A 72,089-nucleotide genomic window follows, 5' to 3' on the forward strand; every position below is an offset into this window, starting at 1 on the left:
CCCCTTGATAGAGAGCATGGCCCTTTACTTGAACTTGTCAGTTGATATGTACATATCTTTTTTCCCCTTTGCGGTTTATAAAGCGTAAACTGCTCCAATCCAGGTTATACCAGTATAACTTGGGTAGCTATTAAATTCATTCCTTAAATAATGATATAATTAGCAAGATACTTATTTTTTAATAACATGGAAATAACATTGCACATGTGGCAGTCAGATGGGTTCCATCGCTGGTGGCCAGGTAGCCCAGTTGGTAGAGCACCTGACAAGTGATGCAGGTGTCCTGGGTTCGATTCCCGATCCAGCCACACATTTTCTCCTTTCCTGTTACACACAAGTTGTGTATGTGATAATTTGAATTGCCAAGCAGCCCTTTGATGTCAACAGGCATTCAATATCAAAACTCACATAATATTTCATTATTTTTATTTTATAATGCAGGAATCACAAATATGGGTACATTGTACAAATAGGCCTGAAAAGTTGCCCAAGCACATCTGTCAGTTTACACACATTTTTACACTGGCTTATAATCTAGTTTGGTCTCCAGTTTTTTATTGTCAGCTACTTTCCGAACAGCTTTCATAAAATCCTCTTCTATTACATAATCTCTCTCAGCTCTGATGGCAAACATTCCTGAAATTATCAAGAAACAAAATGTTGAGAAAAAAAAAATTGAAGGAAAGTACAGAATTTATTTCTAATTTTTGGTCCATATGCTTTAATCGTTGGATGGGTTGGGGGTTTGTAACTGACTTTTACAGCACACACTATTTCTCACCTGCTTCTGTACACACATTCCTTAGATCTGCACCGTTAAAGTCATCGGACAGCTTTACAACTGCTTCCCAATCTAAATATAAAGCATTATAAATTTTTACAATATCAGGTTTTCTTAATGCAAACTATAATCTAATTAAAATGTTCCTTCTGGGTCTCTAATTCTTAACAGGTACTTGAATAGTAATAATCTTACCTATTTCTCCATGCTTTGCTATAGGTTGAGCATGAATTTTCAATATTTCCAGTCTTGACTGTTCATTAGGTAAGGAGATTTCTATTGGAAAGAAATAGAATTATAGTTTAACTGCTAAAAAAAATATAATGGACTCTACTAAAGGCACAATAAAAATCTGCATTAAATCATTGATACATGTACATTATGACTGTAATTCCATCTTTATAATATCAAGTAAGAACTGCAAACAATAGTATTGTTCTCCCACCTACCTCCAAGTCAATTTTCAAAAGTTAACACATTTGAATGATTTTTCATATCTATATACATGTAGATATTTATATGAATTTTCATAAAACATTACTTCTTTGGGTAAACAAAGAGATAACTCTACAATTTTGGTAAAACTTGTGTTTTTCAAGATAGAAATCAACGGAAAATATTTTTAAAACATCTCCCCCCCCCCCCTCCCCCATGAAACAAAAAATCCTTTTTACAGGTAATATGTACTGTCATTTCACAATTTCATATTACAGCTTTTTGTGTTTCACCGGGGGGGGGGGGGGGGGGGGGGGACATTTATTCATATCCAAGAATATTTTTAAATGTGGTGATGCTTTAAAGCCCGATTTCAATGAAAAATATCGTTTACCCCCCTTATTTAAAGAGCTGGAATTAGGGGTAATTAACTATTTAACACTGGTATTAAAATTATCAGTCAATTACCATTGAACTATTCTTTGCATTCAACAAAGATTTTACAGCCAAATTGCCAGTAGTATTGAATTAAATGGGTGTAAAATGTAGGCGGGAATCGAGAGTTAGCGTGCATAGTTCTTCTATATATGTATTCTGATGTAAATCTTTAACTCCTTATTTTGGCCATATCATAGCTCCTTGGGTCATACTACATGTAGTATTAAATATATACCTACATTGCTATGTCTGCATATTACTGTTAGTCCTGAACAAGATTACACTAAAAGTATTTCCACAGGACATGAATGACCCACCCAGGGTTCATTAGTAATGCAACATGAAAAGGTTAAGGTCAGAAAATTATGACACAGGTGAATAGCTCTTTCACTAATTTGTATTAGTGGATGAGATTTGAGTAAAACATCTTGAATAGTTTCTTTGAAATTGAATTTTAACCACAGTATCATTTTATATGTTTAGATAACAATATCTTGAATAATTTCTTTGAAATAGAACTAACACAAATTTTAAAATAGAAAGGTCAAGGTATAAAAAATTTGATGCACTGAATAGTTCGTACCAATATGTATCACCATATGAAGTTTGATAAATGTATCTTGAATAGTTTCTTTGAAACTTACAAAATGCAAATTTAAGAAAAGTGAGGTCAAGGTCAAAGGGAAGGTCAAAGTCAAAAATTTTTTATGCTGTTCAATAACAATCACCAAAGTGTATCAGCATATGAAGTTAATAAAAATATCTTGATTTGTCTCTCTGAAACTGAGCTCAACCCAAATTTAAGAAAAGTGAGGTCAAGGTAAAAAATTATTGATGCAGTTGAATAGCTCTTACTAATATGTTTCAGCATACTGAGTTTGATAAAAATATCTTGAACCATTTTTAAAAGTGAGTAAAACACAAATCCAAGAAAATTCAAATTAAGATCAAAGGAAAGGTCAAGGTCAAAAAGGTTGATGCAGTTGAATAGCTCTCACCAATATATATCAGCATTTGATGTTTGATAAAAATATTGAGAAAAGTTTCTTTGAAACTGATCTAAATTCAAAGTATGATTGAAGGACAGACAGAAGGACAAAAGATGGACATGACCAACACTAAATGCCCCTGCCATATTCATGGCAGGGCATAATAAAGTTCTAACATATTCTTTTGAAATATCCCTTCTATATGCACATGTTAAGGTGACCATAATTTGGTTTTTAGCTTTACGGATCTGCTGACTCTTAAAATTTGCATTAAAAAAAATCCAGAATTTTTCAAGCTGCTTGTGTCAAACCTGTGTTTTATAATAGCAAATCATTCAGACTTTTGAATCTGGATGTAAAAACATGTGCAGAATGATGGAAGAAGGTGAGCATCATTGGATTGGTTTCATTGTTTTCAAAAACCAAACTGCACTTACAAACAAATTCATCAAATGCACAAAGTTATGTATCAATAAATAATAAATGTGTATTTTGTCCTTTTCTTTTTTTTTTTCATCCTCCGACTTGATCTTTCTTGAAAATAATCCGTAAAACTAAAAATCAAATTATGGTCACCTAACCCCTGGGCCTTACTTCTTCTACATTAGATGGAAAAACATATACTTGCATCTTTATTTGACCTAGTGATCCTGCTGTTACTTGAAAAGTATTGAATTAATGCTTCCTGAATAATGATATAAAATAATGATCTCTCCATAAAGTTTTTAAAAGATTTGACTTGGTTCAACACTGCACATCCTTGACGCCTGATGTTCTGTGGGTGAAGTTGAATGCCAAGCTTCTCCAAAGGACAGAAATCATTTACATATTCCAGAAAAGGACTTTACAATGTCTCCTTTGACCTTCACCTAAGACCTTATCACTTTAATACTCCCTTTACTCAAGGGCACTATGAACCAGACTGGACAAGGAAAGAGAAAACTCTACAAAACGAGTTATGTTCTGAGCAAGGTTTTTATACTGATGTTTGTTTTAACTTTGACTTTTGAACTTGATCAACATTATACAATTAATTACCCCTTATGAGGTCAACATGGTGAAATAAGGACCTGAGACCTGGCCCCAGGATCATGAAACAAACTTAGACTTAAGTCAAATTTTCATTCTCCTGTAAAATGCTTCATAATTGTCGACTTAATCTCAAAATTAGCAGATAACAACACTTTTGCAAAGCAAAATTGAAAAAATATTTTAATTTTGGTCTGCTCGACTTCTTTAACATTTTAGAACAACATTAAAATTTTGACTTAAGCCCAAGATGTTTCATGATCCCGGGGCCTGGCCCCAAGACCATAAACTGAAAACAGACTTAAGACAAAATTTCAAACCAATATAACATTTGAAATAATTTTGATAATGAAACAAAATTTTTATCATATATTTGAATTTAAATGTTATATAAAATTGCAAATTTTTAAGCAAATACATTAAATAAAACTCAAGATATTAAAAATCAAAATTTTGACTTCAGTCTATTCTCAGTTTATGGTCTTGGGGCCTGGTCCACAAGGTGAACTGACTTGAGACTGCTAGGCAGACAAGGTCAAGTCAGGTCAATAAGTGGGCCAGGTCAAGAGTCCTTATTTCACCATGTTGAACTCATTAGAGGTGGTGAAATGTTTTATCATAACGATATAAAATAAAACAATTTTTGTAGTCTAATTTCTAAAGTTGTATAGTAGGCAAACAAAATTGTTTATTCTTGATCTGGATTGGAATTTGCTAGTTAAGTTGATTACGTTTTCGCCTGCAAGTCTTGTAAGTTTTTGCACCACTGATTTATTAAAACACTTTTATTAAAGAATATCACTTTGTGATTGTCAGTAACATGCATCGTTATAAATTCATGACTGCTCTTCCTGAGTACAGTGAAAATCTGGTGCAGAATTTTACTGTATAAAAGAGTCTCGTTACTGTATAAAAGAGTCTCGTCTGTATTCCTTGAATTTGACATTGTAATGAAATTTTCAATGAATAAACAATTAAAAATTATAGACATATACACCTGGAGATGCTGATTACTTTTCAAGAAAGGGGATTTGCAGGTAATTTCAGACAGGTAACTAAATTAAATATAAATATAATTTAAAACCAAGTTTCAAGATGAAAAAAAGAACATCGACGCAGCTAGGATAATGTGTGCAGTTTTGACATTAGTTTGATAGTAGGTTCCTAGATAGTCAGTTTTTCATTTATATTCTTCCCTAACAGTGCTGACCTAATTACTGTCTAAAATTACCTGGATTTCCTCTTGCTCAGTAACCCATTTGCGTCTTTGGCTTAGTTTGAACTAACAGTCCATCATGTTGTCAGAACAGATCCTATTTTGAACAGATACAGGATATTCCAAAGTAAAATATCCCAGAGGCAATTTCATGATAAGACTTTTACCTATTTTTCTGTCAAGCCTTCCTGGTCTGAGTAAAGCTGGATCTAATGTATCAGGTCTGTTTGTGGCCATAATCATTTTTACCTGGCCTAAAGCATCAAAACCATCCATCTGGTTCAGCAACTGAAAGCATCCAAATTACTTGAACTATGTGAAGCAGCAAAGACAATCGACATTTTAAATGAGAAATGTAAAGATCCCTTTGAAGTTATAAATTACTATAAAATATGTTCAAACCAAACCAACCAAACCAAAAATTTCCCACTTTATAATAGAACAAAATGTCAATCATAGAATATGTCACTGAATATTACCTCCATCAAAGTTCTTTGAATTTCTCTATCAGCTGATGTTCCCTCTGAAAATCGTCTTCCACCTATAATGAGTTAGTGATGATATTGTAAATAAGCTCTTCGAGACTTAAGTTTGGAAAAGAAGTTATGGTCATAGTTTGTATCTTTTTGGGCAAAGTCTTCAAAATTTGTGAATTCTTCTCAGAAGAATAACTAGTAAGAAAGATTTGAAAGTCATTAATGCTATGAGAGTTAGGTAGTGATGTGCCTAGTGGACTTCTGGATTTAGAAATTCAAAAGAGTATCAAAGTTTTCCATTTCTTACCAAATTAAAGTTTTGCAAGTCACTGTTGATTAATACAAACCTATAGCATCGATCTCATCCATAAATATGATACATGGTTCATGATCTCTGGCAAATGCAAACATTTCTCGAATTAGTCTGGCACTCTCTCCAATATATTTGTCTACAATTGCACTTGATACAACCTACAATTTAATTTTTTAAAACACATTATTTAATGGGATTTTTTAAATTTAAACAAATAAAAACAATGTGTTGCATCCATAGATTGGAATTACCAAACAAATTCTTGGAAACTTCTATAAATTATAAGCAAACCATTTTAATGAAAAAGGACATTGATCAAAGTGAAAGTACTTTTCACATGGATGAAATTATTGTTAAGTGTGTATGTGCCTATATATATCAGTAGTTTAGCAAAACAAAAAAATTATTTATGCTCCCTGTACTAGATCTTAAAAAAGTCATTTGATACATAATCATTAACCTTTAGGAAGTTGGCATCCAGCTGACTAGCTACAGCTCTAGCTAACAGAGTTTTTCCAGTTCCTGGTGGTCCATACAGTAGACAGCCTTTGGGAGGTGTTATTCCTACCCTTTGAAATAACTCAGGATTCATCAATGGAAGTTCTATTACCTAGAATAAAAGGATATTATACTTTTATATACAACTTTTAATTTTTGAAAATGAATTTATTTTTTCTTGCGTTTATGAAAAGGGCTGTATTCCACAAATTCATTGACATCATGATCAGCAAGTACGATTGTATTCCTGATCTCGTTCCCTTTTCTCTATACATCACACCCAAGATGTCCAACATCTAAAGAGGAATGGCTGAGGTTGGTATCAGCCAGGGATGGGGTATTTGAAAAAAGTAATTGTAATTGACTGTAATTAATTACATTTTTTGAAGTAATTGGAAGTAATTTGTAATTGAACATTTTTTCAATTACTTGTAATTGTAATTTAATTAATTACACTGAAAAAATACCATGTAATTTCAATTACTTTTTCAATTACATTCAATTACTTTATATAATACACATTCATGATATATTCATGATATATTGTCACCACTACCTCCCCATTTTACTGGTTTTTATTTTATTGTTAAACATATCCTCAATCCTTCAATTATACAAAATCTTAGGTTAATGCTTACAAAAAAATAATTAAATGATTGGCTTGATAATAATAAACTAGTTTTTTTCTAATCATTATGTAAATTTTGAATTTTTTGATCTATGTTTATAAATATGAATTTTGAACCACCCTTCTTTGGTCTATTCAGCTATGAAACACACATTTATTATATTTCAATCTTTGTTGTTTGGTCAATAATAAAGAAAAAGAAGGTGTGTGTCATTAATTAAGTTCTCTCTTGTTGGGAAGAGATAATTGCCCTCCAGATCACAGCTTTAAATTGCAATCAAAACAAATCAGCTCCTCTAAAGAGATATTCATTCCATGATTTAGAAGACAAAGCCAATGGAGATAATTATTTCAATTTAAAATGCTCCGCTAGCTTTAGAAAAGAAAAACTTTCAATTTGATAATTATTTTAACATCTAAACAGATTTTTATGAATGAATTTTCTATCTGTACAATTCTGATTTATGAAGTAAAATTGTTTAAAAATAAATAGCAATTTAGGATGTTCAGGTTACCTTCAAAGGAAATATTTAATTTGAGGGGTTACAGTCCAGCGACTCATTTCACTCACTTTTAATCAAATATCATAAGCCATGCAATTTGTGTACATGTAGGTTTTGTTTGGTGGAAACTGCATCAAACTGATCTCGGATAGTTCTTTAAGAGATTCTAATTATTTTGTAAATAAATGTTATAAATTTAACCAGAATGATACACAATGCCTATAGTGTATTATTTCTTGTACTGTTTGTGCAGAGGCTGAGCTTATATACAAATAAATGATGTTCTGTATATTCATTGACAGGAATTATAAAAAAATTCAAAAAAATTAAAAATGTAATTTGTAATTTAATTAATTACTTTTGCAAAGTAATTGTAATTTAATTAATTACATGTCTTAGAAAGCCTGTAATTTAATTGTAATTTAATTGAAGAAAAAGTCAAAGTAATTGTAATTTAATTAATTACTTTTTAAAGTAATTGACCCCATCCCTGGTATCAGCATTACTAGTACTGGTAAATTTGCATTGGAAAGGGGGAGAATTGGTTACAAAATATATAAAAATGATCAATGTTTTGGTTTTGTTTTTGATAATGGAAAATGGTGCTGTTGATCTATTTTATTTACTTATGAAAAACATTTGTTGTCCACCTGATTTAATTTTCCAACTAAGCAAAATTTATCTTTCTTCATCTTCTATCTGTAAAATTTACTCACTATTATTAGAAAGTACAAATGTCTAAATTTCAACTCCGATTCAAACTAGCAACAAAAGTATGTAAGAGCTAAAATATATGAAATCAAAGATCTTTTTTCAATTTCATATTTGTCTCTACCTCTCTCAGTTCTCTGATCTGTTCCCCAAGTCCACCAATCTGATTATAACTAACACTTCCTGGATCCTCCACAGACATATTGTAAACCAATGGATCCACCTCCCGTGGTAAGTATCGCATTACTGTCAATGTAGTCATATCCAGTGCCACTCGAGTCCCTGGCTTCAGCTTACTTTTGTCCAACTGCCTCCTACAGCCCACCACGTATCTTGGCCCATTTGTTGCTTTTACAATGAACTTTTCCTCTGTTAATTGCTTCAACACCTCACCAACTATCTGACCTACACTCTGCAGTGCCTTCAGATCATTCTCAGACTTGTCATATTGTTTGTTTAACTCTTTGGCATTTTCTCTCACTTGAAAGAAAATCAAAATTGAATATTTTAATCTTATCCATATAATTTCTTCCATAAAATATATAACAATGAGAAGTACTAATTAAAGATAATAACAAGCTAATCAGACATCCATGTACAACTTTGATCCATGTTGTGACCCCATCCTACCCCTGGGGGTCATGATTTCAACAAACTTCAATCTACACTGCCTAAGAATGCTTTAGTATTAATATGACTAACAATGGCTTTGCTGTTCTTGAGAAGAAGATTTTTAAAGATATTTCCTATATATTCCATTGTAAAATGCTGAACCCCAGATTCCTTTATTTCTATTATATGTATTTTTGGCATACATGTATTAATGAACAATAATAAGAGGCCCATGGGCTACATTGCTCACCTAGGCACATTGGCCAGGAAAAAGCAGAAATTGATTCAGTATTGAAAAGATCAAATATATAAGTTATTGCTACCCCCTCCCCCCCCCATTAAGTATTAGTGTAGATACTGGGGGACTGGGGGGGGGGGGGGTATCTACACTACTTGAGGATGCTTCCGAATTGATATGACTAATCATGGATTTGCTGTTCTTTGGAAGAAGATTTTTAAAAATATTTTCTATATCTTCTAATGTAAGACTTAGTTTGCCAATTGTGGCCCCAATGTACCCCAGGGATCATGATTAAAAATTGAATCAACACTATCTAAGGATGCTTCCATATAAATATAACTAATCAGGGCTTTGCTGTTCTTGAAAGATTTTCTTGAAAGACCTTCATCAATCTGAGTACTCTTTTCAATCTATTCATTGTGAAAGTATTTGTGGACCCTTTTAATGAGTTATTGCCCCTGAAAGTTTTTGATGTTTACCAATAATAAAATTTTTTCAAAACGATAAGTCGTAAAGACGTGGGAGTGATGGGACCAACTGCATTACATTCTTCGACCTCTGAACTTGAAGTTTGTGTCAAGGTCATTCAAAGTCTAAGAAATTTAGCTCTTTCTATAGCTCTTTTGTCTTTCAACATATACTATATATCTTTGCATCTTTAATATGTACTCTTAAAACTTCATTCTTGTCCCCTAATCTTAACCCCTTTAAAAGTTATTGCCCCTTTAATCAGTGGTTGAAATCTACGGTAGCCCAATGCCCAGGGCTAGTCATTTTAAGACTTGGGCTAGCTAATTTAAATGTAACGATAGCCTGTTGGACTAGCTGAACAGAAAAAAAAACTTGGTTTAAATTCAACAAAATACAAAATTGTTGATTTTTCATAGCAATGTGCTATTCGTTTAAACCTCCAATGCTGAAGAGTTCCAGCAACAGCCTGCTTCAAATACTTCATACTATGGTTCATTTCTATAGGAAATAGTAGTAGAATGAAGTATTTGAAGCAGACTATTGCTGGAACTCTTCAGCATCGGAAGTTTAAATGAATAGCACACTGCTATGAAAAATCAATGACTTTATATTTTGTTGGATTTAAACCTTTCAGAGGTAAGAAAAGAAAGTTTTATGGTGATAGGGAATTAAAAGGATGTCCAACGCAAAAAAGTTGAAGCAGACAGCTAATTCATTTCAGCCCGTATTAATCGAAACAAGTGGTTGAAGCCTGGGCACGATTTCCTGAATGAGATTATGTGACACTAGTCTGAGATTTGTAGAAACACCAGACCAAAATGTTTAGTCTCTACGAATCTCGCTGAGATTAGCAAAGATGGTGAAAGGCATATGGTTTGTTTTGATTTAGTGATTATTTTCAGTGCAACTCCTTTTGTAATCTTCAAAATCGTTTCGGAGCAGATCCGCTCCGTTTTCCTAAATTGCAACTATATAAGACGTATTCTAATTGTGGTGAGGGATTGTCCCGAGACACAATTAGATTACTCTACCTCACTATTGACAGAGACCTATATACCTATATACTAAGTAGTATATAGGTCCCTGCTATAGAGTATGACAAAGCACAATTTGAAAATGGGAATCTTGTCATATTACAACGATATTGTTTACATTGGATATAAAATAAATAAAAATACTGCGTACTTTCTTTGAGTCTTGCCTCTAATTCTTTGTGCTCCAGGAGCTTTTTTCTGTAGTCTGCCAAAGCCTTTTCACGAACAGAATCAGTCACCGGCGCAGCCATTTTTTTTTCTTTTAAGTAACTCGTACATAAAATGGGATTTCAACAAAACCTGAATAACTCGTTCATCAATCAAACGGAGCAAAAACGGACCTCCAAAGACATCAGAGGTGGGATCAGGTACCACGAAGGAGTGAGCATCCCCTGCCGACCGGTCACACCCGCTGTGTGCTCCTTGATATGATCAGTAAATAACGGAAAAAATCCGTCAACAATTCAGTGTGTAAATAATGGTCTAACAATTAGTATGAAAAACGTCAGTCAGCATATGACTCAATGATAGGTTTATTTGCTGACAAGGTCATTGTATCGACCATAGAACTTACGAAATAATATGACTTTAAACAAGACTGTTGATATTCTTGTTTCATCAACTTGTTTGTCAATAACTTACATCGTTTTAGAAATTGTTCATACGTAGAGCATGCTCTTGCGTATCGAATCAAATGAGAGATATACACCCCATATGCAGGTGATAAGGGTATATATTGCTGCATAAGTAAGGGAAGACTTCAAGTTGACGATTAAAATCGTCACGTTTATCATAAAGCTTTGTTGTAAGATTACCATTAACAAGCCCGTAGGAAGCAATTTTAGTTGGGGGGGGGGGCAAACCCATATATTTCAGTGATTCAGTTGGGGGGCACTAGCAACTACCGAAAATTCCTTGACAAGCAAAAAAAATTATTGAGGGGGCACAAGCATAGAGTAGCTATGTTTTCTATAGTAATCTATATATCGGCAAATTTATTGAGGGGTACGGCCCCCCGTCCCCCCCCCCCTCGGCTCCTACGGCCATGATTAACGTCCTTTTCTAGTAAAATATCCAAATATAAAACAGATGTGTCAGACTCTGTGGTATCTTTTATTTCAAGTTCACTGGGATATATCGTGTCGACATATGAATGGAAATAACTATTGATAATACGTAGTCGCTATATCTAAATGTCGAGTTGCAGGCCACAGCAAGAGATTTCTTTTTCTCATGTACAAGATTTGGAATAAATTCTGCTTCATGGAAAAAAAGAAATAGGTATGCTAACAACGGGGCACAATTGGTACCCATGGGAATTCCAACAGATTGTTGGAAGATCTGGTCTCCAAAAACCACATAGATATTGTCAATCAGAAATTCAAGCATCTTTTTAATAGCAACTTCAGAGTACTTACTCGTATGTATACAATCAGAATGTTTTTAAGTAAATGAATAAAATATTTCGAGACTATCAAGATTAGAAGTCTTCCAATGAAAAATGTACTGAGCTGATAAAATGAATATGAATGTATACCAATGTATACCAATTTCGATAAGTGATATGGTCAGATATGGTTTAAATGAATATGAACAGCTGATGAATGAATGAATAATATACATAGTGTACCAAATAAATATCTATCTATCTAATATTAGGTATATGATCGGGATTATATTTGAGTGAAATATATAACAAAGTAATGCAATGAGGGCATCAAAATAGCTTTTTTTCAATATGAAGTTTTGGTGAAAGGTGGTAGAAAATTTGATTTATGATGACACAATGGATCTACGAGTCCAGCCCAAATATGATAAATGGACCCCCCCCCCTTTTTTAAAAAGGTGTTTCCGAAGGGGAGGAGCTCTTCATGCGCGGGATCTAAGGGGGGTCGGGGTGGAACCCCCCCCCCCCTGGAGTTTGCAGTTATTAAACGTATATTCTCAACCAAATAAAAATGACTTTGGACATACCCTCTAGAAAACACGTGGAAGCCCCCCCCCCCCCCACTACCACCATCACCACGAATATTTTTTCACGTTTGAGAATGGAGTTAACGTTTTGTTTTTATTTTTTTTTAGTACGTGTGTGTATGTTTGTGTGTGTGTGCGTGTGTGTGTGTGTTTTGTTTTGTTTTGTTTTGCTTGTCAGGATATTTTCTGGATTTGATACGTTTGGGAAAGGAGTTTTTATTCTTGTCGAGAAATTCTGAGTTGGAAATTTTTTGACTGGGTTACCCCCCCCCCCCCCCTTGGAAAAATTTCGTGGATCAGCGCCTTTTTTTTCAATGTTTTTGGATTGTTCACTGACTACATATGCATTTTTATCTGTGATTATTTACAATAGAAGGGTCTCGTGCCACTAAATTTGGGGAAGGGTAGGGCTACCTAAATATATCTCCGATCTCCTCTGGTTCGTATATATTAAATAAAAACGGTTGTATATAATATATATCATGTGTGCGCATTTTATCCCCCCCCTTTTTTTTGGTCAACTGTAGAAGACATTGTGATCTTTACCGACCCCTCCCCCCTTCAATCTTTGCCTTTTCCCCATGATTTCTTCCTTCATTTATTGACAACGAATGGAGAAGCTTGGACACTAAAGATTATGGCAATGCCTCAAATTAAAAGTTTCACTGAATCACCAAATGCACCTGTCCGCGTACAAGTGCACCGAAAACAAACGTTTTCATGACTAAAGATTTTGGGATAATCGCCGTCATTGTGATGTTAGCAATGGAGGACTGGAAAAGTTTATCAAAATATTTTGATAATTTTGTTTCGAGTTGATATGTTAAGAATGTTTGTACAAGAAAATTGGAGACTGAAACTTGGCTGAATGGTGTAATCAGTGGATAAAAATGTCTGTATATAAAAAGTGAGTAAAATTTCAAGGTGTTTAGTACTGTCATATTTCAGGTAGGCTTTAGAAATGATGTCGGTCATAATATGACCTATTTAAGTTTAAAACAGTAAAATATGAATAGATTCGCGATGTAAATTGTATTTTAAACGCTGTTGACATTATTTATGCTGCAATAATATCATTACGTAATCCAAATACACCTGAGCTGGCGAAGAAACTACCTTCTTAATTGGTGTTCACTCATGCAGGACAGTTTCCCCCTTTTTATGGGTAATTATTATTCTTTGCTGATCATTGTTCGTGGGTTCTTCGGTAAAAATAAGCATAATCACTGCCTCATGTAGTTGTGAATAAGTTTTATAAATTATAAGATTGCAACAGGTTTTGAACATGAAATTTAGAAGGTAAATATAGCATTTTCTTTGATGAAGATATTCTATTATTGATACTGATTTGTCCACTTTTTTTAATACCATGTCTTTGAAGAATCTGATTTAAACTTTTGAGTGTATATCATAAATATGTTTTAGTTAGATCTATAGTATTCTTCTTTTTTTTAAGTTCATTTTTCTAAAGTATCCCAAATCACCCAGTTGTAACAACCCCTGTCCCTGTACCAAAAAGAAGTGTGAGAGCCATGATCAAAAAATCATTATTATCATTATTAATTTCTTTATATTCTTGATGTTCAAACTGCATGGTTGAAATAAATCACATGGACATATAAGTCCATGGCAGATTGAGTTAGCCTTGCCATGGCATACTTGGTCGTTTGAAAAATGTTTATACAGTTTCCTGATGGTATCTTTCAAGTACTTTCAAAAGTGATTGATACCATAATGCATAATATATGATCTTGTCTTATTTAGTACTTGTAAGAACATGCAGAGCATTCTGAGTTTATACATAAAGATACAAAGCAAGAAATACAATACATGCAATATAAGGCATATTAACATCAATAAAATTTTAAAAGTAATACAGTCATTGATAAACTGCAAGTATCAAACTTTATTTACACCAATTTTTTGTGATTTTTAGAAGATTTGATTGCTTTGGCTTGTTTCTTGTTTAGAGGTGTTTATAATTGCTACTTATAAGAAGATGATTCTGATAACAAAATATCATTGGTTATTGCCTTCATGAATGAAATAAAAGCAAACAAACAATGAGAATTGAATATGTAGGGACAAAATCCATCCCAAACTTATGATTGTACCTTTAGATTCTATTGAGATATGTTTTTTGATTAATTCTTAATATTTTATATATATTTATCATTCAGAATAAAGATGTTGTCTGTACAAGACAACAATCAGTTAATTGAGAATGTGGAGCAATTAGGAAAGCAGGATGTTAGAGTAAAAGGAAGAAAATTGACGAGGTGTGTATAGACTTATAAACAACAGAGCATTGATTACTGATAATAACGTGACAGTAAAATGAATCAAAACAGTAACTAATATTTATATATATATATATATATATATATGATAGCACATGTATAGGTAAGTACAGATTGCATCTACAATATAGACTAGATATGCAATGAACAAATATATGGTGAAATAAAATAAGATTATGCATAGAGCTATGTTTCTTGTTACATGCATAAAATTATCATTTCTTTTATAGATATTTAAAGAATAATTGATCGCTCATACTATGTATTTATTACTATGATATTTTGCATTTATTATTTTAATAATATATTAAAATATTTTGTAAAGAAAGTTCAAAATAGTAGTATTATAATAGAATTAATTAAAATGTTGATGATGGAAAGCATGTAATAGATTTATAACCTTTTTTTTTGTAGAGCTGAGAAATCAAGGATTGCTGCTCAGGGCAGGCGAGACAAAGAAGCAGAGGAAATGGCTAATCTGATAGACTTACTTCCCTTTGAAAAATCAACTTTACAAAAAATTGACAAGAATTCTTTGCTTGAGCTGATTTTGAACTATTTACAAATGAAGCAGTACATTGAAAAGGGTATGTATAACTTTAGTTCCACTACTTCTATAACTCAGGACAAAAAAAAAAATAATGCTAACTCTCCCTAATTTACATGATATGAAGGAAACCTGAATCACAAGTTTTCATATGGCGTTTAATTGTCTGTATCTCCCTTAAACATGGCCATCTAATGTAATTAACAAGTTATCTGTCTATTCTTGTATGTATTAAACTGAAAAATTTCATGTAAAAAAAAAATAATAATAAATAAATATGAAAATCTACAATTTGTTAAGGATGAATATTAACATATATATGATAAGTGTAAGAGAAGGCAATATAATTAATGACCCTCATTGGTTTTCACTTTATGGCAAATATTTTATTCTGCCCACTTTTGTTCTGGGTGATGCTGGCTGTTTGTTGTTTTTCCACAAGCAATTTTTTGTGAACTTTGCTTTCTTTAAATACACATACTGCATACAGATAAAATAATGACATTTGAGCAGATTTATATGTAGAAAGTACTTCTATGATTAAGACAATATTTGACCCATGGACGTAGTTTAACAATACAGTTTGTTGCATGTGTCAATGTTGAATATATGGAGGATCAGATGATTCTTATCTTCATGAATACTAAGAACAAGTCAGAGAGTCTAGAATGTCAACATGGCAGATAAATTGTGATGCAAGATAAAAGTGTTGAGAAGATGTGTAGAATTTTCCTTTCATTTATTGAATTTTTTGGATGGAAGTACATGCATGATCAAAAAGATTTGTTATGATGAATTTTTAGGTTATTAGCTCACCTGAATCAAAGGCTCAAGTGAGCTTTTCTGATCAAAGAGTATCTGTCCATGTGTCTGTCGTGTGTTGTCTGTAAAGTTTCACATTTTTAACTTCTCCACCAGAACCTCTGGTCTAATTTCAACCAAACTTGCCACAAATCATTCTTGGGTAAAGGGAACTTAAATGCATTCAAATGAAGGGCGACACCCTCTATCAAGCATCTTCACAATGTCAAGCTTTTGTGATGTTGTTCCTCGATCTATACAAACCCTTGACAAAAGTTGCTTTTTAAAACTCACTAGAAAGCTACCATTTCATTCATTTCCCGGTCTATAATTGGAACCAATCAGAAAACAGCCTCTATTTGTGGGTATGTTTTGTAAACAAATATGACTTGTCTTTAAAATGGAAAGTACCAATACTGTAGGATTTGTGACTAGTTACCTCAAATAAAATATTGGAGATTAATTTTTGGAAGATCCTCCTCCATGCAATCACAAAAGGTGTACTATGGCTTTGAGCCACTTGAAAACAACTCATTTGAAAGATATGTTCTCATTGGTTGGTTTATAATTAACCATAACTTCATGTAACCACAAGTCCAACTTTTAAATAGCGACTTTTGTCAAGGGTTCTTGAAGAGAATGATATCACAAAATGTTGACATTGTGAAGATGTCTTTCAAGGGGAGATAATTATGTGAAAATTTAATGGCATCTTTTAAAAATCTTCTTGATAATAACTGGGCCAGAAAAATTATACTTATTTGACAGCTTCATTACATAATATTGATTAAAGTTTGTTCAAATCATGATCCCTTGGGGTAGGTTTGGGCCACAATGGGCGGTCAAAGTTTAACATAGGAATATATAAGTAAAATCTTTTAAAATCTTCCTCTCAAGAACAGCATCGCCTTTTTCAATATTGAACTTATTTCTGCTTTCCTCTAGCCAAAGTGCTCAGATGAATGATGTGGCCCATTAGACTCTTGTTTTAAATTATTATAGAAAAATCCTACTCAACAATTTTCATTCGTCCAGGACAAGTTTTTTTTTCACACCTAGCAGGTATGACTGCATGCAGACTTCAGAAATAAAAAAAAAAATTAAAAATCCAAGACATAATCTCCATTTTGAATTCAAAACTTTTGATGAGCAAGTGGAATTGAGGGGAAAAATGTCTTCGGTTTTTAAGAGGGGAATGGTAGTTGTGGGTAAAAGAGGGGGATGTAAATTATTGCTTAAGGCCATGCTATAAACAAATTATTTATCAAAAATCATGAAAATACATAATAAATCTATGTGTAGATAAGTAAAATGAATAAATTTTACCAGATAACATTTAAAGTTTCAAGATTTTTCAATAATGACCTATAAAGATATTAAAAATTGTATAGATTTTTATGAGGAACAGCAAAGAGTGAGAATTTTGAAAAATCCTAGAAAATAAAAAAAATTCTTGATATTTTAGAAATTTCATATTTGGATAATTTACAACCAAAATAATTCCAAAAATATATACCAAATCAAGAATACAACTTTTTTGATAGTAGCAAATGTCCTTATATAAGCTAAATTAACAGTAAATATTTAATTCAGGAGTTTAATTTATATTAATTGTAAGTTAATTATTAAAATATGTTGAAATATTTTGATGAAATTCATTTCAGTAAAACATTTTTTTGTCCTTAAAAAAGTACAGCTGATAGAAGTTCAGTTATTGATGGAATTACATCCTGTTGCCTGTTGCGGTTCAAATCATTATGAGGCCTTTCCTTGTCTCTGACATACGTGACTACCAGCACTGCTCTTTCTCTGTACCTGTCACAGACGGGGAATTTATAGATCTATTCATTTTCTAGACCTTTTTATTACCAAGGGTTTTCACATCTATAATTGTTTTTTGTTTAATTAATGCATTCTTTGACATAATGAACTTGTATTTACAGGGAATATTTCAGTCAAGAACATAGATTTTGGATTGACTATTTTGGGGGATTTGCTTTGTAAGCATGACAGTGCATTATTTCATGTCTTAAGCAGTCACAGTTATGTCACTCTAATGAGATTTTTTTTGTAAACAGTGGCTACTCTAATTATGTAAATGAAATTTCAGAAAATGTTCATTAAAATTTTCTGTTCTTTGAAGACAGCTATGTAGAAATTAGTCATCATGATACAAGATTTTTGAATAATTTAAATAATGTGTGCATGTTAAAATTGTAAATGAACAAGGTGTACTTCATGGAAAAGTATAATTATGTTCTAGTTTTCGTTCCAGAAACAATGGAAGCAATTTTCACGGACTTTACATATGCAAAGTACTTGTACTTTTGTAGCTTAGTTCGTTAAAATAAATAACTCACTGGCACCACATTACATTTTGAGATGACCTGCCTCCTTGAGGACTGAGGAATGAGGCAAAACCATTTTAATTATTATAATCTTTAAAAATCTTTTTCTTGTCTCCTGGTCATCTACAGTCAAACCATTAGCATGATTATAAATGCAATGAGTCTTCTACTTATATATGTGAAATTTATGGCACCTGGATACAGGGATCAGGCACCAGGGTGGAATAAATTGGTCACATGTTGAAAGTGCATTATATCTTCTAAAATCTTCTTTAATCATTGACATTTAGGTTGCAAACTGTTGGCATGTTAATAATGAGTAGTACTCAACCTTTTACCAAAATTGTGAAATTCATGGCCCCTGAATTCATGGTTGAAGCCCTAGGGTGTGACTTAGATGGTAACATTGAAAATATGTTACATCTTCAAAAAGAGCTAGGTTCACTTTATGCATAAAATGGCCCTATAGATATACCAATTTATTGACTACAGTCCCTGAAACGTTCTACTTTCCCACTTGAACGGTGAGCGAACGCTGAACGAACGGTGAACGAACGCTGAACGAACGCAGAGCGAACGGTGAGTGAACGATGTGTGAACGCTGAACGCAACTTGGTGAACGATGTGTGAACGGTGAACGGTGAGCGAACGCAGAACGCGAACGGAGCGCAAACGCGAACGCAAAGTGAACGGTGAACGAACGGTGAACGCAAGATGAACGATATATTCGGAATGCCTCTGATCTTTTCTTTGCATTGAAACTATTTTATTGTATTATAATGTCAGGTGCCAAAAAAAAAAAAAATAAATAAGTAAACCAATAAATGAATGAATAAATAAGTAAATAAAATAAATTCTCCAAAATTGTCCTAAGAAAGACGATTCATGCACATTAAGTTTTTAATCACACGATTTTTAACGCATTAAAACATTGCAATTGTTGCCGAACGCTGAAGTATAAAAGAAATTTTTTTAGTTGGAAAATAAAAATGTTTATTCTTATTTGATAACAAATCAGAGAAAACTTCTGACTTATAGAATGAATTAAAGCGATTGTAACATCCATTCATATATGTACATGTATCTCCGTGTCAAGGCGATTTCATGTAAAGTAATAAAAAAAATTAATTACAAAGGTCAGTGGACGTTTTGCATTTATACGCTCGTACTTTAAATGTTTAATACAATAATATATTATGTGTCATTTCTATTTTTCATGATGATTTATTGAGCAGATTTCTACATGTATCTGTAGATGGCCGTGATTATACTCAGACAAGATAATACAAAGATACATATTCATATTATTTGTTATAAATTCAATTTTCAGAACTTGATATTTAAGTAATATGCTGTTATAATTTTTTATCAAACAGACAAATGAGAGAGAGAGAGAGAGAGAGAGAGATATTCCGTTTCAGCCCCCCCCCCCCCCTTTCCTTTCAGGCTTCACTAAATGTTTGCACCTATATCAAACAATAACTCTGATATTTTTTTCTAAATATATTAGACAGTGAAAGTAACTTTTTTTTTATCAACAAATCATATCCATCTGTTTGACAGTATTACTCGTTTTTATTTTCCTGCTTCAAGTTCACACGAAGTCCACGTGCTTGTCCTGTCAATCAAAATCATTCGACACTGTGCAGGTGTGAAAGTTTCGTCACATCGAAGAACGAAGTGCGAGTATTTCCAACAAGTTATAACATTTATTTTTATCATTTCTAGATTTGATATCAACATTTGAATAATTAGTGAATAAAATATATTGGGCATTAACACTTGAATTTGAAACATACTCTCTGCCAATTTCAAATACCACCGCCGACACGTGTACATTTTGAACTACTATTGTTTTGTGACTTTTTTAGATGCATGTTTGTTTTGAGACTGAAATTTTTGTTCTAAAAAAGACCTTAGCTTTTTTTTAACAGGTTAATTAAAATTTTCTGGAAATACAGTACTGACTAAGTAACCGATTTAGGGGAAAGGGGGGGGGGGGTATTTATCATATCGAATAGCAAACATATAAAGTTACGGTGAAGAAAGATTTTTTCTCTATAACTATAGACTTTACATACATGTATTATAGTAGCGAATATTCTGTAGTGCATTACATTTTAAATAAATATTTCCTTTAAACACACTATCAATTTAATTCGCTCCAAAGATAATAAATTAACAGGATATCCGCAGTACTATGTATAACTCTCAGAACTAGTTCTATCAAATTTTCTGTAGTAATTGAATTAAAAAAAAACGCGTTAGAAATAAATATTTTTGTAATTTTGCTGCGTAATTATTTGACTTGGATAATTATATCTCCATTAACGATTTGTCGTCTTTAACAAAACATCAAAATATTGCAGTGCTTGAAGTATTTGCACATTGGCCTTAGTTAAATTTAATATTTCAGCATCGTTCTACGTAGGTTCAGGATGTGCTTATAACAACATTTTTTTCCAGAGTAATTTAATAAATAACCTAATAGCTAAGTTAGAATAATAAAAATATATATCTTAGATTTTTCCCCCATGAAATAATGATTCTTCAAACACGATATGTTAGTATTAAATTAAAAAATCTGTAACTCCATACCTGCAAAAAGATAAGTCCTTTCACTTGGGAGTTCCGAATGGCAATGACAACTGAACGATAGGTGAACGCTGAACGCAAGGTGAACGCAAAGTGAACGGAACGAAGAGCGAACGCTGAACGCTTTGTGAACGATGAACGCGAGCGCACGGTGAACGGTGAACGCAAAACTGTGAACGGAGAGCGAACGGTGAACGCACGGTGAACGAACGGTGAACGCACGCTGAACGAACGGTGAACGAACGGTGAGCGAACGGAAAAATGGGAAAGTAGAACGTTTCAGGGACTGTAACACCTTATGTTCCATTTTAAACATCAAGATAAAGTAGAGTCTTAGTGTTTTCATTTCTTATTAAAATTTTTCTCCTTAAAGTTCAGGTCTTGGAAATCAAGCTCTATGGAATTGCAATGTTCTTGAATTTTAAGGAAAACAAGTATATTTAAGTACTTTCAGAGAAGAAAAATAATATGAGCGCACCCTCTGATCTAAAAAATAAAACATGTTTTGTAATCCTCAGAAACGGTTCTATCAGTAAATAATTGCATATTTTAGATCAGAGATTGTGCTCTATATTAAATATTGAAAAATAGCTTTGAAAATTGGCTGTTTTTGTAGAATTGTTCAGGATATGAGGAAAATGACGCATTTCATGACGTCATAATGCATTGACTAGCCAGAAAATTACGTCATTTTTGGTAGATTCGCAATCGCCAAATCTCTAAATGAAATTTAATGCATTGTCAACTAAAAATAAGCAGTTTCAGTTTTTCAGAAATTCACAGGGCCAAAAAAGAACATGATTATAATAAATAATGGGCCCATGATCAACTAAATTTGTGAAATTCCTTACCCATGAGTCCATGGTTCATCCCTAGGATTTGGCTAGGTTAGTCATATATTAAAGATTCATTACATCTTTGGAAATTTTTCCCTTTTCTGAAGGACAGACATGTATCACAGGCAAACTGATTGTATGATTACAATGATATGCATAACTGTTTACCATAACTTTAGAATTTGTGTCTCCTGTGTCTATGGTTTAGGCCCAGGTTGGAGCAGAGTTGGTCATATATTAAAAATACCTCTGAAAATCTTTTCTGTTGGACATCTAGCAGACAAACCATTTACATGATTATAATGAACACTTAAGCCTCTACCAAAATTGTGAAATGTATGCATATACAGTATACATAGATACATATACATAATAGTGTATCCAATCTAATTAAAATTAGATGTCCCAAATCCACTACCATGTCTCAAACATGTCCCATAAAGGGTCACATCAGCACAACCTTTCAGTTATGAATAAACATGAAAATTTAGGCCAATCAGATTCCGGCTTCTGTATTTGACTTAAAAAGAGTTCCATGGCTACATCTTACCATTTCTGAATCTCTGTAGTCTCTGGGCTGTCTTACATTGATAAAGTTAATTGTGGTGTAAACTGAATGTGTAGTCCACTTATCTGCCATTCTTATCCGAATAACACAAACAAAAATGTACATACTATACAACATATTCTGTATTCACATTCATACATTGCCATGCCTAGTTTTGTTTACTATGAAACTCCTTGGGTGTTTAGGTTTGGCTGTGAAAAAGAAATGCATTCAGCGGATTAAGCAATTTCAAAATGTCTCAAGAATTACAGAATCTAGATATGCATTGAAAGGTACTATAGTGGGCATTCATTGGCACATCAAGTTATATATGCAGTCCCATTTTTACAATGTGAAAGATGGTACATAGGGCTGCGCAATAATATCAATATTCCGGTATATTGCTATTCGTTAACAAAAAATATTGTATTGCGATACATTTTTACCCTAACAGTATACCAGCGTTTTGCTTGGGCTTTAGATTTATAAAGTAAAATATGAAATTTAAGATGTCAGAAACATTTTCAATCATGCCAAACAGTACCAAACAGTAAAGGTTTCTGTTGTATGGTTGCATTTCGTTGCCAAACTGTAGTGAAATCAACTAGAACTTTTTTTTGTTACAATGTATTTATAAAAAGTTTATAAACTCTGCTTATAAATGGAGGTTAATAAAATAAGAAAAGAGCATTTCAGCTGTTATTAAAAATATTGCAATACAGTTTCAATTATCGCAATATATTGCAATAGGAAATTCCCAACCTATACCCAGCCCTAATGGTATGCAAGTACAGATGCTGGAGAAAGACAAGTTGCCTTCTCAAAGAATGGTGTGCAGCAAAATTCAGATTCTGTGATGGGTATTTTATGAATGCAGGCATCAATTATTCTCCTATTTGTCACTCAGCATCTACAAGCATTGTCACACAGGGGACTCTGCTAGCTATTAAACTGACACAGAAATGTAGACTTGATCTTGCTTTCTTGATTCTACAGTATTGACATCTTCCCAAAGCAATCAGCTGATAGACATGATAGAGCTAGATTGCAAAAAACAAAAGCTTACTTTCTGATGATTGTTATTGATTTGTTATGGATTGCATGTACAATTAAGTTTAGGGGTATATAGGTATTATCTTGGCAGTTACTTTATCTACAGTCAAATCTCTTTTGTCTTGGACTCTATTATGCACGAGAAAAATGTGAGATATCTGCGTATTTGAGATATTGAGGTTAAAATACATTTATAAAGAAAATGTGGTTGGAACTTCCAAATTACTTTGACATATCCATGGTATTTGGGGTATGAATGTTCGAGTACAGTTGTGTCTTTCTCAAATTTATCTGAGAAATATTTAAAATATTTGCTAGTCCCACTAGTCACAATTACTTGTACATGAGCTAGGATGTATAGCTTGACTCAGCGTCATTTAGACAATGTTCATGGGCACCTTTGAAAAAGTATGAAAATCTGGGCCATGACATTATTTTGTTCAGTAGATAGTCATTATAGCCCTTACTGCTGTGTTTCTTCAAATTTGTGTATGTTTGAATATTTTCCCTTTACAAAGCTTGCCCCACTGTCAATATTGTCAATATCTATGATATCAGTATTGAATCAAAGTCATTCAACGGTTAAATTATAGATCTTCCTTCTTGTTTTCTTTTACCATTTAACCCCAACCTTAACTCCTAAACCTAATCCCTAAGTATAGCCATAACCTCAAATTCTAACCTCCAACACAAACTTTAACCTTAACCTTACCCTTATATGTGACATCCCAATTTATTTAAAAATTCATGTCAATATTCTTTAACAAATTTTACAGATCACAGTGGATATCAATAAGATATTATCGTGATATTGTTGATATCCTTGGCAAGGACACACAGTCTGAGACATGGAGGAGGTACAAGCTTGTTTGATCCTGACCAAACATTTGCAAAATTGTTTTACTGACAGAGAATTTTCAGTTGTCCATCATGACCTTAATGATGTACATACGGAAAATAATGCAGGGTTAAAATATTTAATGGCAAAAGGTCATTCATTGTATAAAAATCAGGCATAATTTCTCTTTGTTTTGCATTAAAGCATTGAATTTGAAAGTTCAAGATTGTTAAGGTGCTCAGTGGCGGATTTAAGGGGGGGGGGGGGCACCTAGCACATGCCCCCTAAAACTGTCAAAGTTAGCGTAAATCATAGTTTCGTCAAGAAAATGTAAAAATGTCTACTCGGTAGACCTCATTTTTACCCCAAAAAATCTCTAGAATTCAGGAGTTTCCAGGGGCTTTGCTCCCTGGGCCCCCACCAGGCCTTTGCCCTGGACCCAGACCCCCTGCCTACTTTTTGCACCCCCCCCCCCACTTCAATTCCTGGATCCGCACCTGGTGCTTATATTGGAAATACATCACATTTTAGTTTTACTTATTCATGAACACTGCCAAAATATAAATTTACATATGCAATAGGAACATTGCTAGCATTAAATTGTGTCTGCACTTAATTACTCAGTGACCCATTGGTACATTAAATAATAAGTACAGTAATATAGTTTTCAGATAAAGAGTACTAATGAGGTCTTCACTTCCATAAAAATAATTATGAAAAGATGTCCATTTTTTGGATGGGATGTACTTAGTGGGCGTATATTAATATATGCATTGTGTCGTTTTTGTAGGATCCATTGGAGTTATATACATTTAAGCACACAACAATTCAAGTAAATTAAACATGTACTCATATTCCCTCTGCTTGAAAAGTAGTGAGTTTATAGTGATGGGGGTGTGTGTCCTTCCATACGTCCTTCCATTTATCCTTCCGTTCGTCCATAACACTTGGGGGTACCCATCTCTTATCCACAACTCCTCCTATACCACTGAAAAAAAATTATTGGGACTTTCACAGAATCTTTATAACATAGTGCCATTGTGCAGATATTGAGGGTTTGCCATAGTAGAACTTGGACATCGCCATTCTTTTTATAACGTGAGGGGTTCCATCTCTTATCAGCAACTACTTCTATACCACTGACTATAATATTATGAGACTTTCACAGAATCTTTATTGCATAGTGCCATTGTACACTTTCTATTTTTATACCCCCGCTCCGAAGGAGAGGGGGTATACTGTTTTACCCTTGTGTGTCTGTCTGTCTGTCTGTATGTGTGTCTGTCTGTCTGTCTGTAACAACTTTTGGTCACAGTTTTCTCAGCAACTACTCATTGCAGATGCTTGAAATTTTAGCACACTCTTTGTTTAGGCATGCCGTATGTTGGGATTCATTTTTGTACAAATCCAGTGTCAATTTCCTGATTATCACTGTGTCTGTCCATAACTGAACTTGTGTATTCACATTAGAGCAGGGGTATTATTAGTGAGCATTGGCTCACAGACTTCTTGTTCATTTTGATCGGACAGATATTTGGGGTTTGCCATAGTAAAAGGTAGACACTACCAATCTTTTTGTAATACTGGAGGTTCTCATCTCTTCTCCGCAACTTCTCTTAAAATATACTAATCATGTACATGTAATGAGTAAAATTTAATGAGACTTTCACAGAATCTTTATAACATAGTACTGTTGTGCACCTCCTATTTTATGTTCTGATCAGACAGATATTTTGGGTCTCCCACAGCAAAACATGGACTTTGCCATTAAACTCATGTGGGAGCAGGGGGTATCATTTTCTGAGCTCAGTGCTCACAGTACCTCTAGTTATGTTCTAAACTATCAGAAAATATTTGTCATGCCAGCAAACACCATGCATTTACACACTGTAGTCAACAAAGTGCAGAATTACATTACATGTGTGAGCTATATTAACATTAAAGATGAAAAAGTATAACATGTTTATTTTAAATTGATTCAAAAAGATTTACTTTTCTTTCCTTCTGAACAATTGCTGTGTATATATTTGTCATATCGTTGGAAATATAGGAATTATAAATTGTTAAAATAATTATACACTAGCAGACTTGGTATACTGGTATGTATACATGTACAATGTGCATATTATGACACAGATCATATACTTGTTTGTCATTCTGTCAGTTCATCATGGATTTAGAACAAGGCTCTTTTTCTATTAATTGGTGCATGTCAATTTGTCAGTGTTATTCACACTTCCAAACCCAAAAATCTTTTTTGTGAAGAACTGCAGCTGCAGGTTCTGATAAACTGCATTGTGGTAAATATAATCTGACCAAACATGCACAACACATGGAGAAAACTATTGTATCTTGTCACACACACCTATCTCAGGTGCAGGCTTACTCTCTCCCCCCAAAACAATAAATCTCGTCAACAGCTTATCTCAGGATAGGTCGCTGTGTTGGTATTGCTGGCAAAGCAGTTCTGTCTGTTGTACACAGTAGTAAAGAGGCTGGTGGTGATCAATACCTTATTATAACTTGGCTGCACAGACTTCCCCCTTCATCAGCACTATGTAGTCCTGAGGAAGTAAAACTTGACATAGCACGGTGTCCTAGTTAAGCACAACAAACATGGCTGTGTACACCCCTCATGCTGCTCTCATGTTTAGAAATGTCAGGATTTTTAAAATTCGCCTTCCTACAATTTTGCATCGGAAAAAATTCAGAGGTAGGTATATATATTGCCATGAATTGTTTGCAGTGTGTGAAAATGATTTAAGATAAGCTTGTAGGGAAGGGGGGAGGGAAGTCAAGAAATTTTTGTCATCATGCAAAAAATTGCTTATTTGGGGAACTTGCATATTGAAAAGAATATGTGTTAAAGGGGTATTACAATATAATTGGAAAAGTAATTTTTTTTTACCCTTATAATCATGTAAATGCCAGAGTCAGCAAGAGGTTGCATGTTTTCTGCAGGGAAGTCTATGGTAATTTATTAAAATGAAAATAATTAAGCATTTGCTAATGCATTAAAATGTTGTTGATTAGAGCTGGAAACTGATTACATTTTAATGCTTTTTCATTAGGTGTGGATTTAAGTTACGGTCATTTTAAGTTTAGCAAGGTAATGTAAATCACTTTTTATTTGCAAGAACATTATTTTCACGTAATTATGCCAGACTGTCTGCTCACAAAAATTTCATTCTTGGGTATAATTCTACTATTAAAGAATCACATAGAACAATGACCAAAATTAGTGAAAATCTTATTTCCTTTATAAATATGAAACAACATTGTTAAAATCAGGTGTCAAAAAATTTAGTGATCTACAGTACTTAGTCTAAATAACATATACCTGTCTTATTTGATATCAATATTGTGAGACATTTCTGTCCCATTTGTGCTTGTTCTTGTACATTAGTTCTATAAGTAAAAAGTTTAATCATTTGACAATTATTTCTGTCTTATATCTTTTGCATTTATTACTTTTCTGAGCTGAGGGTTTTGTTTAAAAGACATTTACACAAATTTATGAGAAATTCATGAGAAAAAGAAGAAACTTAACCCATAAAAGGAGTTTTTCGGTTTTTATGCCCCCTTTCGAAAAAGGGAGGGCATACTGCTTTGCTGCTGTCTGTCGGTCAGTCGTTTGGTCGGTCTGTCTGTCTGTCGGTCCACCAACAGCTTCCGTTCATTTTCTTTGCAGAGGTTGCACATACTGAAATGAAATTTGGTATACAGATTTATCATAAGAATATCTAGGTCAGTATTTGTTTTGGGTATGATCAAGCAATTTTTGACAAAAAGTTATGCCCCTTGGACTTAGAAAAATTTCAATTATTTGCAGTTTCCATTCATTTTCTTTGCAGAGGTTGCACATGCTGAAATGAAATTTGGTATACAGATTTATCATCAGAATATCTAGGTCAAGTTCTTTTTTGGATACAATTGAGCAATTTTTGACGGAGTTATGCCCCTTGGACTTAAAAAAAAATTCCAATCATTTGCTTTCTGTTCGTTATCTCTGCAAAGGTTGAACAAATTAATTACTGATTTATCATGAGAAACATGTTTTTGCCAAAGATGTGATGTAGAAGACTATTTCTGGTTGATGCATCTCAGATAGTACCGATAGATGACCCCTATTGATTTTAAGTTCAAAAGGTCAGTTTCATTTCCATGTACACTGCCAGTGGCGGATTCAGGGGGGTTTGGGGGGGTTCGGGAAAACCCCCCCGCCTGATCAAAAAATTTTTTTTTACAAGTGTCATTTTAACAATACATTGCATAAATGCGACTCTATCCAAGCCCATTGTTTTACACAAAGAGGTGAAATAAACAGTCACCATGCGAAATCCTTTTCCGCTTGAGCGCACACATTATACAGGTAATCAACAGTACTGTACATGCAGAGATCATGATAGTCCGTGCAGCTAGTGATGACGCAACGTCATACACTAACAACCAAAACTGCACATAGTTATTACGGTTTTGTTTTGGTATCGCTAAAGTAATATTGTTTCGAGAATTTTCTTCTTTCTTCGATAATTGAATGTTACTTTATTGAACTACGTGAATAAACTGTGATTATTATTTAATAGAAAAAAAAATTAATTAATACATCAGGGACGTATACTAGTTGAAATACGTTGTGACCTGTACCAAAAAAGCACATTGAAAGTATTCCTTTTGTAGATGGAAGTTACAATGCAATTTTAAAAAGCAAAAGATCTGCATTTCTTTTTAAATTACAGTTGATTGATGTTGAATAAAACCCAACTAACGGTTACAACTTTGTATAATGAATTGTGGTAAAACTAATACGTATAAATTAGAGGTCCTATTAAAACAAGAATTGGCAACTTTTTTATTGATTGTTTTTCAAGACTTTTTTTTTCAAACTTAGGGCAGGTAAGTGGGTAAAAAAAATAGAATTAAGGAGTGCATTTATGTTAGAAATTATAATTACCTCCCCCCCCCCCCCAATGAATAAGCAATAATTCCAATTATTTTCCAAAATAATTTATATTTATTCTTCAATATGAAATATCATTATGTGTTTATATTAAAAATTATATGAACAGTATAGTCAAGTAGTTGAAAAGAGCAATTAGGGTTTCTACACAGAATTCTAATGTTCTAAGTGTTGGAAAATTGCACATCATGCAGTTGTATTTTGGTAGACAAATCTTCACATGCGACAGTGTGTTGGACGTGCATTTTAAAATGAAGAATTGGATATTATATAGCAAATGGCGATATCTCTAATTTTATCAGATTTTACATTTAATTTTTTCTTTAGAAAAGTCTCATTTTTCAAGTTAACATGGAAGTTAAAAATAATCCAAAAATTTTAATTTTTTGTTCAATTTCTTGAAAATTTTGGTAGGTCGGTCTTGAAAAACAACTAGGAAAAAAGTGGCCAAAAACTAACTAATTCAATCTAAAATGCTGGAAAATGCACCATTTGGAGCCATTTTTAAAGAAAATTTCTCGGGGGAGGCCACCCGAACCCCCACCTATGGGAGGGGGACACCCCTCCCATGCCCTCCCCCTTCGGGCCTCAAAACCCCCCCAGGTGGACTTCTGGATCCGCCACTGACTGCCAATAGTAAAGGCTTGTGCACCCTATAATGTATGTCCAAAGGGGGGGGGGGGTGCGTAAGTGTTTCACAAACATTTCTTGTTTTTTTTTTTTTAATTTTATATTGAGATATTTTGAGATGCATAATCCTGTGGTTATTTTTTTTTCACCATACTCATGAGAAAACACAAAATTGATTCAAATTGATAGATCTCCTGGGTAATCTTTATTGACATGACTGTGATTGGAATTGCTAAAGAGAAAAAAAGAAATTATGTTTGGCATTTAGAAGGAGTTTCCAAATTTATCCTAAACACTTGATAATGCTTCAAGTGATGAATGAGGCAATTTTCTGATCATGTAAAGCAGTCGACTCAACTAAGATGGAGGCATTTATTTCACTCACTGAAAGACATGCAAATCGGATCTCACTAGGATTTAGAATATTCCAGTACTTTGTGTATCATGATATGAGATTCTGTGATATGTGTGTTGATACATTTTTTAAGATATATGTTATAAATGGCTTAAGGATGCTCATCCCTCAGCTAGGTTTTGAATATCAGCAGTTAGTAACAGAAAATGCTCACAAAAATGACTGAATTTACAAAGTAATGTGTATCTACCAATGTAATTTTCTTGAAAGTTCATTATTTTACTGAATTATATTCTATTGATAAAGTTACAAAATCTCAAATGTTTTATTTTTTTAAGGAAGTATGAGTAAAAGAATATGATAAAATTGCATGTTTTTGATAATTTTAACTGCATGTATGGAATTTTAGTTCTATTACTGGGGGGGATCAATCCTTTCATAATTTGTTATGTAAATAGCATTTGGTATCTTTGCAAAAATATCAAAGATCAAGCTCAATCTAATTTCATGCTAAAAAGCATTGGTTTATAAGATGAGGTTGTAGGAGAATTGATTTCTTTAATAATGTCCTTTTTTCCTTAGATAGAAAGCACATATTTTAAATTAAGTATTTACAAGACTATTTTCAAGTTCAAAAACTTCAACTACCTTGGATCATAAAATCAAAGTTGTTGCCCCCCCCCCCCCCCCCCCCCCCCCCAATATAATTATTTTAAGTTTCATATTCAAATAAATGATTATTTTGATTGTTATTGTCTTGACTTAAAAATTAAAAAGCAATGCGATAAAACTTATTCATTTTACTTGTACATGTATTATGAAGTTGTTATTTTCAAGATTTTTGATAAAAGTTTGTATCATCTGTCCTTAAGCCCCTTGGAATATACAACTTCCTTATTAAGGTTTTGTGAATTTAAGTGCCATTCAAGTACCTATGAAATGTATATCAAGGAAATCCCTTTAATGCAGCATGATTGTCTTGTTCTTGGAGAGCAGCAGGTTTTTGGTTATTTTTCATCATAATCTAGTTCTTGGAGAGCAGTAGGTCTAAATCCAACATTGCCTTGTTCTTGAAGAGCAGCAGGTTTTTAGTTCAAGTTCAGCATTATCTAGTTCTTGGAGAGCAGTAGGTCTAAATTCAACATTGCCTTGTTCTTGAAGAGCAGCAGATTTTTAGCTCACCTGAGCCAAAGACTCAGTTTTAGCGAGCTTTTCTTTTGGAAGGGTTTTAAGGCATCCATCTGTCATGTGTCATCTGTAAACTTTTCACATTTTTGACTTCTTCTCAAGATCCACTGGGACAATTTCAACCAATCTTGCCACAAAGCATCTTTGGGTGAATGGATTCATTCAAATGAAGGGCAACGCCCTCTTTCAAGGGATGATTATTAAGAATTACTGAAAATTTAAGGGCATCTTTTAAATAACCACTGGGCCAGAAAAGATGATACATGTGAAAGCTTCATCACTTAGTTCAGATGTAAGTTTGTTCAAATCATAACCCTAGGGCTAAGGTTGGATAACATTAGGTGATTCAAGTCTTACACAGAAATATATAGGAAAAATCTTTAAAGCATTTTATCATGCAACAAAGTTTTACACTTGACCACCAAAACAAGCTATTTACAAAAATATTATACACATTTCTGCAGTTGGAACTATGATTCTATGATGCAAACAATGCAATAAATATGACGTCACAATGCTTTTAAAGACATCAGAATGCTGCGGAGGCTATATTTCCACATTGACAGAATATAGCTTTGATTTATAAGTTTACCTTCATTTGGCCAATGCAAGCAGTAGTTGCAAAATAAGAATAAATATGGAAGCATCCTCAGTTAGTGTAGAATCAAGTTGTTCAATTTTTTCCCCTTCCCTTACCCCCACCTGGGATAGGGTGGGGGACCCCTTTATATTAAACTTTTCAATAATGAATTATTTTTTGCTTTTCTCTATCCAAAGTGTTCAGGTGAGTGATGTGGCCCATGGGCCTCTTTTAAGTTAGTTCTTAGAGAGCAGCAGCATTGCGTTGTTCTTGGAGAACAGTAGTAGGTTCAAGTTAAGCATTGCCTTGTTCTTGGGGAGCTGTCTGCAAGGTTCACCTTGATGCCTTGCTGTTAACATTGTAGTAGTTGACTAGTAGCACATGTCAGGAACAAAGTGTGATCCACTTTTTTTGCACAAGGTCAAGTCATTGTTGATATGATTTATAGAGCACTTCCTGAGGATAAAGACACAAGAAAATGCTTTCACTTACCTTAACATTATAACATGATTCATGTTTTGTAAGATTTTGCTATACATACACTGGAAATGTGTAACTGAATCTCTTGGATTGTGCTGAGGAGGACATATCTGCATGTTAAAAACCCCTCACTGAAATTTATCAGATGAACTTTCTACATTTGATACTCAACAGAAAGTAATACTGTTGTTAAATATTCACAAAATAATACAATGTACATATTGTATATATGGTTATTTTTGCTCCTTGTTATTTTTTGCCCTATTAAAATTGCAAAATATTTCTCCCTATTTTATATTTGCCCATACACAGTTGTTTAAGAGATATTACAATGTTTCTGTTGAATTTGCCAACTGACCATGAGGGTTTGTGGGCTAGCTAAAATTTCCTTGCAGAAAATAGTTTAACAATTTACTATATTACAATATAATGGTATAGATTAATACAGACACATTTTTATTGTTGTGATTTCAGGATAGTTTGTACAGATTTTTTTTTAGAGAAACTTGTAAAGTTCAAATGTTCAATCTGATATTTCTTGTTTGTTAGGTACATGTATAAAGATTGATAGCCATACATTAACAGTGAACTGACAACTTCTGTAACTTATTTATTTGCATGCAAAAAATTGTAAGCCAGGTCCATAAAATGTGGAAGGGAGGGGGTCCCCCCTTTTTTTCTGAGTATAGTATTTTGCTATAGTAAATTTTCCCTTAGATGCTGGTTGCCCCCCCCCCCCCCCCCCCCCCCCCCCCCCCCCCCCCGGATGTTCTAAGGTCGAGCACTGGCAAATTCCAGGATTTGGACAGTAAATGCCTTTTTTTTGGTCAGATAATTTTGGGAAGTTGCCCCCTCCCCCCTTTTGGTCAGATTTCTCTGGGAAGTCCCCCCCCCCCCCCCCCACTTTTGTAACTGTTGCTACAAGCCTGTAAGCAGGTTTCAGTAGACATATTAAACAGTGGGGGGCATTCCCATCTATCAACAGAAAAAATGATATGCATATTTTGAATTTATTTTATGGAGACTAATTGGATGCAATTACTTGTAGTACAATATTATTGAATAGAACTTATTGATCATCATGTAGTCCTGAAGTCTACGTCATTTTTTGTTTCAAGTAACTGTCATCACTTTATATGTGATTAGACTATACTGATGAGTGGATCATTTTTATCAGAAAAGGGAGTGATATTTCTATGAAGCTGTTCATAGTTCTTTGTGTACCACATAAGATCGATTAACTTATGTAGCTTGGGGTGTATGGGAACTTATCAAGAATGGCATATTGTTTTGGCGATCATTCAATGATAAACCAGTGCTGGTATTCCATTAATGCCATATCCAAACATCTCCGCGTGTCTGCTATGTAAAAGTCCTATGTAACCTGTGTGGCTGATTAATGATGATATTAATTGGAATTTGTGATTGAATGTACTGCTCTGTCAAAGAAGACCATGTTCCACTATGAAGTAACATTCAGCTTTTATTTCTCAGTCTTGCTACACAGATACTGAGAGGTCATGGGTGTTTTAAAATGCTTTACTTGTTCATAAGATTTGATGATATTGTGAACACAATTTTCTGTTGCAAGATACCAGGTAGTCAGAGCAAAAATTTCATTAATCTTTGGGCTGAAGATTCAAACATTACTATCTTTTATTGTTTATAAATTAGACCAGGACTAAGCCTATTGATTTCAAAGGAAAATGATTATGTTTTAAGTTGATATAGAGTTGTGGACTGTTTGTGTTTTTGTATAATAAATCATTGTTTTGAGGGATTGTGTCCATTTTCAGATGTAACGTGTGGTCCCCCATAAGCAGTATTTCATTTTGTCAGAAGTAATTTTTCAGTGAAAACAAACATTGATGAAGCATGGCACCTATGGCAGTCTGTGGGGGACACCAATCATACTAAGAATGTAGAATGGAAGTTGCTTTGTAAGAAAGCATGCCAAAGCAAGACAGAGCCCTTAAAGGCACATTCAGACCAAATTAAATACGTACAAAGCACATTTGGGTAATTTGTAATTAAAAAATAAAACTAGGTTTTTATAAGAGGTAGATATTAATTGCCATGCAGTGTGCTAGACAATCACATATAAACTGTAAGATTATATTTGTTTATTTGCAGTCTAAAATTGCAGTGTATTAGTCCATTAAATACATCTTGTTTTATTTATATGAAAATCAAATTGCTAAGATATGAGACTGAAGATTGATATGTTGTTCAATATTAATTGATTTAATCAAGAAATCAGAGAGACAGTAAAGCATTGCTTAATACAAAACGTAATCTATTTTTTACATTGTTATACATGTATATATTATATATATTGAATGACATTGTAGAAATGGCTACTTTGTCCCTGAAGGATTCAGAGCCAGAGGACAAGGAGAAGCCCCCAATGCCAGTAGTGAAGAAGAATGGGACACACCACATTGTTCTAAATGGTAAGTCACCTGTTTAATGTGTACATAAACATCTGGTGATCTGACTAATCCAGTATCTTGTGCAGGCCACCAATGTCTTATTTAGAACCACACCCCATTACAGGGAAAAAAATCCTCTTTCTCATAGGGAGGTGCCAGGGGCTAACAATATTTGATTCCTTATAAACGCAATTTGTTATGTCTGTTAAGTGCAAAGTGTATATTTTGATTAAAACTATAGGGAATGAAAATCTCTTCACTGAAAGCATGAATTCATAAGTGTGTTAGCAATAACCATGTTTAGCTCACCTCAGCCAAAGGCTCAAGTGAGCTTTTCTGATCATAAATTTTTAATTATCCTTGCTTGATTAAGATGAAATGTGGATGAGATGTGGATAATATATGTGGATAATGTTATTGTCAGGTATGGAACAGTTTAAGGTGGAGGAGAGTCAGCTGATGCTGGAAGCCATGAATGGATTTCTGTTGTTACTGGATCGTAAAAAGAAGATTCTTTATGTGTCAGATGGTGTAGCCACTCATTTAGGGATTGAACAAGTAAGATAGGTCTTTCTTTACTAGGAGGAATTTTTTTATAATCATACCCCTGCTACGAAGGAGAGGGGGTATACTGTTTACCCTTGTGTGTCTGTCTGTCTGTGTGTCTGTCTGTCCGTAACAATTTTTTCGTCACAGTTTTCTCAGCAACTACTCATCGCAGATGCTTGAAATTTTAGCACACACTTTGTTGAGGCATGCCATATGGTGGGATTAATTTTTGTATGAATCCGATGTCAACTTCCTGTTTATCCATGCGTCTGTCCGTACGATACATAACAAATTTTGGTCACAGTTTTCTTAGCACTTACTAATTGCAGATGCTTGAAAGTTTAGCACGTTCTTTGTTTAGACATGCCATTTGGTGGGATTAATTTTTGTACAAATCCGATGTCAACTTCCTGTTTATCTGTGTGTCTGTTCGTACCATACATAACAAATTTTGGTCGCAGTTTTCTCAGCAACTTCTGATTGCAGATGCTTGAAATTTAAGCACACTGTTTGTTTAGGCATGCCATATGATGGGATTATTTTTTGTACAAATCTGATGTCAACTTCCTGTTTATCCGTGCGGCTGTCCATACCATACATAACAAATTTTGGACGCAGTTTTCTCAGCAACTACTAATTGCAGATGCTTGACATTTTAGCACACTCTTTGTTTAGGCACGCCATATAGTGGGAATCGTTTTTGTACGAATCCGATGTCAACTTCCTGTTTATCCTGGCATCTGTCCATACCATACAGAGCAAATTTTGGTCACAGTTTTCTCAGCAACTACTAATTGCAGATGCTTGAAATTTTAGCACACTCTTTGTTTAGGCCTGCAATATGATATTACTAGTAGGGGTATTACTAGTGATCACTGGCTCACAGACTTCTTGTTTGGTACTATGATTTTTTTTATTAGCTCACCTGAGCCAGAGGCTCAAGTAGCTTTTCTGATTGAAATTTGTCTGTTGTCTCTGGTTGTAACCTTTACACATTTTCATCTTCTTCTCCAGGACTGCTTTGACAATTTCAACTAAACTTGCCACAAAGAATCCTAGGGTAAAGAGGATTTAAATTTATTGAAATGAAGGGCCACACCCTCTTTCAAGGGGAGATAATTAAGAATAATTGAAAATTAAATGGCAAGCTTTCAAAATATCTTCTCAAGAACCACAGGCCCAGAAAAGATGAAACTTATGTGAAAGCTTCATTACATAGTGTAGATGTAAGTTTGTTCATTCTAGATCCCCCAGGGGTAGGTTGGGGTCACAATGGGGGATCAAAGTTTCACAAAAGAATAAAGGAATATATAGGAAAAATCTTCTCAAGAACCACTGGACCAGAAGAGTTGAAACTTATGTGAGAGCTTCATTATATAGTGTAGATTTAAGTCTGTTCAAATTATGACCCCTAGGGGTTGGGTGGTGCCACAATGGATGATTAAAAGTTTTACATAGGAATATTTAGGAAAAAATCTTCAAAAATCTTCTCAAAAATGGCAAAGGCTTGATTATCATATTGATATGGAAACATCTTCAGGTAGTGTAGATTCAAGTTTGTTCAAATCATGACCTTTGGGGGGTAGGTTGGGGACACAATGGATGATCAAAGTTTTACAAAGGAATATGTAAGAAACAATATTTAAAAATCTTCTTTTCAAGAATTGCAAAGGCATGATTAACCATATTGGAATGGAAGCATCCCCAGGCAATGTAGATTCTGAAAAATTATATTGATAATTGTTATATTGTTTTTCAGGCTTTCCTTCTTGGTAAGAAGGTGACTAACTTGATTCACCCCAGTGATATACCAGAATTAAAGAAACAATTCAACCTCAAACCTTGTGAAATGCATTGTTCTTGCCAATTCAACCAGGAGAATAGTGGTAAGGCTTTTATAAGCCCCACCACGTAGAAAGAGGAACATATAATGTCTTCATATCCATCATGCATTTTGTCATATTTACATCCACTAAATATTTTCTCCTTTATTTGATAAGAAAACTTTTGCCATTTATCAGTCAGTAAACAACACTAAGCATATCACCTGTAATGATTTGAATGTTGCAGCTATTGCAGAAAAAAATTACATAGCCCGCTTATGCAGGTTATGTATTTTTTCTGCAACAGCTGTGACATTAATTCCCCTACTAACAACCAAAGAAAGCATTTTATTGTTTAAATCCCATGCATTCTAGAATCTGTAAGTCTCACTTTGCATGTAACAAACAGGCACATCTTGGATAGAGCATTTCAACCATGCTGACCTTTAACTTTATTTACCTCACACTTCTAGATTTTGTGTTATGAACCTCTATCTTGCTTATAGAAAAGGATTCATCAACAAAACTTTTTAAAGTGGAGCATTTATGACTTACTGCATATGGACATATTGCTAGTTTTATATGTCATGCATAATAAAAATTATGAATCCCTTTAATTTTTCTCTTCTTTTGTTATTTGTTTTGCTGCAATTTGAGCTAAGGTGATATGAATTACATTATTTAAGTGTTCTAAAGAGTTACCTCTCTTAGCATAATTGTAAAATAAAAATTGAAGAAGACCTGATCTTATGTAAACTTGATATACTTTCAGATAAACATGTCCCACATCTTGATGATAACAGAGTATTCTACCTCAGAATGAAGTGTGTCATGAAGAAAAATGGCATAAGGACAAAACAGTCAGGATTTGTGGTAGGTGAAGTGGTCAGGCTCATGTAACAATATTTACATTCAGTGTAATTTTCTTAATGAAATTCATTGGAAATCTACAACATGCAATACTCTATAACACACATGAAACATTGTCACTGTGCATTTGAATACACAGTAGGAACTATCGGTATATGAATTTTCAATACTGTAGGAATGCCAAAATGTATATTGTTTTGGCTCAAATTTAATTAAAAAAAATATTCTATAAAGTTATTGTAAAAATGTAACAATTGTACGTTTGGAATTAATTAATTTTTTTCCCTCACAATATTCATTTGCATTATTTAACTTTCCACGTCACAATGACTCTTACGTCTATTAAGCACACTAGTTCTGATAGGCGCTAAATTCATAATCAAGATTAATGAAATTAACAATTATGAAGAGAAAATTAGAGAATTTAAATATAAGCATTGAATTCTTATTCTCGAATGTCAATGGTCCTATAACAGCACCTGACCATGCCATCAAATTATCACACCTTTGGTAAAGATCACTCAAGTTTTACCTTAGTAGGAGTATAGAAAAAAAACTAAGGATCGTGTTATACAGACTAGCAAGGATACAATAAGTCAAACAAATATGCAAGCTTCTCTGTATTTTATAGATTTCTTTTCCCCCAAATTTCGGTTCCTAAGGTGGCCACTTTAGGGGAATCAAAGATTTCACATAGAAACATATAAAAATCTTTTCTAACTGCTAGATGAGCATTCCAGTGTAGTGTACTTTGAAGTTTGTTCAATGTATGATATTTAGAACTAACTTTGGACTACCTCAAGGGCTTTAAACTATAAGCTAAGTTTATATACATTTCCTCAAAAACAATAAGGCTTTACTTTGTTTAACAAATATGTAATATCGGTACTTTGTACATGTATATTAAAATTGCTGAAAGCATAACTGGTTAAGTTTAAGGGCACAAAAAGTGGCTATACATACATAATGCATAGGACCACACATATTTATGAATATGGTTATTAAAGTTATGGGTGGTGATGTAGGTGGACATTGGACCTAATGGCCACCAGTATTTAGAATATAAGTACTTTTGAACTTCGGTATCTCGAATACAGTGGACATGTCAAAGTGATTTGTAGGATCCAACCACATACAAATGTATTCCTTAAGTATTTTACCCTTGATATCTCGAATCCTCGGATATCTTGAAGTTTTTTCTCAAGTCCCATGGAGTTTAAGAATACAAGATTTTTTTCTGTCATGTTCCAGACTTATGTACAAATACAGACATATTAATTTAATACAGGTTGTTTAAATGTTCAGTTCAATTTGCTTTAATTTCCTAAATTTCTTTTTTCCTTTTTTATTTTCAAGTTGGACCTATTGTAAAATTAGATATAAGGAAGTGAAGATATGTTATGTTTATATGTTATCTTTTACATGTAAATGTAAGTTAGAAAGATAAGGTAGATTTACTTCATGTATTGTTAAATGACTGCTTCTGTGATGCAACTAGCATTCCTGATGTCTCTCTATTCCAAAATTCAGAACTTTGATCCTTTTAAATAGCAACCTTCATACGGAATATATTTTGTGTTAAAGAAAGAGACATTGATAACATGTTTGCAAACATGATTTTTAAGTGTTACAATAGATACAAGATAAGGACTAGAATTTCTACTCTTGTATTTGAATTACCCCTAATGAATTTGAATTACAAATTATACAGTTGCATACATTGAAATGCTTAAAACGTGTAATTATTATTTTTAAGCAAAAAATTAATACTGGCACTCTACAACGCAAAACTTTTTCTACGTCTGATATATTCTATTGTCAGAATCTGACCTTTTCAGCCTCATGATGATCAAGTATCTCATTTTGTATGCTTAATGTCTAGATGTCACCCTAAACTATCTGTTAAACAATTAAAGCCGTATCAGATGCAAGTATTTTATCATGTGCAATAAAAGGACATCTTCAGCGTTGGTGAAAAGACATTCTGAAAGTCAAATAAAAAAGATAGGATGGAATACTTGACACTTTCATTGAGGCTGTGTGGTTACAAGCATTGCTGAAATGTTGCAGTGTGAATTCGAAAAAGATTGAGTTCAGCTGCCCACTTCTCTATGTCAGTGGGTTAATAGGGAATCAGGTTACAGAATTTATTGGATTTTTGACACTTAAAAGTATTGCAGGGGTTTAAGTTTGGAATATCTAAACATGCCAATATCTAAATAGGACATCTTATGTCCATGTTATGTAATGCCTCTCTTTTTGTCGTCTTTTAATGTAGACAATGCACATATCCATGAATAATGAATATTTTAGAGGGATGAGACTGACAAGATATATTGTGAAGATTTATTGCATCTTGAACCCAATCATACAGATCATGGCTATGTACCCCATCACCCCGTTGTACATAATGATGCAGCATTCTAAATACAGCCAGAATTCAGCAGTATTCAAATTTTATGTGGTGAAGCTCCTTTTACATCTATGTATGTCAATCATATGTTCTCTCTGGAGCACCATGCACCCATTCATTACCAAATTATATATATTCTGCTCTACATTTTAATGCAGATTACTGAATTAAATTTCAAGAGATTCAAACATGTAGGTATGAATTTGAAATAACCTTTTTTTACATAAAAGTATCATATTGGCATAGAAGTTAAACCGTAAATTGTACTAGATCATTATCATTTTCTTCTTAGAATTTGAAAAATCTTAAATTTATGGATTTTTTCACCATGACATTTATTTTGGGGAATTGCTGAGCATTATTTACACATTGAGTTATTTTTCCATAAATACTTCATAAGCCATGTAATGAGGAAAGGGTGGGATGAGATGGAGGGGCTTGAAGAAGAAAATGTCAAATAATGGGGTTTCAATGATGTATGACAGAAATTTTTATGCCTTGCCATGAATATGGCTGGAGCTTATAGAGTCTTCTGACTGGTGAAACAAATTCAATTTTGTCATTTTCTTTCCTTGACCTTTCTAATGACCTTGACCTCACCTTTCTTTCATTTTGCAATTACCTTAGTTTCTAAAAACTGTTCAAGACATTTCATCAAACTTTGTTTACTGAAACAAATTGGAGAGAGAGAGAGAGAGAGAGAGAGAGCAATCAAAGTGTGTGGAAAATTCTTTGACTTGTCCTTCCCTATGGACTTAAATTTTACATTTTTCCACTTCATCTTATTCAGTTCCATAAAGGATTACTTTAAAGAAAAATCCATACATGACATCAGTAATACTTTGTAAGAGCATTTTTTTTCTATATATCATATATAAATTTGCTAAATATGACATAGAACTTGAAACAATAAGACTATTTAGCTGTAAGATAATGGATGGGATGAATCAATTCAGATTCACCTCTTTTCTTGATGTTGCCTTGGGCAGGGCATTCATGTCCTATGGACATATTTCTATTTTTAAATGATAGGAATTACTTTATGGTATTAACTTAATAGGTAGCTCTATAATGTAGAAAATAACCTTTTTTAGTTTAATCCTGTGTCTCAAACCAAAATGGACATGCTTGACAAATCTACAATTGGTCAGTATTAGATTACAAGATGGTGAAAATTACCTGTGCTTCTCAAGCATTTTTTTTTTTAACTTTTCACTATTTTATATTAATAGCACTTTTCATTTCTGATTTCACTTGTCCGTTTTCTTTGGAGTGTCATTTTTCGTGTAACTGAGGGTATAGTAATTTGGGATCCTAGGTCTGTAAGATGTCCTAGGGTATAGAGTGACAGACACAGCCAATGCTGAGGGACAGATGAGAGTCAGATAAGCTTGGTATTATGTGTCTCTGTGTACTCAGACCATCTCTCTTGTGTACCCACTGGGTTCAAGATGGTTCTGTGTTTTACTAGGTGTCATGTCAAGAAGGTCAAAGAAAATGACACTTTTTTAAAAAAAAAAAAAAACCCTTTTAAATTTCTTTGCCATTTTTGTTTTACCCTTGGGATTAAAGGACTGAAACATTTTGTCTTGGGGTCTTGTCATTTAATGAGTATTTCTACATGTTAAAATTGTAGCAGTAGTTATTAACTATTGAACTGTACAAGATAAGGACATTAATGGTTAAGGTTATGGTCAAGGAAATACAATTACACCACTGGCAAAATGTGATATACAAGCATACTTTGCGAAATACTTCTGCTAGGACAGCACAATGATCCCTGAAAAGTATAAAATAGTAATTAAAAGGATATAATTAATGTCATATGCTCCCCAAGGAAGAAAATATTTGCAGAGACATGACATTACCAAACACCAGGTTATGGAGAGCATCATGACAGAATCACTTTTGCATGCTGATACCAGATGTCCTTTCACTGGGCTAATTACTGGTGGAGAATTACATTGTACATACTTATACCATTACATTAAGTAAATACTATGGCACAGTGCATGTTGCTCATTTTACAATGTGTTCAGTAAAGGTCAAAAGTGAGCAGCCTCAAGAATTTTCCTTCATTTTATGCCCTGTCATGAATATGACCAGGCATATAGTCCCATGTCCATCTTCCTTCCTTTCACCCTTCTTCACAACTGTCCTTCCATCTGTCACACTTTACACTTAGGTCAGTTTCATAGAAATTGTTCAAGATATATTAACCAAAATTCTTACACTGATCCATGTTTGTAAGAGCTATTCAACTTTGGTATAGTTTTCTAACTTTGACTTTTCCTGTGACCTTGACCTCACTATTCCTTATTTTGAGTTGAGCTCAGTTTCAACGTAATTATTCAAGATACATGTATTTTCACCTATTCTCTTACACTGATACTTATTGGTGGATGCTATTCAACTGTGTCATAATTTTCTGACCTTTATATTTTCTTTGACCTTTATCCCACTATTTCTCATTTTGCATTTAGCTTACTTTCAAAGAAACAGTTCATGATACTATCATTAAATGTCATACAAAGTAACAAATTGATGAGAGCTATTCAATTGCGTCAAAATTTTCTGACCTTGACTTGACCTTGATCTCAATATTAGTTACTATTTTGCATTTAGCAAAGTTTAGAAGAAACTAATATTTTCATAAAAATTCATACACTGATACATATTTGTGGGAACTATTCAACTGTTCAACTGTTTCATGATTTTTGACTTTGAACTCCTGTATGACCTTGACCCCACTATTACCCATTTTATGAGTTTATTTTACTTTCAAAGAAACTATTCAGTCTACTTTAAGCAAACTTGATTCAAAGATACAAATTGATAATGAAGAGCTACTGAATTTTTTCTGACCTTAATCTCATGTTTAAAGTTTTGTGTTAAGCACATTTTACAAGAAACTGTTGACAATATATAATGTTTTCATTAAACTTCATACACTTATACATTTTTTGAGAGCTGTTCAACTGTGTCATTTTTTTCTGACCTTGACCTTCCCTATGACAGAAATACAACTTTTCAAGATATTTTAATCAATCTTTTATACAAGTTACATATTGGTAAGAGCAATTGAACTCTTTTGAAATTTTCTGACCTTGACCTTTCTTTTGATTTTGACCTTAACCTTGAACCTAACTTCTGAAGTTTTTTTTTCAAACTTAATATAATAAGATACTTGTAAGTGAGAGAAATTAAGTTTCCTACTTTGAACTTTCCAATTACCTTGAATTGATTTTTCCAATGACCTTAACCTCATTATTCCTTCATTATGCAGTTAACTAAGTTTCAAAAAGTGATCAAGATGTTATCATCAGACTTTGTATGCTGATAAAAATTGATGAGAGAGAGCAATTAAAGTATGTCTTTTTTTTTTTTACCATGATCTTCCTTCATCTTATATTATTTCATTAAAGATTATTTCAAAAATCTTGTATGCCAATAAATCTCTGTAAGAGCATTTTGACCATTTATACTTGAGAGCTCATATATAAAAATTTGCTTAAACATGAAAGAATGAACTTAAAGCGATGAGATTTCATTTGGCTGTTAGATGATAGAGGATGAATCGATACAACATATCAGGCTACAAAGGTCACCAACTGTATGGAGGGTATCAGTTCTGTATAGGGAAAAAACACCAAAATTTTCCTATATTCATCAATTCATATTTTTCTATGATCTCTGACCAAAGAAGGAATGTACAAACGTATATGTATGCCTTGGGAGGGGCGTTCATGGCCTATGGACGTATTTCTGGTTTGGTTTGACTGGTTGTTTTTTTTCTAAATTTATTTTGGTGGTTTTTGGGTTGGTTTTTTTTTGGGGGGGGGGAGGGGGGGAGGGAGGCTCCACAGTGAAATACTTGTATTTATATATATTCTTTTAGAAATAGTTTAGAATACTTTACTTGTATATAAACATATTTAATTGAGAACAAATTATTTGTGAAAAATTTTAATATGTGAAAACTTGAATATGAAACAAATAGTTGGACTTTTTTTATGTGCAGAGAATGTTTTCATGCAGTCTTCCATATTGTGCATTCATTTTAGACAGATTAAAATTGCAGATGCTGCAAATTTCAGGATCAGAAATAAATATGCACGCATTCTATGCATGTGATGTGAATTCAAAGAGATGATGAGAGCTCAATTTTTTTATGCCTGTTCAGGTAGTATATGATACACTGGCATTCCCCAATGTGAAGGATAACCGTATATCATTGTACATATCCAAGGACTTTGCAGTGTCTTTTGATCTGGTTTTGAAGCGTGCTTGAGGTATACATTTACTGCAATAAATCACTGTCTAATTGTGCAGAACTCTGCTCAGATTCGTTTTGCCAGACCACCACAATAGACTAGGGTATATCAGGTCTTCTTTTGACTAAAGGATTTTTCAAAATATGGTTTCAAAAGTCATTTCAATTTAGATTTTCAAGTCAGAATTTGATATCGAGCTTCAATTCCAGGGATTGCATGTTTAAAGATACCTGGGACTTTGGTTTCGAATACATTAGTAGAGCAGTTTACATGTTATGGTAATACATATATACTTTCGTTATGGGGTATATTTGATGATTTATAATCATATGACAAGTTATGTAAGGCAAGTACCTCAGTATTAAATGATATAATATGAATAATGCTTCATCACGCGTCACCAGACCTTATGGAATTGGATTTTGCAACAAAAGCTGATAGAACTAAAAAATTTGAGAACTATCACACCTTCTTATATAGAATAAGAAAGGGGATCTGTTAAATGGTATCATATTTGATCTCAAGTTAGCAGCTTAAGTTACCTATTTGAATAAGTTTTTATCCAGTTTCACCATCCCAAGTCCTTGATACACTTGAAAAAGAGAAAAGGGTGCAATTTTTATTTTTGAATTCAAAGACAAAAAAAGCCATGGTGCAGAATTACGACCCAAAGCTGGAATGTGCCACTTTGTCTTTGACCCAGTGACCTACTGCTGTAGATGGATTAGGAGATTACTTACCTGGGCTGCTGTAGATATTTGGAGTAAATTATGCCAAGTGAACTATTAGAGCATGCATCATTTAAAGATTAACTGCCCAGCTAAAAGCTTGGACATGTGTATTTGAATGAAAGGGGTGTGTCTATCGTGTGCTCTGTAACCTTCAAATTTTGTAAGGATAATTATCTTCATTTTTGACCAGTAAATTTGGAGTACACTATTATAATATTATACAGATCGATCTAAATGAAATGTTTTAAAATAAAAGCTGTTCAAAATGTGTTTCATAAAGGTTAAAAAGTTTCTGACAATAAATGGCACTGATGGTATTGCATTCTCTTTCCAAAACAGAAACAAAAGAAAAAGAAGTCTTTGATTTTTGACTCCCCCCTTCCACGGAAAATGATGTTACATGCACTGTATAACATGACTTGATTTTTTTGGTCCCAATATGTGAATTATGTGTCTGAAGACAGTATTATCTCTTCATCAACAATGTCTGCCATAAGTGACACTGATAATGCGATACATCATTTCATATTTCACACTTATTCACTTCATGCTTCTTGTGATTGTAGTTTTTTTTTTTTTTTTTTTTTTTTTTTTTTTTGATTATGGTAACTTCAGAAAAATCTATATAAATTCACCCTGAATTTAGTTAGCCTGTTCAATAAAATACTCAAAACAGCTTTAACACTTTCCTGATTAAATATAGTTAAATCTTGGTATTTTAATTTTAATTAATATTTCATTATTTAAAACCATTCACATAACAGGATTAGACCTTGATCAGGGATTGCCTGTATAAGTCCTCTCCAAGAAGGTCAAGTTACAAATTTTAAAAAATAACAAAAAATTGAAAACATATAGACAAACCTTGATATCTCAAGCTAAGCAACACAAAATACAATGAGATATTTAAGTACCGGTATATTCAGGACAAGTTTTCTAAAGTGTAGTAATTATTTAAATATTTTAAAATATCATTAAAAGCAATATTTGTAGTTTTTATTGATTGTTGGAATACTATGAAATCACTATTTTTCATGGGGAGTTAATATTCGTTGTTTTCAAGGTATGAAGAGATGAACAAATTTATGTCCACCACGAAATGTAATCTTTCACATATATATTACTTCTCAACAATTCATCATCCACGAAATCAAATTCCCATGAACCAAATATTTTTAGCTCACCTGAGCCGAAGGCTCAAGTGAGCTTTTCTGATCATAATTTGTCCATTGTCTGAACTCGTTGTCCTCCTCATCGTTGTTGTTGCTGTGAACTTTTCACAATTTCATCTTCTTCTCCAGAACTACTGAGCCAGTTTGAACCAAACTTGGCACAGAGTATCCTTGGTGAAGGGCCACACCCTCTTCCAAGGGGAGATAATTACAAATTAGTGAAAAATTAATGGCATCTTTTAAAAATCTTCTTCTCAAGAACCACTGGGCCAGGAAAAATGAAACTCATGTGGAATCATCCTCAGGTAGTGTAGATTCAAATTTGTCCAGATCATGACCCCCGGGGGTAGGGTGGTGCCTCAATGGACGATCAAAGTTTTACATAGGAATATATAGCAAAAATCTTTAAAAATCTTCTTCTCAAGAACAGCAAAGCCATGATGAGTCATATTTATATGGAAGCATTTTCAAGTGGTGTAGATTCAAATTTGTCCAAATCATGACCCCCGGGGGTAGGATGGGTCCACAATGGAGGATGACAGTTTTACATAGGAATATATAGGGAAAGACTTTAAAAATCTTCTTTTCAAGAACAGCAAAGCCATGCGTATTCATATTTATGTGGAAGCATCCTTTGGTGGTGTAGATTCAAGTTTGTTCAAATCATGACCCCCTGGGGTAGGGTGGGGCCATAACGGAGATCAAAGTTTTACATAGGAGCATATAGAAACAAATTTTAAAAAAAACTTCTCAAGAACAGCAAAGCCATGATTGGTCATATTTATATGAAAGCATCCTCAGGTGGTGTAGATTCAAGTTTGTTCAAATCATGACCCCTGAGGGAAGGGTGGGGCCAGAATGGACGATCAAAGTTTTACATAGGTATATATAGAAAAAATTTTCTTAAGAACACCAAAGCCATGATTGGTTACTAACTATTCGTAAGTATCCTAAGGTAGTGTAGATTCATGTTTGGAAAAAATCATGACCCCCTGGGGATAGGGTGGGACCACAATTGATGATTAAAGTTATGCATATGAATACATAGGGAAAATTTTAAAAAATCTTCTTCTTAAGAACAGCAAAGCTATGATTGGTCAAACTTATATGGAAGCATCCTCAGATAATGTAGATTCAGATTTGTAGGAAAAAAAGTCACAGACAAAGAATTATGTAAGCATCTTTAGTTAGTGTAGATTCAATTTTGTTCAAATCATCCCTCCCCCCTCGCTTTTTAGGGGTAGGTCTGGACCACTTATGCATTAAAGCTTTTCAATACTGAACTGATTTTTGCTTTTTTTTTCCTAGCCACAGTGCTCAGGTGAGCGATGTGGCCCATGGGCCTCTTGTTTCCTCAAACCACAAAAATTTGACCCCCAAATAATATGTGATTTTACAGAAGTATTTCTTCACTTGCAGGATTTTCAAATTTATAAACATGTGATCTTTTTCTAGAACACCAAAAATAACAGTTTTGACATCAAATACAATTCTTATACCAGACTTTTAAAAATCCAATGTGACAATCCTAGCAAAATTATTACTTATGTACCATAATAAGAATTAATATTTTAAGATTGTCAGAAAAGTTCATTTTGATATTGTCAAAATTATTTATTTAATGAAGACTTCTTTAATGTAAAATATTTCAATATTTCAAAAATGTAAAATAAAAATATTTCAATCTTCCTGATCTGAATCCTTGAAGGTGAACATACTGATTATTCTGTTACCTGGCAGACTAGCCTTGTCTTAATCTTCAATGCTTCAGAAAACAAAATGTGGTGATTTTTTTTTTTATAATGAATGAAATCAGTTGAAGCTTGTGAGCATGCAAATCTGACACTGCTACATTGTAGTGAGAGTAGCATATTTATTTCAACATTGAGCATACTTTCTGAGTAATGAACTTGCTCAATTACTTTAATTTCTTCTTTTCCAGTTAATGCAGTGTTCAGGGCGATTAAAGATGCGAGCAACATCTAGTCGATCGAACAGTTACTCCATAGATGGTCTAATTTGTATTTGTCGTCCAATGCAAACTAATTCTATCATGGAAATCAAACTAGATGGCAGCATGTTCATCAGTCGTCATGATCTTGGCATGAAGTTCACATTTTGTGACCCAAGGTAGGACTTGTGTACTTGTAATATTGCTACATATATCCTCATAATAACCATTATTATGCAGAAGAATATAATAAAATTCATAAAGTATATATCACATTTAGAAAAGGGATTAGTGTTCAGTTTGGCTCCTTTTATTAAAGAATAAAAAATAAGAATCTATAAAAATGTTGGTATATTGGATAAGTTGTGTAGGGATGTACCGGTAATTTTTAAAAAGTTGAGAATCCTGTCATATAATCCATTCAAGCAACTCGTTCATATGCCTTGCAACCAAATTATGAAGATTACACAATGACAAGATAAACTATCTCAGTTGACAGTGATCAGATATGATACGTATCTTAGTCTTGTGTGAGTTTTTATTGCGGTCTTGGCACCTTTGGGTTATATTAATGAGTGCAAAAGACAGACGGACTAGGAACCTTTAAATTCCTAGTACGGAATCATTATTATCTGACATCAGTGTAAGAAATTGTTTTGCCTAGTTACAGAGGATAAAGAGATTTTGGTGTCTATTTCAGCTTCATATCGTTGATATTTTTTTCGGTGCCACTTTTTTGCATTTTAGTCCTGTTTACAATTTTCTGGACTCTTCTGACGTGTGTGTCTTCCTTTCTTTCATCTGAACGATTTTAAACAAAAAAGATGTTTTTGTTTATATGGTATCTTTTGCAGCAACCTTGGAAGGTTTCTGATTTCTGAATGTTAATTTTAACCCCAATGACCCCGGGTGAAGCTAGTACTTAGTTGATCTCTCAGCATCATGTGCTTTCACATTGTCTCTTGCATAAGCAATAGTCCTAGCATATACAAAGAGTACTATGTGTGGTGTTAAATGTCATTTTAGTACAACAGTGTTATTTTCTCTAAATGTATGGAACATATGATCCGGGTGCCAAAGAAATCTTGCCTCACTATTCATTTACATACATCATTATGGTAATAGTTGCTAAATGCTAGGCAGTTAATGGTTATTTTATCCTAAGTCGTGTTTTATTTTATTGTTTGTGTATCTACAATTTGAATAGATCATCTTCTGATATAATACTTAATAAGATACCCACAGATTTATGCTAGAAGCTGTTGAACACCACCCCTTCACTCCAGAGTTCACTGCTCCGGACAGATTTTAATATTCAGGGAATGCTTTCAGAATGATGAAGTTGTTTGGGTTCTTTGGATGTCTTTCCCTTCCTATCTCTCTTTCCCATCAGAATTAGTCTGATTTTATTTCAGTTTGTTAACCTTAAGACTAAGGATTCTCACTTAGGTGTAAACTAAAAGCTAGTTTATTAAAGGCTGTTACGAAATAATCTGTAACATTTTTATACAAGGCTCCATGAAATCTTCTTCACTCAAAATACAGATATAGGTCACTTGAATCAGTTGACCTCTTGCAATCCATTTTAGCTTACCTGGCCCAGAGTACACAGTGATTTTATACCATCACCTTGGGTCTATCATGGTTGGTGTTTTCAGCCATTGTAAACTCTGGAAAAATCTCTAAACTCACATACTTTCCACTTTTCATTTTGATCTGCTTGAAAAACAAAGCCATTGTAACTATAAATAGAACTTATGGATGAAAATAAGTTTTTTTGGTTAAAAAAAAAAAAAAAAAAAATCAGAAGTAAAAGGAGATAAGAAAAATTTGGGCCGGGTAAAAATAATCAGGATTATAAATCTAGCTATGAAGCAAATTTCAGTAAACTCTTTGAAGCAATTCTGGTTTTTGGGAGCCTCTTGTTGTCTGTAATCTTACATTGCATGTCACTTACAAACTCGAGAACATCTGAGATTGCACAACAATCATAGCTAAATTTAAGTACATATCAAACTTCAAGCAAAAGAGAATCAACAAGTCCCCTCACACCTCCAAGTTTGTCCGAAACCTCAAAAAATGTTACTGTCATTTAAAATCTTTGCATCTGCATATCGAAATGAATATTGTTTGCATGCTAATTCTAGTTGATGTGGCAAAAAGGGGGGTCTTTAGTTGGATATGATTATATGAAACTAATTTTTAGAATGAGATTTAAGTCTAAATAACTAATTATTCCATTGTCCTTACTTTCACCACTTTGAACTGATGGATTTCTACTGAGAGATTGTTCTAGTTATTTTCCAGTGACATTAATATCAACTTTAGTGGCCAAACTACTTTTTATAGCCTTGAACATTAATGTGATGTTTGTCAGTATTTTAAATCAGTACAATAATAACTAGAGAATGACATTATTATAAATGAAGACTCTCCCGAATGAATTGAAATGTTCTTTTTATTATTTAAATTCAGCTTCTATAAATCTTCTTTTTTTTCCCCCATGTATGACTCATAAGAAATATATTAATCATTTGTTTTTATTTTTTAGAAAATACAATTAAAATCTGGTAAAGTTGAGAAGAAAAAAAAATTGATTTTACATGTACAAGTAAATTATTAAGTGATATAATTGCTGTCCTAGCTTGGTTAATGCTGAGGATAGCAAGGAGTATAACTCTGTCAAGAAGCACATATTTTGCGTATTGTGTTCACAAGAAACAAAATTACATTGAATTCAGTATAAATTGAAAGCAAAACTAGAAAAAAATTTAAAAACTTACAAGGCTACATAAATTTAATTCTCTGGTTCTCAGTTCAATTTTCTCCAAAACAGATGCAGACAGGAGGCTTTTTTTTTATCATTTTATTGGCGATAAAGTAGATGAGGGAGGTATTTTTTTAATATCCGAATTTTCTATACAGTTAACTTAAAGATAAACATTCTTTGTTCATGATATACTTTCCATTTCTGATCAATAGGTTTGCATTATCCATTGCTTATCAACGTGTGAACATCGTAAACATTATCTTCAAGTGTATTTTTAAACGAAGTAGCCAAGTTCTCTTTGAAAATGGCTACCAGAAGTGATATTCGAGTACTAAACTACGTTTATTTTATTTTATTTTTTTATTTTATCAAAAATACAATAAAATTTGGAATTCTGCTACCTCAAAATGGATGCATGCGGGCCTGAGAACTGTAATTTCAATTTTATGTAGCCTAATATGTACAGTTTATAAAAAAAATAAAATAACAAAAAAGGACCTTAGAATAAGTTTTTCATGATGCGAGTGTTGTTCTCATTTTGACAGTTTGTATTTTGTCTGCACTTAAACTTATTTGAAGGTGTTAACTGACAATCAAGTTGTACATGTACTAATGTGTATCTACAAGCAAGTTAATTTCCAGAAATTTAGTTAAACCCGAAGATATCTAGTTTTAGTTTTTGTGGCATTCCACTTGATGTGTGACCACTGACCGATTGTTTCTGCCTGCCATTGGTTGTAATCCATTTGAAAATTGCACGTAGATTTTCATATCTTAACTAATTGATAAACTCAGTAAATTATTATATAGAAAATATTACAATGGAGAATTCTTTATTTTTAAAACTTTTTAAGGAAATTATTATACTAGCCTTGTGTACTTCAGGCTTCTGGACCCATTCCCAAGAATCGTGTAAATTTCCAATCAATAAATTTCTATGCAGTTTTTGGCATGTAAATTTAGTGCACATGCAATATTTTTCAAATTAGCTGAATAACAAACCTGTACATAAAAAGTAGCATGTTTGTCACTAAATTTGAATTATAAGCATTGACTCTATAAATTGTTTTGTTCATTGAAAAATGAATTTAAAAACGAACCCCACACTTTCTTTATGAAAGCCTTCAGCTTTCATAATGTGTGTTTGGATTTATAGATTCATTTGGTTCTCAATGAACAAAATAATTTATATATTCAATCCTTTAATGAAGAATTAAATTTTGTGCTCAAAGATCATGAAGAAAAAAACTGATGATAATGAAAAAAACTTGTATTATATCATCTTCGCTAGCCAAGGGATTCTGATACGCTACTCTCCTCATAAGCCCTTGGCATACGGTGTTAAAAAAAGTTGGGATTTTTTTCTCAAGTTGTGATTGGAGTTGATCGACATCGGTCGACCAATCAGCAATTGTTTTTTATAAATGACGATATTTGCGTTCGGGATATATCTTGACTCTTTAATATCGGTAATGTAAAACGCAAGTAAACAATGATCCATAAGATAACATGCAAAATATGTGATTAAGAATCTATACTGAAGATGTAGATTTGCATTTTTACATGTTTAAATAACAAATTAACATAACTCGATACCTTCTTGTTAATTATTCTTTAAAAAACAAAATTTTTTTAAATACGCTTTTTATTTCTGTCGATGACGCAATCTGTGCGTACCTGGTAAGAATCATGATCACGTGACAAAAACAATCCCGTCTTTTGTCAGCACCGTATGCCAAGGGTTTATGAGGAGAGTAGCGTATCAGAAACCCTTGGCTAGCAAAGATGGTATTATATTAATTTTCAATTTACATAGTAAGCCTCATTGTAATATCAATAACTATAAAAGCTAAGATATTTTTTTAGGATATAGTTTTTCATTATAATTATTGCTATATTAGAATTTTTGGTAAATCTCTGCCCTTCATATTTTACATGAATATTTGGTTGGTTGTAAAGACCATTGACCTTTTATAAAGTTTTTTTTTTTTTTTTGGACCTGATTGCCATATGTGTAGAAAAACAAAACCTGACACCTTTGTACATTTAAATAAATATATTTACTTTTTATGAACGGAGATGGCATAATTATATACTATATGTAGTCCAGATTTCATTGTAAAGAAATGAAGTTTTCTCTTTTTTTAATATTGTACCTTTTTGGACTAATGAACAAACTCATGTACAAGCATTGAATAAATGTTCCTCCTATTTCATGGTACATAAAAGATATTATAAATTGATATATTCCTTTTAAAATATTCAAAAGCTGTAGCAGATTATTTTCATCAAAAAATTGTGCAAATTGCAGCTTTCTGTATGCAGTTTTGTTATCAGAATGTTGGGGTGTTAGATTAAATTACTCATCTTTTCTGTGATCCTTTTGTATGCAGTTATACAAAAAAAGATAGGAAAAAATAACTTAAGGGTAAAAAAAGTGAAAATCAACTTAAAGTATGCATATTATTGCATTTGAAAAAAATTGAAAGTATTTGAAGGTTTTCTTTTATTTGAAATCTCAAGGCTTAAAATGTGGATAACTATATATTTATAATTTTTAAGTGAGATAAATTTACAGCATAATTTTACAGAACTGAACACTAGTTCTTCTATCAGTAATATCTTTATTACAACAGAATATCATATTTTTGGACTTTGAAAAATGTTACTTGAGGCTTCAGTGAAACTACTCTCAAAAATCACTCGTTCACTTGTTTTTGAGTTAGTAGTGAAATAAGAATAGCCGGAGGACACAAGACACCCATTTGTTTGAAATTCTAAATATTGCTGACAGTTCATGAATTGTAAGCATAGTGTAAGTAGCTGATACCCAACAAGACTCCAGTCTAGTGGTCCTCACATTTCAGCCATCAAGTATTTAAATTTTAGAGATTTATCATGTGGCTTGATAAAATCAATTGTATATCAAATAACTAATACATTTTAATCTGGCAACTTTAATGAGTGTCTCTGACAGTTATCCTACAAACTGTTGTCTGTGCTGTGATGTGTTACCAAGTCCACCCTCCTATTGTGTTGGATGGAGTGTTGAATGTACGGGATTTAGCCTGGGAGGAGCTGATTTTCATCTCAGCAGCATTTGCACAACTGTCATTTTTAGTATCAGTTGATTTAGACTAACTACATACTGACACATCTGACTCTCTGGATATTTTACAGGATTGCTACTTTGATTGGATATGATCCAGAGGAAGTGATAGGGAAGACAGCATATCAGTTTCATAATCCACTTGATGCTAAACTTGTGGGAGATTGTCACCAGAAATGCAAGTTAATTGTTTTTTGTTTGTTTTTAAAAGAATTATATAATAGTTTTTTTATTATTCCAAAATTTGCAACTGCATGATTAAGAAGTTTTTAAATTTTCCAAAATTTTGAAACTAAGTTCAAGATTTGAAGTTTTAGATGAGATTAGAAAGTATGAAGCCAAAATTTTTTTTAACCTTTTTCAAAAGTATCTGATATTATGTAATTTTCCAAGAAACCCATTATTTTTTAAAGGTTTTTTGAATTTTTAATTGAATAAGAAAAACTAAATTGTAAAGTATGTAGAGCAAAAGGATTTTATATAGTGTATATATCTAAAATCTGATTGGCTGAATATTTCTAAAGGAATTCAAGATGAAAGGAAAACTTTGCAGTCTGATTGGTTGTTCTTTAAAATTCTACTTATATATTATCATATTAATGTTATAACAACTTATATCATATGGTTTATGTATATTACTTTGCATTTGTAAATTTCCTTGCTGCTTTGAGGTAGAATTTGATTTTTTTTTTTTCAAAATGTTTATTTACTGGTACATATATTTTCAATATTATAATCAATATAATAGTTTTTTTTATAGGCTGATAGAATTTTTTCTTCTTTTGCAGTGATTGTAAAAGGAACTTCAGTAAGCAAATATTATCGTTTCATTGGAAAAAATTGTGAGTGGGTTTGGATGCAAACCAGAGCAACTATTATATACAATACAAGTAATGTACCACAGTACATTGTCTGCATGAATTACATTATCAGGTCAGTAGAATTCTTCATTTCAATCTTTCTTAAAGTTTTTTCAAAAGTTTTGGAAGATTTTTGTATTAAGGCACATGCCTTGTGCATGTTGTGTACATATTTTTACTTTTAAAAAAAATGTAATAGATAACATATTATTTAAGCAGTTGATGAGGAAAACCTATGTGCATAATTTTTTAACATCAAATTGAAGAAATTCATTTAAAAAAACCATTTAACTAATTACTTGTTTCTAAAATCATATAAGTGTAGACAATAATCTTAAAATTTTTCTGAAAGTAAAAGTTACCAAATATTTAATTTTAAATAAATTATAACATTTGTAATATTCATTACAGCGAAGAAGAAGGGGAGCAATTCCTCAGAATGCAGCAGGGTAACATTCTCCAGTGCCTGGATGGACGTCAAGCCATTGAGCCAGCCAAAGCTCTGAAGATGGATGACCACCACAGTGACATTGGATACTGGAGTGGAAATAGTCCGTACTCCAGTCATCATCCAAGTCCAGGCTCCACAGATGGACAGAGAGCAGAATCTCCGGAAACCATGCCATCTGGTAACGAGTTTCCAACAGGAGTTTTCCAGCAGGTCGTGAACACTATTGACTCAGAGTGCAGTCGTCCTGATGAAGTGATGAAAATATTAGAAGAGATCGAGAAAGAAGGACAGAAGCACTCAGCCAGCCAGATCTCATGTCCAAAATCATACAGTCCAAACCAAATGGACACATCGTCGAATCAGATTTCACAATATCAAAATCTTGTGGACAATAATTCTCAGCCAGTGAGAAATGACACCTTAAATAACTTTCAGACAACTTCAGAGTCTAGTGGATTTTGTGACAGCAGTACTGGAGTTCCAATCCAAGCTCTTCTCAATGTCCAGATTGCTGCCCTTAATTCCTCAGACTTTGTCCAAAATAATGCTGTATCAGAAGCATTGCCTCAGGAAATAACTGATTTCTGTATGCAATACTGTAATTCAGTAATGGATCAACACAGCCAACAAGTTCTTTCAGAACTTGGGCATAGTAATTTTGTGACAGACTTTGAACAATTTAGTAATGAAAGTGAAGTGAATGGTATCAACCGCTGTGGCATGAATTTGAATACTGCTGACACAATGAATGGACAGATACCTGTTTCAGACACTGGCACCATGCTGAAAATGCCACAGACTGTGACATCATCAGTGGCTTCAACACAATACCCACTACAAGTGGAGTCACACATCGCAATGCCAAGTACAACTGCTGCCTCCTACCAGTACCCTCTGTCAACTGAATCCTGGATAGCCTCTGCTCCGTCATATGTCTCTCATCAGTCCCCAATGTCATCTGCTTGTTCACCATTATCATCTGTTTGTTCTCCCATGTCTGCAACATCACCATACCCTTGCAGTCCCCATGTACCAGAAGTAGCTGGCTTTATGAACCCAGAAGTTACCACTGCACCTTCCAACATTCCTTTTACAAATTCCAACTTGTTATCAACTCCAGCTAATGGCATGGTGTCCCCAAACTCTTACATGGTTCAACCTTTGCCGTCTCTTGGGAACACCAACAGACAGAACTCTCCGACGACTCAAAGACATACAAGGGATTCAAATATGACTGAGCTAGAAAAAGTGCTCCGTGGTTGTTCCACAAATGCAAGTATTTTTACAACCAAAAACAATGATAAGGAATCCCAGAATTCTACACTATTGCAAAAGATGCTTACAGGTCAGTTAACAGGGGAGTCTTATCGTGCAATGGAGAGGCAACGGAAGAAGTCCCTTAATTATCAGTCATCATAGAGTAATCATCTTTGTTTGTTAACTTGGACTTTTGTGTGGGTTAATTCATGTGTTCAGTGACATTCTTAAGTCATCATTTAAATACTTAAGTTATCTGTAACATTGTTTTTGAAAAAATAATAATTGTGGAGCTACATTTTCTTGCAGAAAATTTTGAAAATAGGGAGGTCTACTTTTATTTTTGAGAGAATGTTGCCTTCATTTAAGAAAGAGATTGAAAGAATCCTTTATTTATTGCAGAGTTTTTGTGTGCACTTTTTAAACTGGTTCAGTTTGTTTGTTTTTAGATTTTCATTACAGAATTTTTTTATGTAAAGGATGGTAATGAATTTGACACAAGTTTAAGCACTTGCAGTTAATTCTGTATGTGCTCTCATTTCAATAGGATTCATTATATCTTAACACCGTTTGTGCAATGCTATGAAAACCCTTAAAATAATGATAAATGAATCTTAAATATAAAGATGCTGCTAATTTATGATTTGGCCGATTAGTCCAAGGTTGTTTGCACTAAATTTTGGTTTTTAGGATAAGTGTACAAACAATATTTACCGGTAACTTAATTTGTCTATAGAACAGATTTGCTTTGCAATGTCAGGTATTACTAAACTGTAACTAAAAGAGAGTAATGTTGATATTGATGGCTTTGTAGCTGATCGTGCACTGTAAATAATGCTCATTATTGACATTCCTACTTTTTGTGGTCTCCTCTGTCCTGCTTTAGAGGTTTTGCCTTTACACAATGTGTGTTGATGATCTCAGTTCTCATGTTATGATTTTATAGTCCTTTTCTTTCTTTTTTTTTTTTCTTTTTAGATCTGTCTATACAGCTTTCACTCGAAACAATTCCAATATATTTTTATATGGAATAAAAAAAAGTTGAACACTATGTGTCCCGGAAACCTTAATTAGCATGTAAAACTACATGTATATGACTTGTATAATCAGCCTGTGATTTTTGTTCCATAGCTTTTATGGCACAAATTAAATTGTTGATCTATTTGTTATTGTCAAAATTTATATAATCACATAGCATATTGGATCAGACATATATATATATATTTTTCATTTATTCTAAATAGACTAATCATTTACATGTATATTCATTGTCCATAGTTATTCACTTGTGAAACCTATCTTTATATTTATCATAATGTTTATTCATGTTACAATAAAAGTAACTTTTGTAGAGTTGATAAACACTTAGAGTATATTTTAGATTCCACTGGGGATTAATGAAGAAAAAATTGACACACACAAAATTTTATGTACAGCCAGGGAAAAAAATAACTGTTCCTTATGACATACTAACCATCATTGTATCTTTTATAGTAGACAAAAAGCAATGTTTTGGGGGTGGTTTTGAATTTTTGAAGCTAGTTTGTATGTTTTAAGGGTATTAATTCAGGTTATTGCAGTGTTCAAAACAATTGAAATGTGATGATAAGTAGATTATTTATACAGGAAATGATATGGTTGGAACTCCTAAATGTTCATTTGATAGAACAGTTGATGCCTATAAGAAAGGCATCCCAGTCATATTTTTAGAGGGGTGGGGGTTGAGTAATAAAAAACATAAGGGACAATATACATTTTCAAGCAGGAGTTCTGGGATTTGTTTGGGGCTGTGCTGTTGTTTTGTTATCAATTTTAGCCACAATTAATAACTTTGTTTGCTGATGCCACTCAGTTGAAGCTGCTTTACAACATTTTGTTCCAAGACCACCATGCTGTTTTTGTTATTGTGTAATGGAGATATATATGATGCAATATTTTATTTACATGTTTCATATTTATCATGTATATTTTTACACATTATAATCTGACATGTTTATTCATATGCAAACACTCTTCAAAAAAGACTGTATTTTTAAACTCGCAGTGTATTATTTTTGTAATCCATTCAGTACATATAGATCATATATATATATTTCCATTTATAGATCACCAGTAGATAAGCACAATAAATCCAACATGCTCTAAGGATTTTGATGATATTAAAAAATGAGCATTCTCTAAGGGTTTTGATGGTTTAATAAAGACCATGTTTCTTTTGTAGGTTTTCTTTTAATCTTGAAAAAAAAGGATAAACGTACATCTGGGTTTTTCTCAATCCTGAATTAATTTTTCATAATCATTGTGGCATATGAGATAAATTTTGTAAACAAGGCATATGTGCCATAATTCCTCTATCCTAGTGTACTGATGGTTGGAAATTCCACATAACCATCTGAAAATTCAGTCAAATTGCCTGTTACTGTTTAAATTATATTTCTCTGTTTTATATTTAGGTTTACACTTTTTTTTCAATTCATTAACATGAACATGCTTGCTTCAGGCCACTGATATGCAAGAAATTAAAAATGTGTATTGCCTTGTTTTTGGTTCAGTGTGTTGACTTTAGTAATGTGCACAGTCTCCATAATTTTTGTATTAATGCTATACTGGTATTGGTTGTATTAAGAGTGATGATTTTTGGTATGAAATATCTCGCAGATCAGATTTCAGATTTAATAGTTTTGAATGCAAAACTTTTGCACCTACCTGATAGATTCCCTGGGAAAACACTGACTGAAAAAAAAAGATGTGTTGAACCAAAAAAATCTTAATTTCTTAGACAAATCTGGGTTTTCCAGATACATATAGGGACCTATCAAAACCATGTGAGTTTGGGACATCTTTTGCTATGTTGTTTTAATGCCTCCATATAGGGTCTGGTATTGGTTGTATCTTCATGGTTAGTGCTTTGTTTCATACTCTCAACCTTTTCGTTGCTCAAGCTAGCATATTTTGAATTATTTATGACAATCAGTTGGTGACTCCTGCTATTAATATGCTTTTCTAATTTTCATAGGCATTATTATATACATACACATATTCTAAAATGTTCTAACTTGTTTTATGGTCATTTACCTAGACATATTGTGATTATTTTTGTGATTAAAATTACAGAATTATATTTTGTGTTGTCTTTCTTGAGCTGGAAGTGTTCAACCTCAACTTATTAAAGAAGTTATTTTTTTTTAAGTCTAAACATATATCCAATAAAGTAAATCAGATATGGTCTGTAGATATTCATATTTTTGACTGTGCAATGCAAAACAAAACAAAAAAAAAAACAAAAACAAAAAGATTCAGGATTTAATAAACAGAGGATATTCAATGTTTTGTAGTTGGATGTGGAATTTATTTCATAAGAGGTATAGGATTTTTTAAAAATATATTTTCCAGAGTGTGGAGCTTAATAGAATGTATTCCATTATAGTCCAACTACTGAACATTTAATTTGAATGTTTATTGTATTGTCTTCTGGTACCAAACATGTTCCTGTTGTTATATTCTCTGTGAACATATAACACATTGTTTTCACAATGTGAAAATATCAAGTTTATTCACCAGATAAATTACAGTATTTCACTATTAAAAATGTAATTAAGAAAATTATCACCACATTCTACATGTCAAAGTACATGCATTACACAAGCATGATTGAATATTTATTACATGTGATACCTTTTAAATGCCAGAAACCTGCTGGACCACCACACTTTTATCATGTGAATCCTGTTTTTGTATTCATATCTGAATGAATTTTGGTAAGTGGTGTTCTACGATTGTCTTGCTTCTGTGGCTACAGCGAGGTTGAAAGCTGAATTTTAATTTCTTGTTTTTTTCTTTCCTTTAGATTTTCACAAGGATTAACTTGGCTAAGAAGGAAAATTATGTGCAAAGTTATGGATCATGACCCTTTTTAATGTCTGTAGAAAGTTTTAGTGGTACTCATAATTACTACTACATCTTAATGGGTTTATACCGGTAGATGAAAATCTTAAGTTTGGTTTTAAATACATGTATGATGATTTTATTGGTCTTTAAGGATACATACCACAAACCAATTTTCCTTATCTTCCACACAGAAGAGTTGCATTGCTTTTTTCAATATTTCTTTCAATAGAAATTTAATTGAGAAATTCAAATTGTGTAAAATGTAAGAATACACTTTTGAAAATGTTCCCATAAACTCTGCAATAATAAATCTTCATATATTTCTATAACTTTTCAAAAGTTAAGTTGAATTATCAAGTTACATTTTCACAGTTTTCACCATATTGTGTGGCTTGGCCAAAAATAAAGTTGTTTAACTAAACAGATATCACTTTATTGAGAGAGGCACCTATTTAAGCAAAGATACTTGAACTTTGAAAGATAGGCCCGTAGATGGGGGCACTTTTTTCCTTAGTATTCTGCTATAGTAAATTTTCATCTTCATGCTGGTTGCCCCCTCCCCCTTTTGTTGCTTTAAGGTCAAGCACTTGCAAATTACAGGATTTGAACAGTTCCCCCATTTTAATTTGGCTTGTCAGATTAATTTGAAAAGCCCCCCCCCCCCCCTCACACACTTTTTCTTTTTGTCTGTCCTCTTTTTTTTACTGTTGCTATGGGCCTGAAAGATAAAAAATTGTGTTATTTATCTTTCATTGTGGATAGATGTATGATGCAGCTAATAAGATAGCTTTCCAAAAATTGTTGGCATGAGAATTGATCTGGAGAATCTGATATACATGTATTTTGCTTCTCTGTGTTGCACGAGTACAGAAACACCCTTATAGCCAGTGTAAATCATCCTTTTAAAAAGCTAATTGGACATAAAACGTAACCTTGAGCTGTGAAAAAAAGTTTTTTGTTTTTTAGTCATAAGTATATGTATGTCATGTTTAAAAGACCAGTAGCCCTTTTTCACAAAAAATCATAAGTTTTCGCTTAAGATAGAAATATGTCGTAAGATTTTTTGTGAAAAGGTCCACAGGAAGATTATTTTATAGAAGAAAAAACTATTTAAGGTCATACTGGGAAATTAGGTCAAGTTAGAAATTTGATGGGTCAGCAAAGAAAAAGGTTTACCCCATGTACATGTTCTCATTAATTACACAGCTGGAGACATGAACAGAATTTGGATACCGGTATGATCAGATAATACAGTGAATAATAAGGCCAACAAAGAAAGCACATGTCCAAAAATAATTATCTATCATGTCCAAAAGAGTATTAAATGTAATTTCCAAAAAAAAAAAAAAAAAAAAAAAAAAAAAAAAAAAAAAAATCAAAATTAGGCATTTCACTTATTTGAAGTTTTGAGTTCTGTAGGCCTACAATTCAATTCGATTCAATTCATTTATTTACCAATCACAATGATGCACATTGAAGTGGTAAAATTTTCCGTTTGAGCTTTTTTTTTGACACGCCCATACTTTATAAAGGCGGGGGAGCGTTTTATTCGTTGTAGGGGCGAGCGGGCGGGAAAATTTCAGTCTGCACCGAGAGACAGCCCTCGATTGTCGTACATTTCTTACATGCATTATTTGAATACCTGTAGAATAGGTATTTATTAAATATAATAGCCAATCATATTGGCAGTCTACATAAACACCGGGTAAACACGTGTTCGATCGATACAAATGTGATAACTAAACCGGGAGGGGGGGGGCTTATACCCCCCCCACTTTTTTGCAAAGATAGACATAACATAGGCATTGAAAATTGGGGCTTAGCCAACAATCATTTTTATGATGGTTTAGCTTCCCCACCCCACCCCACACTTTCAATTTGCTTCCGACGCCTATATGAATAGAAATGACAAATATATACATGCAATTATGTACATATTCGTTGCAATACGCGTTTTATAGAGGCAGGTAGTCTCTTTCTCCCCAACTTTAGGTTCCAATTTCTATTTGCAACAACAAAAACTTATATTACATTATGTTGGAGGATTAGACCATTAGGGGGCAACCTGTCTGCCAATGAAAGTTAAAACTGACCTTAACAAAATCTTGGTCGCCGTATTGATGTAGGTCTATGTTTAGCATTAGAACCATTAAGCATTTGTTATTCCAAAAAAAAGTATCGAAATTTACGATATAGTTTATGATGCAGAAAAAAATGGCGGTGCTTTTACCAGAGACACAAAAGAATATTAATGTCTCTGGTGCTATCGCATAACCTCATGTTACTGTTGTCTTTGAATTGCCAGTCATATAGTAAACGTTATACATGGGCCATATCGCTCATCCGAGCATTTTGGCAAGAGAAAAGCAGAAATCAGCTTGAAAAGTTTAAATATATAATTGGTCGCAATACCCCCCCCCCCCCCCCAGGGAGAGGAGAGGGTGGATGATTTGAACAAACTTGAATTTACACTAACTGAAGATGCTTCCATATCTTTGTGACTAATCATGGCTTTAATTAAAAAGATTTTTTTTTTTTTACAGATTTTTTTTCCTATGTAAAAGTTTGATCTTCTGTTGTGGCCCCGCCCTACCCCCTGAGGTCATGATTTGGAAAAAAAAACTTAAATCTTAAAACTTAAAAAAAAATTAATAAATATGACTAATCATGGCTTTTGCTGTTCTTGAAGAGAATTTTTTTTAAGATTCTTCCTGTATATTCTTATGTAAACTTTCATTGGCCATTTTGGCCCTATCCTACCCCCAAGGGTCATAATTTGAACAACCTTGAATCTACACTACCCGAGGATGATTCCATATAAATAGGACTAATTATGTTCTTAAGGAGAAGATTTTTTAAAGATTTTCCCCTACATCTTCCTATGTATAACTTTGATCCCTTACGCTGTGTCCCTATTCTACCCCAGAAGGTCATGATTCGAACAAACCTACCCTACCTGAGGATGCCTTTGTATTAATATGAATCCCTGGCTTTTCATGAGGCGAAGATTTTTAAAAAGATATATTTCCTGTAGGTTTCCTGTGTGTAACTTTGATCCCCTGTTGTGGCCCCGCCCTACCCCAGGGGTCATGATTTGAATAAATTTGAATCTACACTATGTAATGAAGCTTTCGCATGTTTCATATTTTTTGGCCCTGTGGATCTTTGGATTTTTTAAAATGCATTTAAAGATCTTAGAACTAATTCTTATTTATTTCTCTTTGAAAGAGGGCGTGTCCCTTCATGTGAAGAAATTTGAATCCCCTTTACCCAAAGGATGCTTTGTGGCAAGTTTGGTTGGAATTGGCTCAGTAGTTCTGGAACAGAAAATATAAGTGTGAAAAGTGTACGACGACAATGACAGACAACGGACAAAAGCTCACGTGAGGCTTTGACTCTGGTAAGCTAAAAAGTAGTCGTATTGTATTTTCTAAATTAGTAAAGAAAAAAGCGAAATTGTCGTTAAAATCAGTATTAGACCTGCATACACGATAGATCTATGCGGGTATCCTTTTCATGGGGATTTTTAAAAATCAAAGTCGGGTTCGACACATGACGTTGGACTCTTTTTAAAAACGAGATCGGCCTACGTAAAATCGAAACTATTTTCCATTTCATCGCACCTGTTGCCAAAAAAAAAAAAAAGAGAGAGAGAAAATCGATTATTTTACGCCTAATGATTAATTTGCAAACCAGTAAACGTACAGATCAAATAGGAAGATGATGGAGAATGACGAAAGGGTTCCAGATGTTCACAAAGAAAAGAAAGAGATGAGTCTTCAGGAAAAAATCGACTACTTTGATAGAGAAATTCGTCTGCTTCATCAGTTTTGCATCAATTCCGGATACAACAAGCAGGAAATTCGACAGTCAGCGAAGCCTTTCCTTCTTGCCACTGACCCTTTGGCGTGGCAGAAGACGAAAAGGAAGCTAATACTTCTTGGTGTCATTATAGCCGCTTTTGCTGCGTTGTATTATTGTGATCCAGCTTACAAGTTTGTTTTGGCTGTCAGCAGAATCACGGCTATAAAGGTATAAAATCCCTAGCTTAAATTTATGCATTTAAGTAAATAAGCCAAGTGAGAATTAATTTAAAGACATGCGCATCAAATGAACTTAAAAATGTCTTGTGTGATTAAAGAGTATGTGCCTTTTCAGTGATTTTTCTACATTTTTTAAAAGGGGCCTGGGCCTGGGCCTTTACCATTGGGAAAAATCATCAACATTTGTGTCAAATTGGGAAAAATCAATAAGATTGTAATTAAAACTTAATTGACAAGAAATCAAATATATAAGTAAATGACTGTAAATGTTAGATAATTTATTCAATTTATTTGCTACAAAATAAGAAATTAGACACAGTTCTTAATTTTCAACCTTTTTTTTTAATCTTTGAAAGTTGTAATTAATTGTGACCAACCTATTTTTCCTTTTTTTTTTTTCTGTTTTGCCATAATGGTAAACATAAGAGAAAATCCTTCTCGTAATAGCCATTGAAGATAGAATAATCTGACATGATTTATGACAAATCATTTATTTTTCAAACTAATTATTAAAGCTTTCTAATTACCCTAGCTTATCATATTGCTGCAATTTCTCTGCAATACTATTTGCATCTGCTGGATGTAGAAAGAGTTTGATTTTTGTGGACTCAGTGATAATTGTTGTAGAACTACTAGTACTTGGATTTACGAATAAAACTATCTTACACTTTCATACGATGTATTTACAGACAAGTTTGACATGACCCATATGTTTTTCTAGGTCTTGTAAATGCACAAAGTAATCTGCAGTTCCTTAATTACTATTATTTTAAGAGTCTGAATGACCGAGAACAATAGTGTTCCATTTTAGATAAGTCGTATGTAAAAAAAAAATTCAGTATAACAAAAAAAATACTGTTTTGTTTTGGGAAAAAGCAAAAGTGAATGGGAAAAAATCGGTAATTTTTGAGAGGGGAAAGGGCCAATATTTGGACCTAAATTGGGTGTAGAAAAATCACTGTTTTTATACATGTATGCATTTTCATTTCTAACTTCCAGTGCCCATGATTAGTACAGTATATGTAGATAAGAGAGAATTAGAGATAGATTCTTTCATATCAAACATCATAGCAAAGAGGCCAGTTAGAATAATCTAACTGTGTCTTGGGACAAGCCCTCACATTCTATCTAAGAGGCACTCTGCCAATATACATGTAATGTAAGGCTACACATGTATCTGTTGATTATTACTTGTGCACGTGACTGCAGTCTTTATAATGTTCTTGGAGATGATTTTTTAACAATTAAATAATAGACAAAAGTTTAATTATTTCTGATCATGGCCCACAGAGAGAAAGACAATGATAAAATTATACAAAATGAAATGCATGAAATATATACATAACATGCATAAAGAACAAATTGTGCTTCAAAAGTGATGTTCATAACCTTAAGTGATTGGAGTGATTTCCAAGTTGAAATAGAATATCAATATTCCACATATAATATGGTCTTAAATATTTTTGACACCCATCTAAAACTTTTAAAATTTTATGTTTCTTTGCTTCATTAAATAGTTTGATTCTTTTCTCATTGTAAAAAGGACAATCTTTGAGATTGTATTTTATTTTTCACTGCATTCAGATTCAGATTTATATTTTTCACATAATTTTCTTGTATTATGACTTCTTTTCATGCCAGCATATCTACCAGTTTTGATCTTATAAAGCTAAAATGGCCTTGCATGTCTAATATGTGAGGTATACATCTCTCATATGATAGAGACAGGCAGAACCAGTCTAGATCTTAAGATAATCAGAAGATATTCTGAACCTGACAATGCCCAGGTCCTTCTGAGATTAAAGTTAAATAATTCTGCATAGTGGAATTGCTTTTAATTAAGCTTATCATAAGAATCTAGCTTTCCAGAAGAGTTTTAACTTTAATGTTGAGTCAAGAGCAAATAAACTTTCTGCAGATTTTATTATCGACATTATTGAAGTTTGACTTTGGAAAGACTCAAAGAGGATCAAGGCATTTTTTCATATATTTCTAAATATTTAAAAACATATGAAAGCAAGCAATATGACACAAAATGGTTGTAGTCCAATGACATCAAAATCATCACTTCATGACTGAAATTTTTTAAACAATTTGGAATCAAAATGAGCATTTCAGTGCAAAAAAAACTATCTGTGACAGTCAACTTAATTAAAATGTTCCTTTTGCTTGTGACCATGCCTAAAGATCTAAACCATCTTGCACCATGTATCAAGAGCCTGACTACAAAATACATAAATATTGCCTGACTACAAAATACATAAATATAGTCAGTTATGAGCTACTCTTTCAGCTGGGGCTGCACGGCTAGGAGGCACGTCCCCCGGGTGGCGGATAGGGGATCCCTCACTTAGTGAGGGATGCACAGGATAGACTGAAGAAGGTGTCGTGGACCAACGCAGCATAAGGGAAGGACACCCTGATAAAAAACCACTGGTCCTCTAAGCTTGGGGGTTGGGCAGGAGGCCAACTACCTCTTCCCAGAAAAAAACGACAGTTACTGAAACAATGGACATCAAAGAGCAGAGAAGACCGGGTGAAGCGGGGACAGTGGCAGTAAAACGACAAAGGGTAAAGGCCTTAGGGAAGCCAAGCATCCGACTAGATCCCTTGTGACACCCAAACAAACATTCACCATCGGACACTGGAATGTGCGTACAATGTACAGAGGAGGGGCTTCAGCACAGATTGCGAGAGAAATGGAAGGATACCAACTGGACGTTTTGGGAATCAGTGAGAGCAGATGGACAGGAGCTGGGAAGATGAGACTGGCCTCGGGCCAGACCGTCATATACAGTGGGGATGAACTGCATGAGGGAGGAGTTGCCATAATGATCGAAAAACCAGATTGACAATTTTCTCATTAGTGGACAGTGGAGATCTTCTGTTCTTGATACCAAGGTCCAGAGGGGAGCGGATGCTAACAGCGACCACTACCTGGTGAAGACCCGAATCAGGCTACGGCTCAGCACACACAAGAATAAGAGCAAGTTGAAACCAAGACTGGATGTAGAACGCCTCAAAAACAAAGAAGTAATAACAAAGTTCAATGACTGCGTGAGAAAAAAATTAGAAGAACACTGGGAAAAGACTGAAGATATCGACAAAATGTGGGAGCAGCAGAAGATGGCATATGTGAACTCAGCAGAGGAAGTACTTGGCTACAAGAAAGGCAAAAGCAAGCCTTGGATCAGCGAAAACACCTGGAAGTTGATAGATGAAAGAAAAGACATCAAGGTAAAGATAGAAAGCACAAGATCAGAAAGAGTCAAGACTAGATTGAAGGAAAATTACAGGGAGAAAGACAAAGCAGTCAAGAAAAGTGTGAGAGAGGACAAGAGAAGATGGATGGCAGAGAAAGCTGAGCGAGCACAGAAAGCAGCCAAGAATGGGAGGCAGAAGGAACTGTACAGCATAGTTAAGCAGCTGACACGAAAGAGTAATAAACAAACAGCAGCGGTGAAGAGCAAAGATGGAGAGCTGCTGAAAAATAAAGAAGCGAGGCTTGTCAGATGGAGGGAACATTTTGAGGAAGTGCTCAACAGGGACACTCCAGAGTCAGCACCACAAGATGAACTTGAGGAGGGAGAAGAGCTAGACATCTCAGTTGATCCACCCACCACACAGGAAATAAGGGCTGCAGTGAACACGCTTCGGAATGGGAAGGCCCCTGGAGCAGATCAAATAACTGCAGAAATGCTAAAGGCAGATCTGGATAAGAGCAGCCAGGAACTGAAGCACACCTTCGACCAGATATGGAAGGAGGAAAAGGTGCCCAAAGAATGGACCAGAGGACTGATCTGCCTAATTCCCAAGAGAGGCAACTTACAGGACTGCAGCAACAGGAGGGGAGTGACATTGCTGCCCCTAGCCAGCAAAACACTCAGCAGGATTCTCATCAACAGAATACAGACCGGAGTTGACCACACCCTTAGGAAAGAGCAGGAAGGGTTCCGGAGAGGGAGAGGGACTGTCAATCAGATCTTCATCCTCAGGAACATCCTGGAGCAAGTCAACGAGTGGAATGCTACCCTGTACATCCATTTTGTGGACTTTGAGAAAGCTTTTGACTCGGTGCACAGAGACAGCCTTTGGGTCATCATGAAGAAATATGGAATACCCATAAAACTGATTACGATGGTCAAAGCCCTCTATGACAATTTTCAGTGTTCTGTGATTGATGACAATGGGACCACAGACCCTTTTCCTGTGATGACTGGTGTCAAACAAGGATGCTGCATGTCAGGTTTCTTGTTCCTCCTAGTTATAGACTGGGTGATGAAACAGACTGTCAGAGAAAAGAGAACAGGAATTAGATGGGACTTCACCACTATGCTTGAAGACCTTGACTTTGCAGACGGCATTGCCCTACTGTCATCAGCAATGAACCATCTTCAGTCCAAGACAACATAACTGGAAGAAAACTCGGCAAAAGTTGGGTTGAAGCTAAATGCCAAGAAGTGCAAAGTGATGAAGATAAACAGCAAAAGTGAAACCAGCCTGACAGTCGGAAACAGTGAAGCCAACGAGGTGGACAGCTTCACTTACCTCGGCGCCAATGTCACCAAGGATGGAGGAGGCACTGTTGACATCAGGAAGAGGATAGCACTGGCCGGCGCATCCTTCAGGAGGCTAGCCAACATCTGGAATGCTTCAGACATCAGTAGAAAGATAAAAGTCTCCCTCTTTAAGAGCCTGGTCCTCTCTGTATTGCTATATGGATGTGAGACTTGGAAGCTTACCAAGACAGAGGAAAAGAAGATTGACATCTTTCAGACCAAGTGCCACAGAAGGATTCTTAAGGTCAGACGGCAGCAGCATATTTCAAACAAGACAGTTCTGGAGATGGCATCAGCAGAAAGCATCAGTGGCGAGGTGAAGAGGAGATGGAATTGGATCGGCCATGTGCTGAGGAAAGACCCAGCAGATGACTGTGTTGTGGCCCTTGGGTGGATGCTTGAGGGGAGAAGGAAGCGAGGCCGCCCCAAGACAACATGGTGGCGGATGGTGGAAGTGGAGCAAAAAAATGCAGGCTGGAACTCTTGGAACACGGCATGCCATGCAGCCTTAGACCGGCCCCAGTGGAAAAGAGATGTTCAGGCCTTATGTGCCTCCTGGCACAGAGAGAATTAAGGTTAAGGTATGAGCTACTGACTTGTAAATGAATACCAGGGTATAAGAGGTGGAAACTTTACTATTTATATACATGTACAATTAGTAACAACATACTTTATATCTACCGGTATACATGTTTACGCTTACATGTACACAATCCCCTGATTCACTGTTAAAAAGGACAAATTACTGCTATGTGTATATTGAAGTTTATATATGTTTTGTTTACAAATTGTTCTTGCAAACTGAAACAGCTGTTTTAATATGAAAAGTATCAGTGTCACAGTAGAGGGCAACATGTTGGCTGATGCTGTACGTGTCAGTTAATAAGTGATAGTATCATTGATTAAAAATATTTACTGACATATGAATTTTAGCACCAGTGTAAGCCTGTGATATACCTTAAGATTTTATACAAGATGAAATTTACTGCAGTTGAATGGTTACATGCATAATTATACTGATAAGAAGCTATAACTGAAATTATTTAACATTCAAAGAAAAATTTGTTTTTCATCATGATTGATTGTGTTGTATTCTCTCTGTGTGTGTGTATATATATATATATATATATATATATATATATATATATATATATATATATATATATATATATATATATATATATATATATGAAAAAAATTAGCTTTTCAAACGTAAACACCAAAAAACAAGAACAATTTCTATATGAATTGTAAATGGAATATGTTACATATATGGGCGTATGTCATATAGACATGTTTACCATGCCTGCAAATAGACACATTTTACTGGACCACACATTATGAAAGCAAATGTTTTAATTAAATACATAATAGGTAACCTGCAGTTAAATGAAACCACATACAATATTGAAAATTGTTCTCTGCAGTTTGCAATTCAAAAGCCAGAGTTTGACTGCAATAGTCATGTAAAATAGATGTCAGAAAATAAGTAAAAGAATTTGGTGTTGATTTCACATTATGTTTATGTACCCAATAAATTTGTGCAGTGCTATTTATTTGTTGTTAACAGCTGATTCCTGTGTGGGATTGGACCAAGATTCACCAGTGGGAGTGTATGGTTGACAACCCCCTGTATGCTGGAGTTACACTTACAGAAGAAGACTGTGATGTAGGTACATATATATATATATATATATATATATATATATATATATATATATATATATGAGTCCAGCAGGATTTCAGATTCAGGCTTATGTGATGGTAAGGCGTCCATCTGTTTGTCTTTAAATAGCTTTTCAAAATATTACTCCTCCTATAGTTTAAGTTTGATTTCAATAAAATTTGCTTCACAAGTAGACTACACCAATTAAAAACATATAACTCTAATTTGAATTTGATGAACAGTATTGCCATTGTTATTTTATATAAAAAGAAATTTCTGTGAATTTTTTTCAAAACGCTACTCCTCCTACAATTTAAGAGAATTATTAGAAATGTTCAACGTCTAAGGGTTCTGATCTGTAAGTTATCAGTATTAGAAGACATACAAAAAAAACTCCAGTTTATTATCTACAAGGAAAGCAAAAAAAAAAAAAAATGTCAAGAAACAGTTAATAATTAGAAAGTCAAAGTGCAAAAAAATGTTGCTGAAATTAGTTAATCTACATGAGATACTCAAGCTTAATTTTAAGTCCTAGATATAAAGAGACATACCAAAAATCAGTTCATTCATTATCTACAAGCATAGCAAAAATAAGTTTGGAAAACAGTTAATAATTTGAAATTTGTCAAACCTATAAAGGGCAAACAACTTTGGTAAAAATGGATAAAATTCAAACTTGATTTGTAAGTCATCAATATATTATAAAGAGACATACCAAAAATCAGCTCATTATCTACAACCACAGCAAAGTAAAAATCTGGAAAACTGTGAATAATAAAACTTGGTACATAATTCTGTTTATTGGTTCTGATTTTGATGAATAGTAGTGTCATAGTTATTAAAATTAAAAATTTCTGTGAAATT

At 33.5% G+C, this 72,089-nt stretch overlaps 3 protein-coding genes across 4 annotated transcripts in view; 2 read left to right on the plus strand and 1 right to left on the minus strand.

Annotated features, from left to right (window-relative positions):
- Positions 1-409: 409 nt before the first annotated feature.
- LOC133183459 (26S proteasome regulatory subunit 10B) lies at positions 410-10,633 on the minus strand. The gene is made up of 9 exons (XM_061318418.1): positions 10,527-10,633; positions 8,142-8,497; positions 6,138-6,287; positions 5,712-5,835; positions 5,368-5,429; positions 5,056-5,176; positions 977-1,057; positions 782-853; positions 410-636 (listed from the first exon to the last, which is right to left on the minus strand). Exons 1-9 carry the CDS (start codon positions 10,624-10,626, stop codon positions 518-520), a joined length of 1,185 nt encoding a protein of 394 aa, XP_061174402.1. The 5' UTR covers positions 10,627-10,633; the 3' UTR covers positions 410-517.
- Positions 10,634-13,097: 2,464 nt separating this feature from the next.
- On the plus strand, positions 13,098-60,190 carry LOC133182044 (protein trachealess-like). 2 transcript variants are annotated; one of them, XM_061316751.1, is made up of 11 exons: positions 13,098-13,256; positions 14,530-14,628; positions 15,064-15,236; positions 34,759-34,860; positions 35,264-35,397; positions 37,148-37,274; positions 37,984-38,084; positions 48,614-48,801; positions 54,573-54,679; positions 55,290-55,434; positions 55,773-60,190. In XM_061316751.1, the coding sequence occupies exons 1-11, from the start codon at positions 13,240-13,242 to the stop codon at positions 57,229-57,231; spliced, it is 2,652 nt and encodes an 883-aa protein (XP_061172735.1). In that variant the 5' UTR covers positions 13,098-13,239; the 3' UTR covers positions 57,232-60,190. The 2 variants fall into 2 exon arrangements, with proteins under 2 accessions (XP_061172735.1, XP_061172736.1); XM_061316752.1 differs by lacking the exons at positions 13,098-13,256; positions 14,530-14,628; positions 15,064-15,236 and adding an exon at positions 26,677-26,927.
- A 4,391-nt stretch (positions 60,191-64,581) lies between these two features.
- Positions 64,582-72,089, plus strand: part of LOC133183460 (uncharacterized) — an 11,419-nt gene continuing 3,911 nt past the window's right edge. The window contains exons 1-2 of the mRNA XM_061318419.1: positions 64,582-64,989; positions 71,130-71,228. Coding sequence (XP_061174403.1) covers positions 64,678-64,989; positions 71,130-71,228 — 411 coding nt within the window. The 5' untranslated portion in view covers positions 64,582-64,677. The remainder of the gene's footprint in view (positions 64,990-71,129; positions 71,229-72,089) is intronic.

The sequence above is a fragment of the Saccostrea echinata genome, unplaced genomic scaffold (genome assembly GCF_033153115.1).
Source record: "Saccostrea echinata isolate AGI-Se365-2 ecotype Australia unplaced genomic scaffold, CSIRO_AGI_Sech_v1 ptg000009l, whole genome shotgun sequence".
Classification (NCBI taxonomy): domain Eukaryota; kingdom Metazoa; phylum Mollusca; class Bivalvia; order Ostreida; family Ostreidae; genus Saccostrea; species Saccostrea echinata.

Coding starts and splice junctions, on each gene's coding strand:
- LOC133182044 (XM_061316751.1), top strand. Junction 37,275..37,983: donor ATTCAACCAGGAGAATAGTG/GTAAGGCTTTTA, acceptor ATATACTTTCAG/ATAAACATGTCCCACATCTT. Junction 55,435..55,772: donor TGCATGAATTACATTATCAG/GTCAGTAGAATT, acceptor TATTCATTACAG/CGAAGAAGAAGGGGAGCAAT.
- LOC133183459 (XM_061318418.1), bottom strand. CDS start 10,626: ATGGCTGCGCCGGTGACTGATTCTGTTCGTGAAAAGGCTTTGGCAGAC. Junction 6,288..8,141: donor AGATCAGAGAACTGAGAGAG/GTAGAGACAAAT, acceptor CTTTTATTCTAG/GTAATAGAACTTCCATTGAT. Junction 854..976: donor AGCAAAGCATGGAGAAATAG/GTAAGATTATTA, acceptor CTTTATATTTAG/ATTGGGAAGCAGTTGTAAAG.